Source organism: Anoplopoma fimbria, chromosome 5, assembly GCF_027596085.1.
Source record: "Anoplopoma fimbria isolate UVic2021 breed Golden Eagle Sablefish chromosome 5, Afim_UVic_2022, whole genome shotgun sequence".
Taxonomy (NCBI): Eukaryota; Metazoa; Chordata; class Actinopteri; order Perciformes; family Anoplopomatidae; genus Anoplopoma; species Anoplopoma fimbria.
In genome coordinates this window covers 17,765,059-17,835,187 of record NC_072453.1, presented here as the reverse complement: position 1 = coordinate 17,835,187, position 70,129 = coordinate 17,765,059, and the positions used below count along the sequence as shown (strand labels likewise).

Genomic DNA, 70,129 nt, shown 5'->3' with positions numbered 1-70,129 from the left:
GCTCTTGCTCAAATTCCCTAAATCATATGGCGCAATAAGGACCAAGTGCTGATACTGAACTAGTGATCCGACGTCTGACATGCCTCTCTTTTGTTATCTCTTAACTAAAATAATCAAAAACAATTGGCAGATTGTTTCTGTTCTTTCAGTTTAACTGATCTTTTGAAATGCAACTTTTTTTCATTTGTCGGGGCTACCTTTGCTGCTGTGGTTCTTGTACAGCTTTGTCCATGCTTTCAAACATTGTCCACGTTAATAAATGGCTATGCACTGCAAGAAATATTTGAACATTTTGTCTGTTTTTGTTACAAAATAAGAATGAAGGCAAATACACCTTGAGTTAGGACTTGAACTAACAAAATGGATGAATCAACAGTTACTTAAATGTTTAAAAAAATTAATCTCTTCTTTCTCTCTCGTCCTCCAAGAGTGGTCAGTATCCAACAATCCTGGGATTTTCTTTTGGATACAAAATCCAAAAATAAGTTACATAGTCTTATATGTATGCTAGCATTGTTCCATAATTTAACCCCAACAATAGAATGTCGAAAAATGACATAAAAAAGTCATAAAAATATCTTCAAAAACAGAAGATGAATAGGTCATAGTATAGCCTGTCGAAAAAACTCCTAAAAGGTCATTGTGTATTATGTAATGAGTCATAGTATAGCATGTCGAAAAATGTCAGAAATAAGTTATAGTATAGAAAGTCAGAAAACTTTCACAGGGGAGTATGCCAGACTGCTTTATTGATTGAGTGATTGGTTGATACTTTATTCATAACTGTGGGGAAATTCACATTTTTCAGCAACAGTACATAATAAAAACCACGCTAAACCAAGAAGAGTGCAAAACACCCAAACAATCATCAAAAAGACAAGTAGTAACGTAAGACTTAACAGTAATAAAAAGTATGCCTTTAAACATGTGCATGCATACCCAATGTGCTTTTTGCTGTATGTTGATGAAAATGGATGAAATTAGGAGTTCAAAAACTGTATGGCACATTATTACAGAGAATGCAATTGAGTTGGTGTCAGAGTCCAGTAGGGCCTCAGCAGCCACCCAGTCCCATGAAGTTTGATGGCGATTTGCAGGAATGATCTTCTGTGCCGCTCAATGGAACATCTTGGGGGTAATGGTCTTTGGCTGAAGACACTCCTCTTCTCAACCAGCATGTCAGGGAGGGGGCCAGAGACGTTGTACAGGATGCTAACCAACTTGGACAGCATCATCCTCTCCGCCACTGGCTCCAGAGAGTCCAACTCAGTTCCTCCTCCATCACTGAGCCAGCCTTTTTTAACGGGCTTCTGGAAGCCTCTGAACCTCTGCAGGAGGCATCCCTGTCCCTTCATGTAAAGGGCCTCTGTGCTCCCAACCAACTTGAGCCTGCTGGCAAAAAGAAAAAATCATATAAAAGTCAAAGTATAGTTTAATATCTCACAAATAGTTAGAGACTAGGAGAGACTGGTTCTGCGGCACCTGAGGACCCAGCTTACAGCTTTCCTGGACCCACTACAGTTCGCCTATCTGCCACACATCGGGGTGGAGGACTCCATCATCTACCTGACGCACAAGGCCCTCTCTCACCTGGAGAAGCAGGGAAGCACTGTGAGAGTCATGTTCTTTGACTTCTCCAGTGCTTTCGACACCATCCAGCCCTCCCTACTGAGAGAGAAGCTGCTGGAGATGAACCTGCACCCCGACACCACTTCCTGGATCACAGACTACCTCACAGGCCGGCCACAGTACGTCAGGGTGGACGGCTGTGTCTCTGAGTCTGTGATCAGCAACACCGGCGCACCCCAAGGAACTATACTGGCACCGTTCCTCTTCACTCTCTACACCTCGGACTTCTGCTTCAACTCTGGTTCCTGCCACCTCCAGAAGTTTTCCGATGACTCCTCCATTGTTGGCTGTATCACCAGGGACAACGAGGAGGAGTACAGAGGACTGATTGAGAGCTTCATCACATGGTGCAGCAACAACCACCTGAAGCTCAACATCAGCAAGACCAAGGAGCTTGTGGTGGACTACCAGAGGAACAGAAGCCCCCCTGTCCCTGTTTTCATTCAGGGAGGGGAAGTGGAGAGGGTTGAGTCCTACAAGTACCTTGGGGTGCAGATCAACAATAAACTGGACTGGACACACAACACTGACGCCCTCTACAGGAAAGGACAGACAGGCTGTTCTTCCTGAGGAGGCTGAGGTCCTTCAATGTGTGCAATAAACTGCTCAAGGCATTCTACCAGTCTGTGGTAACCAGCGCCCTCTTCTTCTTCTACCAGTCTGTGGTAACTTCTTCTTCTACCAGTCTGTGGTAGCCAGTCGCCAGCGCTTCTTCTTTCTTCTTCTACCAGTCTGTGGTAGCCAGCGCCCTCTTCTTCGCTGTAGCGTGCTGGGGTGGTGGCATCAGGACTGGAGATGCCAACAAGCTCAATAAGCTGGTGAGGAGAGCCAGCTCTGTGGTGGGTCTGGAGCTGGACAGTCTGGAGTCAGTGGGTGAGTCTGGAGGATGAAGACCAAACTCAGAGCCATCCTGGACAATCCCTCTCACCCTCTCCATGAGGAACTGTGGCAGCTGGGCAGCTCTGTACAACAACAGCGGAGACCACAGTCTGTCATCATGCTGACCTCGCCACCTCTAGGTGGTAGTCTGACTTTTTCAATGCCACAAAACCTTAAAACTTGTATTACTTCCCATTCCCCCCACTCACATAAATACATTTTTAGAAAATTGATTTAAAAAAATAAATAATTTGATTTAAAAAAAATACATTTATACGCAAGTGAAGAAGCCAGTGTGCGGGAGTTTTTGTTCTATATTGTCTACCTAAGGTATTCTCCTACGCACCTGTCGTCCTACTGGAGTGCAAAAGTTTTGCTCTTTTTATAGTATAGTATGTCGAAAAAATTAATAAATGCATCATAGTATAGGATGTCAAAAAATCAGAAATAAAGTCATAGAAGAGAATCTCAAAAAAACGTATAGTATGACAAATAAAGTCCTAAAAAAAGTCATAGTATAGCATGTCGAAAAAAGTCATAGTAAGATGTCAATGTACAACGATGTCATAGTAAAAGTCTTGATAGAGTATGTTGAAAATCATTGAAAAAGGGCGCTAGGCTAGTAATGATTTTAAAATTCCAATTCAATATCAGGACAGAAATATAATGACTTGATGTGTCAATTTAAAAATGTTCTGTACTTTAAGTAAATGGCTCATTCGAGGATTTCGAAAACACAGCAATTAATATTTTGAGGTGATTATACACTAAAGAAAGCATACTTATTAATATCACATCCCATGTCTGCCAATATATTTCCCCTTATTGCTACTCACTGTTCCTTTAACAGCTTAGAAGATGATCATGTGATATGAATTACAGCTCACTGGGACCTTATGGTGAAACTACTCAACTGCTGTTTCCGAGTGATGATAGTTGAAAGTGATAAATAAAAAATAAACAAAAGTCTCCTTTTATGCAAAGATGAACTGACACGGATCCATGATCAATTTAAGGAATTAGTAAATCACTACTGCTTTTAACAGCTGAACATTAGCTCGAAACAGATCCATTTGCATGATGGATCAGCTTTCACAGTCAGTACCAGGAACATTAATGTGAATGAGCTGGTATGAGGATTAATATGACAGAGGGAGCCGTCTGTGAAAGCCAGCGACCACAGTCACCATTAGTCCGATGAAACTTTCCTCTAATATGCACAATACGTCCACTAGAGCAGAGGGAAGTCAAATTGATGATACCCCTAACACGAGCTTTGCACGTGTTAGGGGTATCTATTAATTGAGGAAATAGCACACTGAGATTTGAGAGGATACAAGTTAGATTTATATGCAATCAAATTTGGCGTCATGTTGTGCGATATGAACCACGTCAGATGGCATTAGATCTTAACAACCAGCCTTCCGGTTTTGAAAGAGAAAATTATGAAAATGCAGCAGACTAATGTTGCAATTAGGAGGAACATGAGACAAATGTTATGCTTTAGTTTGTGGTAATGTAAGAGATGTGTTTCACTCCGACTAGGCCTCAGCTGTTGTGCACCAGAAAGTGGAAATATTCGTTCCTACATGATTTATTCTGCACTTAAATGTTCTAGTCAACATTGTTAACCCATTAACAAGCACTCTGTTTTTGTACGGGAAAAAATTATGTTCTAAATTAAAATGTTTGGTCCGGAGATCACTACCAAAAAGTTAGAATAAGCCGACGTTATAGTGAACCAAATGTAAAAAGGCCTTTCACTTTTATATGTTCATTCATTTTACAGTTCTGTTTTACTTGTCATGCTTCTATAAAACATGCACCTGTGGTTGCTTTGATTTAAGGATCTTAAAATGGTTTACTCAAACTAAATCATGTGGTTTTCTGTTTTCAAATGATGTGGATTCAATTGGATGCCAATCCAGATAGAATTCACACACTAGAAACAAAAAGATAGTCATTCAAACGTAACAAAACACACTGACCACCTCCTCTAAAGCTCTCTAATAAACACCTTGTTTAATCTGTGGTGTGAGACGCACTCCGAAGAAGTTGCAATACTAAAACGTGAAAAAAATACTCCACAAGTAGAAGTTTTAGTCAGGATTTTTACTCAAGTAAAAGTAAACAAGTATAGTCAGTAAAATGTGCTGAAGTGTCATGATAGAAGGAAAAATCAAAGAGGAACTAAAAGACAGACAGAAAGTAACACTTAAAAATGAGATATTTATCTAATGCTGATAGTTAGATCTGAATCTGAAATAAACAATATATGACCAACAGTATATGGGGTAGGGGTAGTTTATTTGGTTTGGGCCCTTAGTTTCAATTAAGGGAAACCTCAATGCAACATTAAATAATGGTAAACTTTCAACTTTGGGAGAAGATCATTTCCTGTTTAACATGACAATGCCCATTTGCACAGAGCTGGATCCATAAAGAATTAGTTTTCTAATCTAACTTTTCTCTGGTCAAAAACCTTTGAGATGAGCTGGAAGACCTTACCACCCAGCATCAATGCCCGACCTCAATAAAGCTCTTGTGGCTGATTGTTGTCTTGTGGAAAGCTTTTCCAGCAGAGCATCACATGCAGGAGTATCTGAATACTTTTGGCCAAACAGTGTAACTAGTTCCTCCAGCTGTCAGATAAATGAAACGGTAAAAAGCAAAATATTTCCCTCTTAAATGTAGCAGTGGAAAAGTAGAATATAACCCAACATTAAGAAATACTTCCATAAAGAAGCAGAACCTCATAATTGTCCTTGAGTAAATCAACTTTCCACCTCTGCTGAAAATGTCTGAAAAGTTTAAAAGCACACCAGTTTTCGGATCAGACTTTCCTTCATGGTGAAGAACGATGTCCGTCACAGCTGGAAGTCTTCAGTGGAGCTCGCCACTTCACTGTGAAACTTGTTCCCGTCTGTTGCTGCATGTTTGTCTGTAGTCTCGCTCCTTCATGTCCGCCGTGTCCTCCTGCAGCCTCGTCCGAACAGAATCATCCACCGTCATCTCGAGGGTCATCTCTTTGAACACCTTGCACACCGACGCCTGTAACAGACGCGAGGACGACGGTTTATACTCACTTATAAAACGTTTAACATTCTGGGGTCGTCTAACACGGTGAGATCTTCTGATCTTATTACCTCCTGGAAGTGGAGTTTCTTGAACATGGCGATGCTGACCTGGTTGTTCAGCCCAATTTTCGCTTCAAACTTTTTGACCCCAAGTTTGGTGACTCCTGGAGGAAGACGAGATCACCATCATTTATAAAGTGTAACTCAAAGTTTGCAACCAGAGTTTATGTAGTCTGAAGTGAAACAAGAATGAATTGTCGGTAATTACAGCAGCAGATCTGAAAAACGTGATTAAAAATCCCAGAAAAAACATTCTTCCTTAAACTATTTTAAAGGCACTACGTGTAGAATCTTCATGTGATAAAACCATCTTCCACCATTTTCCCCCAAAAGTTGTGGTTTGCTGAAAATTCAGTCAATTGTCAGTGTTTAACCACAGATTGTGACATTTCTGTTGAGAAGATGTTGTTCTTAACAATCGAAGAAATAAGACGATTAAAGATTTCTTTCTGTAAATCGATTCATAATCTGTAGCGCTGCGTCGATCTCATCCAATGGTTTTTACATATTTTTTCAACAAGGAAAAACAGCTGACAAAGATCACAACACAGGAGCTACTTGAAAGGGAATTGAACAGCGTTTCAAGAGGTCTGAAACCAAGCAAAGTGGGAACCAAATTGAGAAAAGTTTGAATTCAAGTGGCTTTCACTTTCTGTCACTCTGCTATAAGTAACAACACACGTCTTGACAATATGAGCGGTTAACCAGCCTTCTGACAGATCGTTTAAGATGCTCACCGTAGCTCATCATCATGTGTGTCGCCTCTTTCCCGATGCCTTTGCCTCTGTGACCCGGCTCTGTTCAAAACAAGAAACTTTATAAGTAAAATGAAATGTGCAAACAACTGCAGTGTTTAAATAGAGAGATAAAAGGTTAATGTGTAGATATCAGAGCACAGGCTGACTGTAGATGTTTTATAAAGCTTCAGCTTCAGGATTACACGTCGAGCGTCACACCTGCTATCATGATCTCCAGCTCAGCCAGTGTTGGGTCTGCAGGGTCAGTCAGGAAGATGTTGACATCTCCCACCATGCACTGCTCCTCTTCTACACTGCCGTCTGCCCACCGCTGCTTGTCCAAGATGATGAACGTGCACTCTGGAAAGACAGAATTAAGACAGATTATAATAATGAAACAGCTTTTCTTGGCGTAAATGTCTGAATGTTTTACACCTTTATGATCTCTTATTTTCATATCATATCCATGGTAACCGATTGAAAGTTACGGGCAAAAGGATGTTTGTTTTTATACACGTCGGCTCTTTATAAAGGACTTAAAGTGTTATTTCCTGTGTGCACATTGTAGGAAGATGAGCTTACTGTCATCATCTTCCCTCCAGCTCCTCTGCATGTCGTACTCCTGTTCCAGGGTCAGCGGCTCTGAAGCGGTCAGCTGCTGCAGCTCAGGAGACTTCATCCACTCATGATACCTGAAACAGGCAGAAAAAACAAGTGCTTAAGTCCTTGATGTGATCGAGACAAAAAACTGAGATTGAAAGGTCAGTCTCGATGGTTTCAGTCTCAACTTTAAGTCACAGTGGACGAGAAGTCTTAAAGTCCTCAGATTAATTTAAATTACATTTTCATCATATTCATAACAAACTTCAATAGGAAAAATGGCTGAATACTTTCAAAAAGACTTCAATTATGATTTAGATCTGACTGACAGAGATCAGATATGCAGCAGGGCGGATAACTTTATAACTTTATCTTTATTTATTATATTTTAAAACATGTCTAACTTGTTTTACAGGTATCCAGTGGTGGAAAACAAACTCATATCTTTTTCTTAAGTAAAATCCTCTGTTACACATCCTGTATTTAAAATCTAACTTAAGATAAAGTACAAAAGTATTAACATCAAAACACAGAATTAACCAAAAGTGTAAATATTCATGATGCAGAAGGGCCCATTTAAGAAATAAATGATACATTATCACTGGATTATAATTAGTGAAGCATGCACTTTCATATTGCAGCTATTCTAAATAAATCATAATTTATGAGTTGATTCTTATTTAGTTAATTTTACTATATCAATGTCAAAAATATAATTTGTCAGAAATAGAAGGCATCTTCCTCTAACCCTGAATGAAGGAGACAAATCAGAACATTAGAACATGAAGAGGACAATGAGAGAAGCATCACAGTGAATGGATGGAGGTGACAGACAGGTGTGCTCGTGCTCAGGTGTGCTCAGGTGTTACCTGGGCACGTGCTCTGCATCGTAAGGAACCAGCACGACCTTGTTTCCCTCCAGTAAAGAGTTCTCATTTATCTTCATGGTGGTAAAACTAGATTCACTTCTAAATCAGCTCCAGTTCCATGCTGTCATGCTTTTCTTTCACTTCCGAGTTCAAACGCACAATGATTGTAAAGCAGAGGGCGCCCCCTACAGGACAACACCAAGGACTGATCCGGATCTTCTGCCTCTAAAAGTAATTTGTTGTAATTCAGGTTAATTATTATTATATTCCTTTATTGATCCCCATGGGGGAAATTCAAGTGTTGCAGCAGCTCAACTACACAGACACAGACAATAAATACACATACTATACAACTACACAGACAATAAATACACATACTATACAACTACACAGACAATAAATACACATACTATACAACTACACAGACAATAAATACACATACTATACAACTACACAGACAATAAATACACATACTATACAACTACACAGACAATAAATACACATACTATACAACTACACAGACAATAAATAAATACTATACAACTACTATATACTATACAACTACACAGACAATAAATACACATACTATACAACTACACAGACAATAAATACACATACTATACAACTACACAGACAATAAATACACATACAACTATAAATACAACTACAACAGACAATAAATACACATACTATACAACTACACAGACAATAAAACTACACAGACAATAAATACACATACTATACAACTACACAGACAATAAATACACATACTATACAACTACACAGACAATAAATACACATACTATACAACTACACAGACAATAAATACACATACTATACAACTACACAGACAATAAATACACATACTATACAACTACACAGACACAGACAATAAATACAAGAAGATAAGATGTGAAGATAAGATATAAAAGTTGTGAGGCTTATTTCATATATATATAGTTGTTCAGTTTCTAAATTATGAACAGAAAGGATGTGTTGTTAATGACCTGCCACTATGTTTAACAGCATAGGAAACAACCTTAATCATCTTTTTTCAACTTGAAATTCAATGACTTTTCCTAGAATGAATTTCCCAACATGAGAAAAAGTTAAACATTGCCTTTGCTCATATTTCCATAAAAGCTTTACACCAACAGGGTACAAATCTTGTTTTAGGAGTCATTTCTGACCCGGCAGTTATAAAATAATATTCATACTACAGAAACCATAAAACACACACACACACACACAAGAAATTGAGATTACGTGTGCTACTGATTGAACTTTGAACTTTCTCGCGAATGTGCAGCATCTCCCCTCCACGACTCCACACCTGACTGAAGCTCACAGACGAAACACAAACAGGATCAGAGAGAAGAAACCTTTCTTGAAAGCATTGTTCACTAATGGGGAAAGCAGTCAGAGGCCATAAAGGTGCTGCAGATGACAGTACACCCAGTGCTCTCTTTACTGTAGCCATGAGTGCACATTTCACTGCCCAGCAGGTCCTAGATCTGATTTATTCAGATGTCCAGGAGGATAATAAAAACGAGTGGATTCCACTGATTAAACACAGTCTTTCTGCACTGTGAAGAGGAAAAACATAGATATTCACAAAGTGATTTGGGGTTTAAAATGCAATCAGACTGCTTTATTTTAAGGGTTTAGTGAAGGCGGGTCATTTTTGACCCTTAGGACAAGTGGTGTATACAGAAAGACAACACAAGGGTTAAGGTATTCAGAAAAAGCAATAATGACACTTATTCCTCCTAAATTCCCTTTAAATCCTTTATGCATATTTGAATAATACTGTGAAAGGTTACAAAGGTGTAAAATATGAATTATCTGCCACTTTCAAGCTGCAAGATACTTAATTAGGAGTTGCGAAATTGAGCTTGTTAAAAAAAAAAACATCCAACGTCCAATCTTATCTAGTTGATAAGATTTTAATGAAAAAGTAAAGCAGTTTTCTTCCCACATGTGAGTAGAATTTTATGTCATAAGAAAGAAAGAGATTCTGAGCTGTAGAAAGGTTCACGTATGATTCAGGTGAGGGTGATTATTAAAGGATCTGGTTCTAAACAAGAGATATTAACTTTAGAAATAATGTAAAAAATGAAGACTAAAAAAAACTATCTTAAAAGTAGCTTCTGAGGACTGTGCATCTGTATTCTGCCCCTTCGGAACAGGTTTTTATGTGTTTAAGTGGCTCTGCCCAGTCCGTGCCACAGTTCAACCGGCTCCTGTGGCGTGTTGACCATGTCCATCCAGTGCTGCAGCTGTTGGCCCCTGGCGTACATGAAGGGGCCCAACACCAGCACTCCCAGCAGGGCCGGAGGCTCTGGGAGAACAATACAGACGGAGCAAATCCAAGGTGAATAAACAGCTGATTTAGTACTGAAGTTTATGTAGTAGGATAGCACATTCAGTTAACCCTCTCACCTGAGCGGACGACGTTCGGCTGCTGCAGCTCGAATCTCAGACAGGCCTCGTCCAGGTGCTGCGAGCGCAGTTTAAAGGTCACCCTGTGGTGGAAATAGGGGTCGTTTTGACTCTTCACCACGCTGCTGCGCTTCATCTTCACCACCTGAGTGTGTATCTGTAAGCTCACCTGGACACACACACCTGGGAAAACATAAAGACGCAAAGTTACTCCAGCGACTTAGTTTAGATTATAGTAGATTTGTTTGATGTGTTAATTCTCGTGAAGAGGTCAGATGACCAGTGCATACATGGACACACATGCAGCTGTTTTAACCTGATGGACTTACCTGCATCTGTGAGCAGCTGGAGGCCTCGAGCTCTCAGAACGACCACAGAGAGGCGCTGCAGAGACGGACTGTAGCTGAGAGAAACCTGCACATCACCCAGCTCTGAACACTGACACAGGTAAGAGATCACAAAATGAGTTTAAGATTTCATGACCAATTTTGTGCAAATATAATGTGTGTTTCTGTGTGTACTTGTCAGTGGTGGAAGAATTATTCAGATCCTTTACTTTAGTAAAAGTATAAATACAACAATATACAAATACTCTGAGCGATACGGAGAAAATAAAAAAACACGATGTTCTTGATAAGTTAACCCCCTATCAATATTTTTGACTATTTATGTCTTCACAAAATATTTACAAAATGTGATATAATGACTAAGTTGGTAAATAAATGATAGATCAGCTAGAACAGTCTTGTTTGAACTGAAAATTACATCACTTTTTGCTGTAATTCAGCCTTTTAAAGCAGGAAAATACAACAAAAATATCATATTACGATATGACAATATCCCAAATCTATGAATCTATATCTAGTTTCATATAACAATATTGATATAAAAACACCCATCCCAAGTAAAAGTCCTGCATTGAAACCTTACTTAATTAAAAGTGTAGTGGCATTATATAAAGTATATTATCAGCTAAACATACTTAGAATATCGAATTAAAAGTATTCATTATGCAGAAAATGAATATAAATTATGTTTTTGTTTTCATATTACTGCTGCATTAGTGTGTATGTTGCATATTACTGTTGTAGATTTTTAAGGTTGTGTTAATTTAACCTCCTTTATGTACTGTTGGGAAGTTTCATCTACAGCAATGCATTATGTCATATATATATAATGTGTATATACGTCATCACATGTTTGTAATGTCGCTGTCCTGTGAGAATCATGTGTCTCTAAATAGTCAAATTGTCATGGGTTCAGGAAAACACCCTGTTTTTAGCTTTGTGATGATGTATTTATCAGCTGATCCAACTGGCTTTTAAAGAGTAAATTTACTAAAGAAGTAAATCATTTTCTCAACACATAAAGGAACATCCTTCTTCATGTAAAGAAAAACCCAAATTTGAAGAAACATGATGAGAAGTAAGTAACACTGTCAGAAATATGTCGAGGAGTATAAAGTTGCATGAAATGGAAATATTCAAGTTAAGACTAAGTACTTTGAATTCGTACTCAAGAGCAGTACTTGAGTAAAAGTACTTTATTCACGGTACCTGTGTGTGGTCCTCCGTCTCCAGGTCCCTCCAGAGCACCCTGCCAGCCTGGCCCAGCTCCCCCTCCAGAGGGAACAGCACCCTGCCCACCGCGTGGCGTTTGCCGTCCTGCTCCACACTCAGCACACACACGCTCAGGGTGCTCTGAGGCACGCACACACCTGACACCTGTGGAGGGAAACACACAGGAAGTGTGTGAGATACGAATGTGTTCTTTTGTCCTTAAACAGGCCCTATTATGATATTTTCCGGGTGCATATTTTTATCTCCAGTTACAGTTACAACATGTTTACATGCGTTAGTGCTCATAATCCTCCTTGTTTTTCTCATCATTCTGTCCTGCAGCATCTCTTCTCACCCTCTCTCTGAAATGCTCTGTTGTAGCTCCTCCCTCCAGAAAGCAAAGTCTGCTCTGATTGGTCAGCTAGCCCGCTCTGTTGTGATTGGTCAACGTTACACATTTAAAAAAACTCTCCCTCCAGAGAATGACACATGAACAACAGGTCACAAAGGGATTCGAACTCAGGCCACCTGGGTGACAGACTGCTGTCTCAGCCACTACACCATGGGGGATGTGAACCTTTTGTTGTTTGAGGGCCGAACTAGCCGGAGAATTTTACGTGACTTCCGTTACATTATTACCTCATAAAGTTACATTGTGACCTCATAAAGTTACATTGTGACCTCATAAAGTTACATTATGACCTCATAAAGTTACATTATGATATTATGACCTCATAATGAACGATGTTCAGTTTTAATATATATTCTTAGATTTTATTATGATTAAATTAATTCATTTATTTAATTTTTTTATTGTTTTTAGCGTTTAATTATTATATTTGATTATTGTGATTGTTTTACCCTGTGCAGCACCTTGAGATTTCATTGTATTTTAAAGTGTGCTATATAAATGAAATCCATTATTATTATTATTATTATTAGTATAAAGTTACATTGTGACCTCATAAAGTTACGGAAGTGAAGGAGAGAATTCAATGCAGCCGTTTCAGGCAGCTCAGGAGCTTCTGAGGGGGAGGGTAACTCCTTTTAGGCGTGGATTTCAGGTTTTACACTTTTACATGTATAAAAATATATATAACACACTAAAGAAGAGGGAAAAAGTGGAAAAGCATAATCGGGCGACTTTAAGGTTGCAATCATTCTTTCGTGTGTTCACGTTCCGTGTTCCTCGCCTGGAAAACAAAGCAGTCGTTGAACTCCGGGTCGGGCCCCGTGCCCCGGGCCTTGGCCTGGCGGGGCCGCCGGTCATCAGGGAGACGCCGCAGCTCCACCAGCGTGACGTTGCCGTGGAAACGGGGAGGGAGGTTGCCGAGGCGGAGCAAGGAGACCACGAGCTGCTCGCTGCCGTGTCGGTACTCCACGGAGAAGCAGAGACGGGTGGCCATGCCGGGAGGAGGTGCCACCACCTCGTTGAGAGGAGCAACAGCGTAGAGGCCGGTCAGAACCGTCCCCACTGGGTACCATCCTCACAACAACATGGAAGTAAATCACATAGTTAAGAACCAGAATTATCCTTGATGACTTTGATTTAAAGGACTACACCCATCTTGAAATGCTGTCAAATAAAGGCAGTGTCGACCTACTCCTCACTGAGAGCGACCCACGATGAGCCAGTATGTCCCTCTGGGCCTCCATCTTCATCTCCTTCTCCTCTTCCTTCTCCTCTTCCTTTTTCAGGTTACCATGGTTTTGTGTGATAAAGCGAGGAGGCAAGGCGAAAGGGATCTCATGGGGCCTTTCACATAAACACACACAGATGTTTTTTGCTTTGCGTAGAGGCATCAACATGTTGCAAAGGATTGTTGTCATTGTTTCGACATTGATTCAATCCTGTTTGTGTTTGAAAACAACAGCTCGTTTCTAGATTTTGTGCCTTAAAGAAATCCAGCTGTTTAGTTTTTTCTCCAGGTGATAACTGAGCTTTTTCTTTTTTTTTAAGAAAACATATCGCATTACAACTTTTAATCAAATCACACATGCATTACATGCACTTAGACTTTAAGGTTCTCCTGCATGTCTATAAAGCTCTTTGTGGCCTTGCCCCGTTATAAATATGTTAGATCAGACAATTACAAAGACACATCCTTTGTAATTGATATCTATGAGTCTTCCTGTATGCTTGTTGTGAATATCTATTTTCTTTATTCTTCTTCTTTCTTTTCTCACGTGTCAAACCTTCTGTTTTCTCATTTCCTGTAAGCACTTCACTGCAAACTATCTGATCAAAAAGGCTAACAAGTGCTACAATAGTATATGTAAATGGATAGCTGGGAAAAAAATAACTTTTGTACGGTTTAACATAAAACCTTGATAATATGAAGGATTGTGTGTGTTTATTTCGTGGTACTAACGTGGCCAAGGAGCCCTGAGACACCAGGATCACCGGAGCACAGCATGCCGGTACTGAAGGCACTGTGGAGAGCAGCTCCTCGTAATGACTACGACCCTTCCTCTTCCTCTTCCTCCTCCACAGATAATACACCATCAGACCAAGCAGCAGCAGGAAGCCCACAGACACACCAACAGCCAGCAGTAACACCTGGTCTGAACAAACGAACACATTAACAGGGAAATTAAGTCCAGACGTTTGTCAAATATATGTATTTAAAGCGGTTTATCGCTCACCTATCATGATTATTCCTCAGTCTGACAGTCTGGAGCTACTTTCTAGCATTAGCTACTAATGTGTGAGTCTCTTGCTGTTGACCTGTTACGCTGTGAAGTGATGTGACCCTGGAGAGCACAGAGAGAACGACACAGCTGCATGATTCTCACCATGTCATGCTGTTATCTGGAGGCTTCACTCGCACCGCTTTAAGGGGAGACACCACCTGCAAAAAAACTGTTTTTAACTATAACATTCATTCATACATTTCAGACGTGTGGAAAGAAAACCTCTAAAATACACATTAAGGTGATTGTTTCACTACTTTGTCTTTTTGCATCTTTAGATTTCTCCTAAATTCATCAAAAGTTACTATGAAATAATGCCAGTTTTGCATATTTGAATATAACATTTCAGAAAACTTGTAATACAAAAAATAATTGTCTTGTGTTTTATGGTGATATCTCTTAGTAAAGAAATGTTTTACCCTATTCACCAGTAATGTCTTCAAAATGTACGTAATTTTACTGCAAAAGGAAACCAGGCAAAATTTGCTGTTGTGTTTTAGATTCTTGAATGTTTTTTGAACTTTTGGGCAGCCGTCAATTTTACTAATATAACAACTGTCTGTCTGACAGGATGAATGCATTAAATACATTCCATTATAGCATTCATATTTTATAGTTAATGAGCTAAAAACACGGATGTAGTCCTTTCAGTTTTTGTCTCTTCTCTTTGATTTATAGCAACGCTGCAGCATTGACTCTGAGATATACAATGTGGGTGCAACACTCTAGTCCAAACTCAAATATCTGAACGACTATTCTTAAGAATTTCCATGAAATTCGGTGCATTTATTCATGGTACCAAGAGGATGAACCCTACTGACTTTGGTGATCCTCTGACTTTTCCTCAAGCACCACCATGGGGCTAACATTTAGTGCACTCTCTCACAAACTGTTGGATGAATGTTGGATTATACTAAATAATATAAATGCAACATGGCTGCTCTGACCACTGACCTGATCCTAGCTCAGAATCAAAATGCTCATTAGCTTCTCACCACACATGCTCAGACTGTTCAGAGATTGGACGGCAGCTAATGGGATGACAGCTAATCCTCAGAGCTAAAGGTAGAGTAATGGCCATCTCTCTTTTACACATTCACAAAGAGAAATCCTCATTTTCACTCTGATGCCAACTTCACATGAGGTCCTGTTATGAGAGAAGAGAACGAGGAAAGAGAACGAGCTGAAGACAAGTGACAGAAGTGTGTGTCTGAGGCTGGAAACAAGAGATTCTTAAGAGGTGAGGAAGGAAGAGCGGGAGGAATGGGGGGAGGAAGTCGAGACGCCATTTAGCTCTACCTGCTCTGTGCCAGGACAGAGGGCAAAACAGGACACAAGGTGTGAACTTAAAAGGTAAAATGTCATTTTTCTCTTTTATTTGCACTTATATTGTGCTGTACTTTTGTGTTAACAGACCGTCATGTCTGTGGGTTACCTGGATGTTTGTTTTTTCAGTAAATACACATTATAAAGGTAGCACTGGTCAAAACTCTGAGTTCAGTTGTCGAATATGAAATTTTGGCGGTTAGATTTAACATAAATATGGATTCATATGTTGTAACTAAGCTGAAGAGCTTGTATATAATTGTCTTTTTAAAAGCATAAATACACAGAATAATATAATTAGCATGCTATTGTCAGATACGGGGAAAAAAGTTAATTAAGTTAATTAATTCTAATTTGTTATAATCTCTACCATTCATTCTTTCTGTCCCTGCCTTTCTTTGTCTTCTGTCAACTTAAGACCAAATGCTCACTTAAACTGTCTCCATCAATCTACATTTTGTCTCAATAATCAATTAATCTGGGTTGTGTAATCCCATTAGGGTAATCTGGGAGTGCCTGTGTGTAGGAGTGTGTGTGTTTGGACTTGTTTATCTATCTTTGTGAGGACCAGTTTAAGTTTTTCTTTGGGGAAGTGAGGACATTTTGGCCGTTCCTCACTCCTTCAAAGTCATATTTGAGGGTTCAGACTTAGGGTTTAGTTTAGTGGTAAAGGGTGAGGTTTGGGGTTAGGAATTTGGTTATGATGGTTAAGGTCAGGGTAAGGGGCTAGGAAATGCATTCGGGTCAATGAGTGTCCTCACAAGTACAGAGATTTAAAAAGGAGATGATATGTTGATTTTGTGTTCACATGTGATTTCCCCTTAAGTTTTATTGAAGGTTTAAGGAAATCAAATCTGTGTCTTCTTTGCAGGTCGCTGCTGTTGCCATGGCGAGGCCCGGACGCCCCGCGTCTGAGAGCTACCAGCCGGCCCGTTGTTCAGTCAGTCAGTCGGCCTCCTACTCCAGTGGATCTGAGACGCGGGATGGCGATGATCAGGCGCCCATTTTCTCCCTCTCTAAGAGCTCCATGGATGTCGTCATGGCGACGGGGCCGCCGCACAAACGGGACCCGGCCTGGACCCACGTGGACCTGAGACGCAGCTCCAGCACCAACACTCACTCTGAGCGTAACTCGGTGACGCTGCAGCAGCTGCACCCTCACATGTGGCAGCACATCAACTCCACCAACAGCCACCAACACGCCGACGTGCACGGCCCCCCCGCCCTCAGCGAGCGCTGGATCTCCAACATGCAGCGCTGGAGCGCGTGCAGCGGCAGCACACACAGCCGCAGCAGCACTCCGGACACAGTTGTTTGGAAAGGTGGGACCTCACGCCCCTCGAGTCTAACCCAGGAAGCCCCGTTTTCTCCAGCGTCCATACCAACCTCTTCACCAACCACAACCTCTCCTCGCATCTCCCCCCTACAGACACCAACTCTACCAGCTGAAGAGCTTTTAACTTCTTCTTCAACACTAACGCTGAGCCCACATCAGCAGGAACTCTCACTTGTGTCCTCCCCCAAACTTTCTCCACTGGCGTCACCCCTGAAGGCTCACCCCTCCTCACCCCTGCCGTCACACTCCCCCAACTTCCTCCAGCTCACCAGCACAGAGGATGAGGGCTTCCTGGAGAATAACTCTCTTTGTTTTACATTCCCATCCCCGATCGCGTCGTCTGTTAGCTTAGCAGAAGGAGCTGTGTCTTCAGATGCTGGATGTCTTGTTGATGACATGATAGAGACGCTGCACAGTCCAGGAGGCACGGAGCCATTGGAGGGTGGAGGATCGGGAAGCCCGGCGCAAATGTTAAACTACTTGACGCCTACTTCTCCAGAAGACGATCAGGAATCAGGAAGAGGCGCCTCAGTTTGCCATCTTGAGCTGCCATGGCAACCGGGGCCAAGCTGTCCGACAGGCCGCGGTTGGAAGTCACCCCTGGTTTCTTCCCTGAGCGACTCGCTATTGGGGAGCTGCTGCAAGTGCAACTTGAACACCAGCGAGGGTATCACAAGGGCACAGGTGTTCAAGGAGGAAGGTACTATGACATCACAGCTGGAGCTGGTGGATGCAGCGGTGCAGACGATCTCTCCCATTGGCTCCTTGTGGGGCCTCAGGAGGAACACGTCCAACTCCAACATGGGCTCCCACTCCTTCTTGGGCTCGCCGCCTGGATCAAGACTGAACCTGAAGTCCTCAGTTGGGTCAAACTCCAATCTGGTGTCCCCGTCCTCCAGCATGTTCCCGGTGAGCAGCGGTGAGGAGGATGTGAGGCGAGGAGACGACCCGACGTGGGACGTCAACTCTGCCTCCTCGCAGGATCAGGAGAGGAGGAGGTCGTGTCTGAAGATGAAGGTCCTTCAGGGGGAGGAGAGGGACGGGATGGCGAGGAGGAGCAGCATGAAGCAGGTGCAGTGGGACGAGGAAGGGATGACATGGGACGTTCACGGAGCATCGCTGGACCCAGAGGAGCTGAGCTCGGCCATACGGAAACATCTGGAGCTCCAGAACAGCCCCCAAACGCCGAGACGTACCTCGAAGAAGAAGAAAGCCCCGAAGCCTCCTCTCATATCGAACGTGGTGAAGGCCATTGCTCCAGATCTTCATCTGCCTGTGATGATCATTACCTCGACTTCTACGGAGGGCGAGAGTGAGGAGATCTCGGAGGAAAACGGAGTGAGGAGGGAGTTTGAGGAGGAGGAAGGCAGAGGGAAAAAGGTGGTAGCTGTTCGTAGAATAAGCAGAGCAGAGGCGGCTTATGCAAAAGAAGATGATGAGGTGTACGGAGAGGAAGGCACCAACTATCCCAAATCACCGTCCAGTGGGAGTGGACACAAGAAGAGTGTGATCAGGTCACTGAAGAAGCCTGGGTGGTGTGGAGGCTCCAGCAAGGCAGATGACTGATCCAGGAGACTAATCTGATTATCTATGATCTATATCTACAATCAAGTCCTCAGTTTGCACAAATTAACTCCTAAAAAAACTCACTGACTTTGGGAGCAGCCCTCACTTTCATATAGGTTTATCCTGCTGTTTTGGGGACTTTCTCTTTGTCATTTGTTAAAAAAGGTGGAAATAAAATGTTAGAAATCTTGTTCCTCCACTCATTAGGATCTACTTTTATGGAGAGGGTTTAATTTCTATTGGAGGTAAAAGTCCAGAAAAAGCTGCTCTCACTAATTTGTTGCGGTTGGAAAGGAATACAACCTGAAGAAACTTAAAAATGAAATGTCCTCTGCATGTTTTAAGGATAAAAACTAAATGTTATCTTGTATTGTGTCTTTTTATTTACAGCTACTATTCTTCTAAACATGCTTGAACTAAACATCAATAAAAACAGTAAAGGGTTACTTGTTGTAAATATGCAATTAAAGTGTCCATCATTTCTATAAAGAATATATTATTTACTTATTTTTATTGTTCTTCATGAAGATGCTCAATGTTTTGTTTATAATGGCAGTTGAAAAGGTATTATTATTATTATTATAAGTACAGTTTTAATGTACTTGTACTTTACTTGAGCCTGACCAATACTGGATTTTTTAAAAATACTAATACTCTCAAATATCACCCTTTAAATTTGATTTATTTCATGATTATTACACTAGATGACCTCGAACATATCTTGCAAGGTCTTGTTACCTACCGGCCATACGCAGATACATCTTTGATCTCTCTTTATTACATTTCAGAGGGAAATATTATACATTATACTCCACAGCATTATATAAATTAATGGTTATTTTGCTCGAGTTTAAACACAAAACACAAAATGTGTTTAACAAATATGATTCACTGTAACTAAGCAGGATATAAAGTAGTTAGTTCCGCCTCCTCAGCAGAATACTGCTTACACATTACATAATATTTCTAATTATATAACCTGGAAAATAAATGCCTTATCCTGTGACACTGTAGTTGCATTTAGCTGATAATAATTCCATATTTAAGTAATATTCTTGTATACTTCTTACTCCTGCCACCACTTCTATTTGTGCGATTTTTGGTTTTGCACACTTTTGAGTCTTTGTTTGTCATGAATCTTTAAACCTGACATGATTTATTTCTCTGGACTAATGAGGGAAGCACACGTCAGGATTTACTCTCAAATATTTACATAGATAATTACACATGAGGTGACTCAGCCCGATTATGTTGTTTAAAAACACCAAAAACACGTCCCACACTCGCTCCACTCATCCGCTGTGGAAAAAACATACACAGTTGAGTTGCATGTAAACTTGGTGAACCGCGGTGGTGATGTTTGACCATTCAGGCGCTGCCTTTCAGATGAGCGGGCACATTCTCTCTCATTCACTACAGAAAAAAAAAAGCTCCACTCACTAGCGGCTTCCACTGCAGTTATTGTTGTCATATTTTAAGAGATGTGCGTAGAGCGGGCATGAAGGTTGCTAATGCTTTTCATTGATGTATTTTTACTATAAATTGTTCTGGTCTTAAAGGGTCAATGCAACAAAATTACATAAAGATATTCCATTGCCCTCTTGTATCCGATTTAGTTTCATTTGCTCGGCTTTAAGGTCAAATAAAAGCAGCTGTCACTCTGAATAATCCACCAAATACTATTTCTTCTGTCGTGAGTCATTCCACCAAACAACTGTCAGCATCCAGTAACTGTAAATATGCTATATAACGGTTTATAAAGAGTAATAAAAATGTGTTTCTTTGTAATCAGCATGAATCGACTCTAGCCCGAGTTTATCCTTTAATGTGTTTAACAATTGTGACGGGACATCGTAGGATTAAGACTCAACAGTAAGAGTCTACAGCCCAGCAAGGGGCTCTGTGAGGTTGATGGTCTGATGAGTTTAGCATGTTAGCATGCATTAGCGCAAAACAGAAGGTATACACTTAAAGCTGATGTAGTTAGCTTTGCAGATCTTTTATTTCATAAACCAAAGTGTTGGACACATTGACATTTTGCCCTTATGATGACAAACCAAAGTTATTACAAATAATCCTGAAGGAAACATTTATGTCTGTACCAGATTTCCTTGCAATCCATCCAAAGTAGTCGATATATTTCACTTAAAGGGTCGGTGTGTAGCATTCTGGGGCTCTATTAGCAGAAATGGAATGTAGTATTCAAAGCTATGTATTCATTAGTGTATAATCATCTTAACATAAGATTTGTTGTGTTTGTTTGTTGTGTTAGAATGGGCCTTTTATATCTACATAGGTAGAGGGTGCTCTTCTTATCGGACGTACCAAACACTGGCTTTACGTTTGTGTTTTTACGTTACCTGAAGGACACTGCAGTTCTACCACCTGTGAAGCTATGGCAAGATAAGGCGTTTCTAAGGTTTTGTACTCTGCGGTTCACGTTATTTCAGTTTTGGAAAGAGAGGAGTGAATAGAGATGCCACTAAATCCTACACCTGTGCCTTTAAAGCTCATCCTTTGGGGATCATGAATGTCTGTACAACATTTTGCACCAATCCATGAAATAGTTGAGATATCAAATGGTGGACCAACATAGAGCCATGCTGCTAGAGTGCTCCATGATGAAAAGTATGTTATCTTTACTGCCATTCCTTGTTATTTATCAGCCAACGTCTAAGCTGAAAACAATATACATCGGTCATAAGCTTCAAGACTTTCCTCTCAGTCGACTCCTCTGTCTCCCAGTTTTGATTGACAAGTGACCATAATAAAGACAATATCCAAACAAGCCAAATCTCTGGTAAAGGTAAACACACCGGTAACAACATATTTTCTACCGAGTCATGTTTACACAGGATGAACTATAGTGGAGATTTGTGATATCAGAGGAAAGGTCACGTTCAGGTCACTATGTCACTGCTGTAGGTCACGTGACATGATGCGATGTTTGTGTACAGTGCTGTGTTGCCTTTGTGCTGCGTGCATGTTGGTGTACTTTGAGCATACTATATGTGTGTGAAAGTGCTGATGGGACTCCCAGAAATCCCCTTTTTCTCAGCGGCAGTGGAAACTCGCAGCTACAGGAGAACAATCCAGCGCTCGGCCTTTGTTGTGACACTACTCATTGTCCGTGCACTGTGTGTGTGTCTGTTTGTGTGTGTGTGTGTGTGTGTACTGCATGTGTACACCTGTGTGCGATGGCTGCCTGGTATAAATAGCGTGGAACATGTGCCGGCCTTTGATTCTGTGATAAACGATGGCTCTACCTGGACCTCCTCTGCTGCTCCTTCTGTCTCTGCTGCTGCCGCTGCTGTTGAGCAAGGCATCTCTGCCTGCAGCTGCATACACGCTCACCCCCGGACGACAGCCGCAGCACAAGCTCCTCCACCTGGGTGAGGGCAAACGCATGCACAAACACACATCTCCGAGGCTCCTGTTAAAACATACTTTGACATTTTTTGATTTGAATGTCTGTTCTCTGCGTTTTAAGAACTTCTTCTGTTCTGTTCTGCTCTTAGACTGGCCGAGGGACTGTGGAATGGCTCACTTCAAGCCCAACATGGCTGAGAGGATTGTGTCTGGAAACGAGGCCAGACCTCACTCCTGGCCCTGGCAGGTCTCTCTGCAGGTAAATCCGCCTTTGTGTTGGTGCGGTTCAGTATTGGGAGGTCTTGAATTGACTTCAAGAACATTCGTATCCCTTCTAGGGCTGCGACAAACAATCATTTTCATGATCACTTTATGTTGATTGATGTTTTAAATGAACCTTTTAGTGCTCAAAACCTCAGAATATAGTGAAAAATACCCATGAAAAGCTCTTATAGGACAAGGTGATGCCTTCCATTTACTTGTTTTATCAGACCAGCTGTCCAAAACCACCAAAACAGCAAAACTATTCCATTTAAATGGATGTAAAACAGAGAAAATCGACTCACGTGTTGCTTTTTAAATAACTCTTGACCGTTCAGGTCAGGTAAAAATCTTTTTGTGCTTACATTAGTAGCTCCACTATCCCAGTTTTGAGCCTTATCTTGATAGTATTCTATTCATATGATGTTTACATGGAACATGAAAAACCTTCTCACTGTGTACATGGTCATAACAGTATCTAGATTTCTGATCATCTGCTGGTGAAGTTGTGTTTTGATTTCTAACCATCTCAGCCACAATTTTCTGCACCAACATAGATTAAAAATAAAAACTAAAGATATGATTTGTAACCTTATTATAAAGTGTTACCAGATAATGTCTCGTCACTGAGCAGGCTGTCTGGTTGTTTCTCGTAGGTTCGTCCCAGGGGAAGTAAACATTACATCCATGTCTGTGGAGGAACTCTCATCCACAAGAACTGGGTCCTTACTGCCGCTCACTGCTTCCAAAAGTAAGAAACCATTAGCACAGAGTAGCAGATTTAGGTGTGATTTGAATGTTTTTTGTGAAAAAACAAATAATAAGAACCACAAAGGCCTTGCTTTAACATTTCTTTTGGCCTATCAGAGGTAAAGCCGAGGATGCTGGGAGCTGGAGGATCGTCCTGGGGAAGCATCAACTGAAGCGCTCAGAGATGGCGGAGAGGACTTTCCCCGTGAAGAGAATCTACCGGCATGAGAACTTCCGCTACCCGGCTCACAGCGAGCTGGACTACGACATCGCCCTGGTGAAGGCTGCCACCGACATCGTCCCGTCTAACTTCATCCGCTACGCCTGCCTGCCGCGCAAGCAGACCAGCCTCAATCCTGGACACTACTGCTGGGTCACAGGCTGGGGAGACACCCGGGGTGAGTGGAGGAGAGGGGATGTCAATGAGAAGGGGAAAAGTCATTTGATCCACTGAGGAAAAAGCCTGTGAATCAATAGGATTCATCCTCTGGGGATCAGGAATCGGTGAACAAAATGTGGGAGCTACCTGTTGTGGAGATTTTCAGTCTTACTGGCGTGGATAAAAAGGCGGTTTTAAATTTAAATTCTTCTTCTTGAACACATTTCAGGCGGGAAGGAGAATGTGTCTCTCGCAGAAGCCCTGAATCAAGCCCGCCTGCCCATCATCGACTACAAGACCTGCCGGCAGAAGAAATTCTGGGGCGACCGCGTCCGAGACTCCATGATCTGTGCCGGGTTCAGGGACACTGAGGGTCCGCCTGCTGCCTGCCAGGTAGGACTGAGATTTACAGACAGTTTTGAGATAAAAGTGAGAATTATTTTTTTTTACCTCACGACCAATCTCTCTCCTCATTCCTCTCCCAGGGCGACTCTGGCGGTCCTCTGCTGTGCCAGCAGGGGCAGGACCAGTGGGAGGTTCACGGCGTGGTGAGCTTCGGCCCCATCGGCTGCACCGTGGAGAACAAACCCAGCGTTTTCACCCGCACCGCCGCCTACATCCCCTGGATCGAGGCCACGCGCATCAGGGACTTCTTCCTGCACTAAGATGACTCAGCGCTGACAGCAAACATAAGCTCTGCTCTGTTTTATGTCCGACGGCAACCTGTTCTTCTAAAAGTCTCACAGTTCATTCAACAACAGCTTCAACATTTAAATACACGTTCTGAATGTGAAATTATTTTCTAACACTATATTTTATTCTGCACTATGCACTACTCTGGTTTTAAAAACAGCAGAAAGTTCTGGCAGAGCACAGCATAGAATACACGACTCATGACCTTTGACTTCCAGTCTACATTTACGCAATAAAATTGGTTAAAGGCAAAAATCTTTGTCAACATTTCCCATTTCTTTAATATTGTTTTTATACAGCGGGTTTGATGGAGACACATAAAAAGCTTTACAGTGATTTATTCTGGCAAAGAAACACAAAAACAACTTCAGATACACTTTAATAAATACGAGAGTAGAGCCGAACATAAGGCTTAGTTCTGCGTTTGTGGATCGTAGTTGAAAATCTCTTTGCTCTTCTGCTAAAGAAAAGTCCTTCAGTCCAGAATCAGTACATTCATCTGGTGAGCCACACACACCAGATGTCATCTTATAAATTGGCTCTTTCAACCCAAATATCATGGGTTCATTGATTTCAAAACTTGGAATTAAAGAAGACTAACAAGTCCCCCATAAACAATGATATAACAAATGACACATCTATATGAAACATCCTCACGGCGTCTTCTCATTACTGATCAGATGATAAGAGACAAATGAAGAGAGGGTGTTATAGGACGGTCTAAATCCAGATTTCCAGTGGAATTCAGTCCAATCTTCTTTTTCATTTACTTCCCCAAGAGTGCTCCTGGAAAAGAAAGAGGCTACAGGAGGGAACCAGCAGAACTGGTACTGACCCACACTTCACACCAGAGTCTAATCCCTCTTAGCGCTGTCGTTAAAGGCTGTGTGATATTTGGCCCTAATGTAGAAGCAGATGAGTGGGGTAGAGGGTTAATAGAGCCTGGAGGATGAAGAGGAGGAGGAGCCTGTGAGGTGGTCCCAGTTGCTGTAGAGAGCGTAGGCACCAGACAAGGCTAAACCAGCCAGGCCTCCTCGGGCTACACCCCTTAGGCCACCTGCAAACACACAGTAATGTCAGAATCAGCAAAAAAACATCTGTCCAACAGCAGCTTCAAGAAATAATTCTTATTTAAATACTTTAAAGTACCAGACGGCTGCGGTTCAACAGAAATACTACAGAAGGTGTAAGCTAATTTATCAACCCTCAAACACGTCTCCTTTCCAATAAATGTTTATTATACTGCCCTTTGAATGTCACAATGTGATACAGATAATTTAAATAAAATAAGATAAATATAAAAATATAGAAGTGGTGAAATTACAATTTCTGTTACAGCATAAACTTGATAACAGCGTGTAACAATTAAGTATTTACCCCTTTAATCAAACAAAAAGGCTCTTTATGTCGCATCACATGGTTATTAGACAATAAATCAATTAGTACATTGACTGAAATTTAATCAACAACATTATTTTATAATTTATTGAGCAAAAATGCTTAACAATCTCTAGTGTCAGCTTCTCAAATGTGAGGATTTGCAGCTTTTCTCTCTTTATATCATTGTAAAATTTAAATCTTTGGAAATTGGACTGTAGGTCAAACAAAACCAGTCATTTGAAGTCTTAACCTATGGATCTGGATTTCATATGGAGATGCAATAAATGTTACATCCAGTTTACTTCCCCTCATTAAAACACATCTGCAAACACTCTCAGGTTAAAGTCAAAAACACTACAAAGTAATGGCAGATATAAAAGCAGAAAAGACACTTACTGCCTGATTTAAAGAGCATCCCAGTTAGCGTCCCAGCAGCCACTGTGTTGATGTCGTCCTCTGCTCCTCTGGCCTTCTCTATCGCCACACCAAAAACACTGTACAGCAAGGCTGCAATGGCAGAGACAAAACAACAACAACACAGTTTTACTCTCTTACACAACAGTCAAGTCATTCAAAAGAGAGAATCTTGAAAATGAACTTAACAAAATCCTTAAAAGTCCAGTCATATTATACATTTGAATAGATAATGCTTTCTTGCATGTTGCAAAGTGATTTTTATCCATGAATTTAGTGAATATACTAGTTAAGATTATTTTATGAGCTACGTTATTATGGTCTTACCAACAGAGCCCAGAGAGTTGGCCCATGAGGCACCCTGTCTGGTCACCATGTTGAGAATCCTGGGGAGAGAAAGCTAACATTTAGAGGACAGCTCAAGAGATCTAGGTGTAATAACAGGAATAATACAACTGGTTTACTGAACTCTGTCTCCATACTTACTGTACATTACGAGGTTTGGACCATCCCATGCCTCTAGTCTCCTTTAAGCTCATTCTGAGACCATTTACAGCTCCAAATGCTGCTCCTAGAGTCAAAACAAAGAGTGAGATATTCGGTTAAAACAGTCGTTACGCAGACTTCTTAACACGTTATTCCCAAACCATGAGACATGATCTGCTGCTGTAACAACCTCTACTTTTCTAGGAAGGTTTTCGCACTATTTTTGGAGCATGGCTGAAGGGATTTGCTCCCATTCAGTAACAAGGGCATTAGTGAGGTCAGCCACTGGTGTTGGGTCAGAGTTCATGGATCCCAGTCGACATCCCAGCTCATTCTTCAATTGTTGGATATTGATGTAAAGGCTTCTTCCAAACCAGACTCAAAGAAAATCCGTTCTTTATGGAGCTTGCTTTGTGTATCATTGCAGTGGAGAGCAGGGTCGTCCTACAATCAGAGGATCAGCGGTTCGATCCCCAGTCCATGTCCATGTGTCCTTGGGCAAGACACTTAACCCTTGTTAAGTTGCTCCTGAAGGCTGCGCCATCGGTGTGTGGATGTTGTATGAATGTTAGATAGACTTAAAGTCCTGATGTGCAGGTGTCACCTTGCATGGTAGCCCGTCATCAGGGTGTGAATGGGTGAATCTTCAAGAAGTACTACCCTGAGCCTTCCTTACTTACTGTATTCGTATTAGTTTGTTTCTGTACTTTTGCTCTGGTTTATGCTCTTAGATGCTTGTGTAAGAAAGGAGATGCACTTATGACTTCTGGTGACTAGTAGTTCTCTTGAATACCTATGTTGAATACACTTATTGTAAGTCGCTTTGGATAAAAACATCTGCTAAATGACTGTAATGTAATGTAATGTAATGAATGATATGTAATGTAAAAGCACTTTGAGTGGTCGGAAGACTAGAAAAGCGCTATACAAATACAGTCCATTTACCATATTTCACTTCAGTAGGAGAGAATGTCCACATACTTCTGACATATACAGCACAAGTATGTTACTCTCATTTGTCACAAATACAAATAACCAGGAAATAGTGTGACACTATGATGTCGCAGGTGTTACTGGTCTCTCACCTGTCATGCAGGACCCTCCAATGGTAAAGAAAGCCAGTTCAAACCTCCCTCTGGTTTTACTGGCGCCTGTGGGCAGAATAAACTCATCTGTGTCCTGAAACAGAAGATCAGCAGATGTTACAGTCAGAAACACACATTACATTATAGTACATTATATTACATCACATTATAGTACATTACATTACATCACATTATAGTACACTACATTACATTACATTATCGTACATTACATTACATTATAGTACATTACACACACACACTCACATTACATTACATTACACATGAAGACACATTCCAGCTACACTCACCTGGACCAGGTAACGAGGGTCCACATTGAGGTAAGGGGACAGAGGACTCATTCCAGTCACTGAAATCACATCACAACAGAAACATTAGATCATTTGTTACATTTATATATACATTATTATACATTATATATGTATTTGCAATGCTTTTATGTTATGAAGTTAATGTGGAAGCTTACAGGGAACCCCAGCCAGCTCTGTGTTGGAGTATTCAGGTGCCCCCCCTCCAAAGAGACCCCCCATGCCCCCTTTATTCCCCCCAGACTGGGAGCTGCTGTCCATGGCTGCAGAGGCTCCACAGGGTCACGTGGTTCCTAGCCGATGTGGCTAACAGGAGCTAGCTATGTCGAAATACTCGAAATCCAATTAAACTGATCAACGACAGACGCCCAGATTCACCGACACACACAGACGCGTTCCTGTTAGTGTGTGACGTGAATCTGGAGAGAGTTTACAGGCGGAAACACGGGCGTTTCGTCACAGACTGCGGAGCTAGCCGTCTGACCTCCAGCACACACGCTCTGCCGTAAAGCGACGAGTGACGCTGAGCTGTCGTTACGTCAACAGAAATGTATTTGTGGAAAACACAATAAAAGAACATAAAATACTGTAATAAACATCAATTTAAATGCATTATTTCAACACTATAGCTGATTTAAAGGAGAAAAATATATATATAATATACGTTTTGATTACGTTTGTAAGCCATATGACTTTACGACAGATCCGGGATCGGTTTACGGCTAGGACATTACAAATGAGACTCCGGAAGAAGAGAGAAAACCAATTCATGACGTTTTATTTTGATACATAAACATATTAACAGTTGCACATATAAACATATGAATAGTAATGAAAGAAGGATCCAAGTAAATGTAACAATCATAAAGTAAAAACACTCAAATTAATATATATATATATATATAATATATTTTATATATTGAACGAGGGTCGACATTGCTCTGCCGTAAAGCGAAACTGCCGCTGAGCTGTCGTTACGTCAACAAAAATGTATTTGTGGAAAACACAATAAAAAACATAAAATACTGTAACAAACATCAATTTAAATTCATGATTTCAATACTATAGCTGATTTAAAGGAGAAAAATAAATATATAATATACGTTTTGATTACGTTTGTAAGCCCTATGACTTTACGACACCTCCACAGATCCGGGATCGGTTTACGGCTAGGACATTACAAAAGAGACTCCAGAAGAAGAAGAGAGAAAACCAGTTCATGACGTTTTATTTTGATACATAAACATATTAACAGTTGCACATATAAACATATGAATATTAATGAAAGAAGGACCAAAGTAAATGTAACAATCATAAAGTAAAAACACTCAAATTAAAAAAAATATATATATATTGAACGAGGGTCGACATTGCTCTGCCGTAAAGCGAAACTGCCGCTGAGCTGTCGTTACGTCAACAAAATATATTACGACATGTGGAAAACACAATAAAAAAACATAAAATACTGTAACAAACATCAATTTAAATTCATGATTTCAATACTATAGCTGATTTAAAGGAGAAAAAAAATATTCGAAATCCGTTTTATTACGTTTGTAAGCCCTATGACTTTACGACAGATCCGGGATCGGTTTACGGCTAGGACATTACAAAAGTGACTCCAGAAGAAGAAGAGAGAAAAACAATTCATGACGTTTTATTTTGATAAATAAACATATTAACAGTTGCACATATAAACATATGAATAGTAATGAAAGAAGGACCAAAGTAAATGTAACAATCATAAAGTAAAAACACTCAAATTAAAATATATATATATATATGTTGAACAATTAATTTACAAAAAAGCATAATAATAATAATAATAATAATAATAATAATTAAGCCTTTATTAGTCCCACAATGGGGAAATTACAATTAAAAATATATATATATATTGAACAATGAATTTACAAAAAAAATGCATGCATACAAATCCTTGATTTATGTCTAAAGTAAAAACACTCAAATTAAATTGAAAAAATATTTACTTATCTACTTCAATGAATTCACAAAAAGCATGTACAAATCCTTGATTTATGTCTAAAGTAAAAACACTCAAATTAAATTGAAAAAATATTTACTTATCTACTTCTTACTTAAAAGTACAGAAGTACTATCACAGAAATATACTTGGGCTCCTTTAGAAACATTTTATGAACTCACATGAATCTGTCAAGTAAATAGATCTAGATGCCAAATAAGTGAAATAAAGAGCATACAATGTAAAACACAAGTTAAGTACTGTAAAGTTTTACTTAAGCCAAGTACTTGAGTAAATGTACCCTGTTGCTTTCCACCTGTACATACATATACATGTATTATAAAATACAATATATGAAATCATATTTCTAACTTTACGTTGAGTGAGTCAGATTCTCAAATTATAGCATTTTATTTGAGCCTTTTAATAACTGTCTGTGGTATCCATTTTTTATAGCCTACTATCATCTCAATTAAAAAAACATTAAACAATGAATTTACAAGAAGCATGTACAAATCCTTGATTTATGTCTAGAAGAACATAAACATAAAAAAAAAAAATACATGAATATCAAACACCTTGAATGAATACTTTAAATACAAATATAAAGTATTCTGTGTACATTAAAAGGCCAATAGTACATATATTTTAACTGTTCTGCAGTATTTTGATATTTGTTAATCAGTAAATATCACAGTTTCTCCTTCATTACCCATCAATACATTATATTTACTGTATACAGTAAGTGAGAAGAGTAAAACTGAAAATGTTCAATTTGCTGACAGAGTGACAACAAGACAAAATGTTCAGTGGTTTCAGTGTTTGTTTTGCAGAAAAAATTACTTTACTGTAGAAATTGGATTTGAAACTGGATGTATAAACATGTCTATCATTCATTATTTAGCCTTGGGAAATATGGGGTGATAAGCAATGTATTACATCTTTTGTTTAATGTAACAACTCATTTTGTAACTATTTGTTATGTTTATGAATATTATTCTTTGGTGATTAATGTTGAAAAATGGCCATCCCAATTTCTCAGAACCCAAGGTGAAGTCTTGAAATTGCTTATTTTACTCTGTTCAATAGTTCAAAATTGAAAGTTATTGACAATTACATACAACTGAGAAATAGGGCGACACCAACTATATCTTGAGACTGACCTGGGACCTTTCTTACATCTCTGTAATAAACACACAAAAGCCCTCCAAAACACTCATGTTTATGAAGCTGGTACAGGTGAATGTTTGGTATTAACTAAATTAACTTAAGCCTTATTGTCTCAGCTCCATCATACGGTTGTTTTGCTGCACACCTGTTGCAGTTTATACATATTGTCAGATAAAATAGTGGAGTTCGTCACAAGTGTCACAGGGAGGCAGCAGAGAGCTGATAGAAAAAACAGACCAGCAACATGAGAGTCAAACCAGTTGGTTCTGATCCTCCCCAGTCCTCCCTCCAGTGACTCCTGCTTTAATTTAATTATTTAGTTAGATTTGTTCTCAGCCCCAACAGATACAAATTGGACTTTTTGGACTGTTTGCATCACTTGAAGTAGAGAGGTAGAGCTTGCTTTGATAAACATGACCCCTGTGGAGCCTGCGGATGCATCATTTCTCACCTTACAAACCTGCAGGTTGCTCACCCATGATGCAACAGGAAGGCAAGACCACACACACACGTGCACACGTACACGCACATCTTATGCGGCGCAGCCCCAGCCATCTGCCGCCGGTCAAAGGGACGAGAGGCACTGAAGGAATTCAGTGTGTTGAATTTCACAAATAACAGAGCATCTTATTTGGATTCTGCCATTGTATGTGTGTATTCAGACGGGGCCAAGTGGAGCGATGAAGTTTGCCATTGTCGCCCAGTGTGGGTGTTTTCAGACTCTCTGGCATGATCTGTGAGTTAGTGTTCTCTGTGTTACTGCCCAGTGTGCCCACTGTCTTTCCCACAATGCCCCATTCAGCCATGGGCCTCTCTCTCTCCTCTCTCTCTCTCTCTCTCTCTAACTCTGGTCACACACTCTCACACTAAGTTGCCACCCATTTTGTGCCTCTGGCTAATCATCATCATCATCACCATCCTCATCATCATCGGGCTACAAACCAAATTTTCAGTTGTGGCATAAAATAGCTGTGATGTCATCCTTGTTATCTTTTTTCGTCCGGTTTTCATCCTCCATTTCCTCCCTCTCTCTCTCTCTCTCTCTCTCTTTCTTTCTGTCTCTCTGAGCTCCCAAACACAAAAGACAGAGAGGCCACGACAGGACCCCAGTGTATGCTGGTTGTCAAGGAGACAAGGAGACAGTGTTGGGTCTTTAAACTGCCTCAGAGGGGTGTGCGGAGTTAGGGGGAGTTGGCCTTATTTACATGGGAAGAGGACAAGGGAGAAAAGGGGTTTGAAATACAACTTTTGAGCAGCTTATAGGACTCGGCTAAAATCATTCCGCCGCTCGGCCCATCAAATATTTACCAACCGGGGAGAATCTGGAGCGGTTCATTATGTGGAGAATGCTGTGCATACATAGTAATGTAAATCAACCTGTCTTTTCCTCTCACTTTCTCTCTTTATCTCCCCACTTCCCACACACACACAACCACACTTTGATTGTAAGCACTGGGAGCTCTGGGCCCCAGTGCTGGCAATGGTGAAGAGCTGACTGCAGAATACATTACCAGATGCCTGAAGAGAGTTTCATACGAGACTAGGAGACAAAAAAAATAAAAACAGCAAGAAACTTGACTGAAAACAGGAAAAACAGAGAAGAGCACACACCCACCCAAACACACATCATGCACCTCCGCCCATTTACACATCCACACGGCCTCTCTTCTACTTTCTCTCGCTATATAACTCCACTCTGCTTCTTCCTGTCCAGAGAATTTTAAGCAGCAGTCACATTTTGTCCTCTCTCTCTGTCTCTCTCTCTCTCTCTCTCTCAGTGATCGGGGGTGTTGGGGTGGCGGCCACAGAGCCGGCTCAACTCCAAAACCCGAAGTTCAATATCACCCCTCAACTCCACAATGAAGGCAGGAAGGGCAGTGAGAGGACGAATGAGCCACCCACTGCTGCATTCACCACAGAAAACCCCCCGTGTGATTTCCCCCCCCACCCTCTTCTTTTTTTTTCTTTGGCGTGTGAAACCTTAAATGTGCAGTTTAAAGGGAACTTCAAGTGTCAAAGGCTCCAATTACCCACAGATTTCACAACCCCTCTTTATATTTTAACGTTTAATAAGTGCACCCGTTGAGAAAAAGGAGCCTCATTAACACAGATGTAGCTACCATGACACACAACGTAGGTTATCGTTGGTGCGTTTTCAGACTTCAGGGACAGACTGTGTGATATTTACTCTGCAGATGTTTGAGGGCGAGCTTGCACAATCAATTTCCCTTTAATTCCCCAGCCCCAGCCCTCCCCTTCTTTTCCTCTGTTATACATGTGCATGCCTCTGAGAAACCATGGTGAGCTGGGTGTGTTTTGTTCTCTCTTATTACACACATCACTGTGTGTAATGTCTACTTAAATAGCAGGAGTATAGAGAACAAGAGACAGAGTGCAGAAAAGGAGAAGTGGGAAAAAAACATGTTGTGTCCTTTTCCCTGGGTTTCTTTCCCCCGTTCAGTTTCTAAGGCGTGTTTGGTGATTAGTATGCAGAAAGGAAGCTGATTTGCATAATTAAGGGGCTACAGAGAAAAAGCAACAAAGTTTGTTAGTTTAACAACTATGAGTTTAATAGTGTACAAAGAGTTATTCCTGCTCACTTTAAAAGTTAAAACGTTCATAGTTCAACACAGATCTTTTCTTTGCATTTTTTTAGACACACATGTAATTTGTTTTTAAAAGACAGATACCATTAAAGTGGTTAATAATCACAGAAGTGGTAACAGTTAGTAACCTTGGCACTGAAGAGTATATTAATGTTTACTACACTGTTAATTGTCACACTCATAGAATACAAAAGGCACAGAAGGCAAGCGATGTTGATCTCAAAGGCTCAAGTTAATACAGAGGACATGAGAGACTCCAGTATTTCAGGACATAATTACTCATGACACATGAAGGATAGTTAGAATCATCCAATTACTCTCCGTAATAAGGCATAATGTTCTTATCTGAAAAGGTCGTTTAATGTTATTTTCAGGTACAAAATAGAATATAAAAATACATTATAAACTTGTTACAGATGTTACGGCTCCATGACTTTTTTTCTTCTTTTTTTTTTTTACATCAAGGCATCAGTTGGTTTGTGTGTATGTGTGTGCATAACTGTACCACACCTTCTGAATACGAGGATACTCATGTAGAAATAAAGAAATGGACGACTTCATCTCCAACAAAACAATCAAACAAACAAACAAAAGAAATAGATAAAATATAACACTGTTCTCTTGAGGTATCCGAACCTCACATATACATTTCAGACATGGTAGTTTTTTTTTTACTGTGTTGCATTTTCAACTATAATAAGCTACTTTTTTCTGTCTTTTTGGCACTAAAATCTGAATTGAGAAGAGTTATGGGTGTAAAGACATCAAATGCAAATGACAATTAATCTGCATAAACCCAAAGGACATAATTTCATGCTGGGCTCAAACCCACGATGTGGTAGCAAAAGATTTAGGCGTAACATTGTTCCATTGCTCTCAAATAAATAAAGGCACTGTTGTTCAAGCTCGTACAATACTTTAGTGTGAAAAAGGCAAAGGCATCGTTGTGTAAGTCGTCTGGATTTAGACAAAAGAAGTGCAACCTACTTCCTGTGTGTGTGCGGCTCTGCTCCGTTCAGACTTGGCATTTACACTGCATATGTTGACTCAGTATTGGGATACTTTACCTATTAAGAAAAACTCAAGAGATACTTTGGCATTTTGGATTCCAGTTTGTTCTTTTTCCCCTCTGAGCACCTTTTGCATTTTTACTTTTTCTTCCTTGTTCAAACACGACAAGGAGAATTGGAAAAGATTCTCAAAATAACAGACACTCTTTAAATAATTAGTGACACTTTAAACACATCACTGGAACCACATGTTGGGGTTACAACTTTAGTAACCCCGACATGTGGTTCCAGTGATGTTAATAAATCATTATCATAACACCAGCTTTGATATATAAATGATTTAAAATGGTTGGCCCTGAAAATAAGCGTTCCCCCTGAAAGAGTGTGCAGAAAAGTGGAGTAAGAGGTACCCGAAGAGGAAAGACGTTTCAAAATCTCAACATATCTCATTTAGTTTTTTAGGTTTTCTGCGCTGGATAAGTACCATTATTATCAGTATAGTTACCATGGTATTAATAGAGTCATTATTATTGCATCACATAGACTGAGGGGGGGGGTTGGCACAGCCAGGGATGGGTTTAGGGGCTCTTCATCAGTTTTCGGGCCTGGCCCCAGTTAAGTCTACTGGTTATGCTTGCAACACCTGTTACAGATTGGGATTTCGACTGGTTGTAAAAAGATGCTCAGACTGGCTTTGGGCTTTTCGAAAGGAAGGCACGTTTGGTAAAGTTTAGGTTAGGACTTGGTGGAGGGCGGGGTCTTGAGGTTTATTCCCATGATCGCTGTCGTCCGGTTGGCTGGTTAGACAGAAGCAGCCGGGATGTGCTGGTCTGGTTGGCTGAGCTGGGTGAGTGACGGGGGCCGCGGGCCAATGAGCACGCCAGCGGGCAGAGATGGGTGGGTCATCAGTGGGCGGAAAGGTCAGAAGGTCAAGGGGTCATGGGTTAGTTGCCGTGGCAGCTAGAGTTAGACAGACACAGACGGACAGACGTGGAAAAGGAAACAAAAAGGGCACATAAAAGGGGACATAAAAAGAAAAAAGATAGAAGAGAGATTAGTGTCAGCTAGTGGCGTCAGGATGACAACAAGGCAGATCTACTGCAGTCACACAGCATGAGGGGCGCTACCTACGAGCTGCACAAACACCTTCATGAGCCCCCGCAGAACCATTCAGAAGGACTCGCATCAACCACCGTAGTGATGACACAAGGAATGGCGGGTTAGCGATGCTCCCGTGTGCTCATGAAGGCGTCTGCAGGGTTAAGCTTCAGGAGATGCCCCTCCTGTTGAGTGCCCGCTGCTATAGTGATACTACTCATGCTAGCTGGGCTAGCACAGACAGACAGTGAAACCACGGACAGAGAGGGAGACAGCATGGTTTCATGTGGGTGAGAGAGTGACCTTTATGTCCACAAAGAAGTGTCTGGGCCTCGAAATACTTTCACTTACTGACAAGTCCAGCTATTGTTTAGCAGCAGGCGTAAAATCAGGATGATTAACAGTCGTGATTAACTGATTATTGATTATGGTTTGATCTATTTGCTATGAAGTATTAGAAGAGCACCTAAGGACTAGAGTAAGCAAAGAGGCACCATAAGAGATAGCGATGAGAGGTTAAGAGATGGTGATTTTAGAGGGACTTAAGAAACAATTTAACAATAGACAGACTAACTACAAGAATTTAGAGGCTTTGGTTTTCTTTAGAGATTTTTTTTCAATAGTCATCTTTATTGCCTTTTAGTGTTTTTTGTCCATCGTGTACAACAAGAGCACCACCGCTCTCACACACTCACACGCACACACATACACACACACATATAATGTAGCTAGCTAGTCCATTTTCTATTGCATAAAACAGTCACGAGGCCTGTGAATCGAGAAGGTCACCTCATCTTAAATAGACAGAGCAAAACACTGCCTTCATTGCCACCTTTATCGCGGTGACTAAAACAGTAGTAGCTACACACCTTGAACAAAAGTCTGAAGTTTACATGGAGACACTTCATCTATAAAAAGCGTATCGTAAAAACAAAAATAAAATTTTACAAACTAAAAAAACTAAAAAAACAAAAAAAATACTACAAGTATTTTCAAAGCGATCTTGTTCCATAAGCTTCATATAAGCACTTAAATCCTTAAAATCCCTATATACAAATTTATTTTGCAGCTAAATACATGGTAACAGCACCCCTCTGGCTAGGAAATATATGAAAGATGTAAACAGCCCCAATGATAAAGTCCAGTGGGCGACTGATAAGACCACAAACAGTATTTCATACAAAAGAGCTTGTAACACAGACTTCAGTAGTTATCACATGCTGTGTTTTAGTAGTAAAGACCAAAGATCATATTGAATTGAATGACCTTGAGAGAGAAGACAATCACTGTTACTTTAAGTGTCATATAGTCATTGGGCACAACACAGGGTTTAATTAAAAAAACATTTGTGGAAATCTACTGGAATGAAGTTGGGTATAAATAAAAACTTCCCACAGTTATTCGTAGGGTCAAAAGTAGTAGTGAAGAGATAAAAACAACAACGAAAAAAGAAAAGAAAACGGTTCTGAGAGAGGACTTCAAATCACAAGGACCGAGTCACATGAACGGAGCGATCCATTCTAATTGAGAGGGTCCCGGCCTGCAAGCCGTCCAGTTTATCTACCAGGCGAGCAAAGATAACCGCTGCAGCTGTCAACATTTACATGGTTCCTCCCGATCCGCTCACTTATTACACTTTCACTGCAACAAATTCCGTTTCACATTTTACACCGGAGCCGTTGCAGCGTGTGACCCTTTTTTTCGCCTGACGCAGTTATTTTATTTTTTTATTTTTTAAGGCATGCCGTGTGTTACAGACGCACGTAAACTGAAATTGGTCCATCGGTCTGCATGCACGCACACTAACACACACACATACACATACACATAAAGTGTCTGGTGAGCTAACTAACCTCTGTCTGGGGTCACTACCCTTTGGTAAGGATGGATTCTCTTGTCGTGGCGTCGTACCTTAGTGGTCATGGCACCTGCTAACAGCCATTGACATCGCCCAAAACAGAACACAGAAGGTTACTCATCAGAAAGACATCAAACAGTCCACCCATGGCACCAACATCAGTGAAGCCAGGAATTTACAAAGTGTTCATGGCTGAGGGTGAAAAATAAATCAAAACATCTCACTTCCAAGAGACAGAGTTCTTGTTGTTTCTTGGTCTTCCGTTCTCTAAAGAAAATATTAATCCAAACCACTAATTTCTCACTAAGCTTCACTAGTAGTTTCAACATCGGCTGTAAGCAAAGTCACTCTATAGCTCTGTGATTAAAACAAGCTTTAACATATATTAAATCACAAACAGCGGCGCTAAAATATCTATTGGTTCACTAAAATGTGTTAAAAATTACAAGCAGAAGCTGAACTATTAAAAGAAGTTAAATAGCTGTCACACCACAACACTAGTCTGCTAATACAAAGAGGAAATGAACAGGAATGGACTCTTGACTACAGAATGACTGTCGAGGAATCTGTCATCCTAAAGTATAAGCAAACTTTGAGTGTTTGCTCTGTGGGACAAGTATGTGTTGGAGGGGGGTCTCTGCAAGCCAGTCCGTGTGTGTGCTAGGAAGGGTTGCTATCGCTTAGCCTTTGGTTGGGAAAGCCATACCTGCAAAAACACAGGAAGAAGGGACTGTTAGCCCAGCAATGAGCTTCTGCATTCTTCAATATATGTTGCGGATGTATTACAAGAGCTGGATATGGCTGCCAACCTGCCCCCAGTGGAAAACGGTGGTACTGCAACAGAAAAACATCTTGCTGTCGCGATGTTCTGTTTCCCAACCCGTCAATAACAGTTTGGGCTGTTAAGATGCGGAAAGTTTCGGGCTTGGCTCAGTTTGGGCTATTTTTTCAAATGCTCCTTGCAAAGACATTTCTGCGACACTGTCCTCTGTGTGCGTCATATTTCTTAAGCACAAATGCACACCTTTCTTCTTTCATGTCTCTCTGGTCCTGTCCTATTGTTCAATATGTTAATTCTGTAAATTAAATTGTGTGTTACAGAAGTACAAAATGAAATAAATAAAAAAAAGAAGGAAAGCCAATGTGTGGCTTTAGCCTTGCGAGCTAACAGTAAGCAATGGATGAAATATGGCTCCCAAATTGGTCAGAACCAGACTTTTGTGTAGACTGTGAGGTTGAGTTGAGTCAAATGAAAGCATGACCTCATAAAAAATCTACGAGTTAACGTGATAAGATGTGAATATATAATATCCCGCTGTCTAATTAATCTGCTTCATAAACGTAAAGAGACGAAAGGGAGGGATTGAGTTTTTGTTGAATTGTCAGTTCAGTCAGAGGCTGAGCTAAACACAAACATGCAATCTTTGCTTCTGTGGCTAGCTAGCTTATAGCTAATGTTTGTACTGTTGGTACATTGGCTGTTTGGGCCAATGTTCCAGTGCAGAACTTTACTGTATAAAACACATATGTAAAAAGGTAAACATACCAAATTATGACTAATTTTGTACGTAATATTGAAATATTTTGAACTTAGTCTAGAACTGTGTTTGTATTGTTGTGCGTGGTCTTCTTTGGGACAGGGACTAACGGAGAGGTTTTTTGTCGTACGCGATTGGTGAGCAACTTCCATTGGGGTCCGCTATCCAGTTCTCATAATACATCCATTGACTCTGTAAGAATTGATGAATGTTTGATCTCCAAATACCTAAAACTCCAGTTGAGTCAATCGGATATTCCAATATGGAGGGCGTGAGTGTGTAGGGGTACTCGTAGGGCGTGTAGATGATTCCAGACTCGGGCCCTTGCTGCATCAGCGTCTGGTGCGGGTTGCCTCCCTGCATGAGGGCGGAGCTCTGGATCTGACGAATCAGAGGCATGATGGTCGGCGTGTTGACGGGGGTGGGGTTGCGCAGGGAAGGAGGCAGCACGGGCGTCGGGCCGGTGATGATCCGAGGCGCCTGAGGTGTCCCTAGTTGGAAGCCGGTGGCTGCTCGGCACACGAACATACAACAACGAAAGTATGCGCACACCCACACACACACACATACATACATACATACAATAGACAGGGGAGAAGAGCAGAGGACAAACAGTCTATTTAACAGGAGGAACAGAGGCATTGTTCATATATACAGTGGACTCCTGTACCGAGACCCCTCCTTTGTCACCCACCAACCCGCCTCCACATGTTAACTATGATGTCATCCTTACGCGTCTTGACATTGGCGTCTCTGTAGGTCCCGTTGAGAATGGCCAGCTCCATCAACTGCATTTTCTTCAGGTTGTCCTCCCCCTCGGCCTACACCAGGGCAGAGCAGCACAATCAGCTCACTTAGCCAGGACAGTCATTCAGCCATTTGACAAGGGAATGAATTAACTTTTGTGGGAGTCGGGTTCAAACAGTCAGCAAATGTTACAGTATGCTGACGATAATTATGATACGAGGGCGAAGAGGGTTTTGTTTTGTTTGAAATGTATTTGTGTAAGCTCGTAGATGTCGTCTAAATCTTCTTAAGATTTTATATTGATTAAGAACTTCCAAAATCAATTTTTAAAAACAGTTTCTTTCTGTAAACACATAGATATTGCAGATGATGGAAAGTTATCCTACAAAGTTGTGTCAAGGGTTATTCTTTGATTTGATAGAAAATCCCTCAAAATACCAGTTTTGCAGTGTTATTTTGATTACAATTTACTTTTGAAGTTGGTTTACATATTATTTATGTAACAGGCAACATTTTTAAGTTTTTGTCCCAATTCAAATTGATATTCTTAAAGAGAATAGAGAACTTAAAGGTCACTTTTTGTGCAATTTTAGCATAGATACATTTATTACCTTTGTTTTAATTTTGGCAATCAGTTGATATCATTTTTTCAAATATAAAAACTCCATAATCTTATATACATTTAACTTTTAGCTGTCATGCCCTCATTTGTGCAGACTGCAGTAGATTGCGATTGATTGTGTCACACACCTAATAATAACATTGTCAGAAACGAAGACGACCAGACTCTGTACGAGGCCACTCCACCACACGGGACACATTTAACTTCTCAGCTCCAGTTACAGCTCGGTGAAAAGCTCGACTGACTTACAGTCGGCCAGCAAGGTCGGCCGGGTTAAACTAACTCATATCATTCATTTAACCCTCCACACACACACACAAACATTTCCAAACATAAATGAACAGGTGCTCAGCTCCTGATTGCCTATAGACACTTCCTACACTTTAACTTCTTGGGTTTTCTGATACCGAGCTGTGATTAGAGTGGAAGTGACGCCTGATTGCTGCATTAGAAATCCCCCTGCTGGTCTTTTCAGTCTGTTTCTATTGTTGCAAATAATGCCGAGAAAAGAAAAAGGAAGGAGCCTTGTGATTTTCAAAATATGTGCTTTTGTGCTTGTGTGTAAAACAGGGAGATTTAGAGTGTGTGTGTGTGTGTGTGTTTGTGTAGCTATGTGCAGTGTTGTTTTATCCTCATATGTTTATGCATGTATGTGTGTCTGTAGGGGGGATGTAGGTGGGCTGCAGAATGTGAGAAATGTTGAGGAGTGCAATCAAAATGTCCCCTTGTGTGGACAACAACAAAAAAAAGAACAGGGAGAAAAAGGAATACTGTAGCCAGTAGTTGGGAATGAAGTGAGTTGTGAACGAGTGAAAGGAGTGATGGAGTGGGGAGAACAAGTGAACAGACCCTCCATTCATTCCCTCAGCCTTTCAAACAACCCGGGGTTACCATGGAAACCCCTTTATACGTGTTCCCTAATTACCCTAACCCCTTACACATACTCTCTCATACACACAGAGACACACACAAAAAACACAAAAAAAAAAAAAGACACAAACACACAGTTTTTTGGACTGACAATCCCCTTCCCCCCTTCCATGCATACCAACACTGTGAACTCTCATCCAGTCACACGCAGCTTTTTTTCCATCAGTCCAGACCATAATATTTGACGTCCAATGGGGTTTTCGGGACTGATACTCACAGCTGGCACGAGAAGTTTCTTGACCTCGTTGATGGCCCGCTGGAGTTTGATCTTGGCCCGGTTGTGTGTGTCCTCCACTGTGATCAGGACGTGGAGGTCCTCGCTGAGGTGCTCCCAGTTGGGCTTCCCTCGGTTCATCTCCTCCTGAAAAACATTTTAAAAGCTCTGTTTGAATGCACCACACAAGCTCGGTCCATTACCGGCACAGAGGGAACAGGATTTCACTATTCTTCTAGTTTGGCTCGGCTTTTGGATCGCCCTCAAACTACACACAGACACACACACACACACACAGACACACACAGACGAACAAGGCTCAAGGTCGTGCAATACAGCTCTGGAATTGTTATCAAACTCATGAAATAACCGAATTGCTCTACGATGGTTACACAAGTTTGGTGTTGCATTTCATTGGAGGCACACCCCACCAAATCACACCATTCTCCACTTTCTCATCTATCCCTTTCTTTAATCTCTCACTGACACAAAACCAAACTAGTGCTGAATATACCGTCAATTAATTGATAAACTGCAGCTTTCTTATTTAAAATTCAAGATGAAATCATGTTTAAAATCAACACAATCTTGTGTCATCATACCCCGTCACACATGAACGCCTATACTGAATCTTGTGAAATCTTGTGGTTGCTGTTGTGCTGCCTTAATGTTGTTGTTGTTGTATAGTGAATATGTCCTGTCTTGTAATTGTGTTATGAAAGTGTTCATTCTTAACAGAGATGTTTTTATCTGTTCCTTGTCCAGGGACTGCAGATGTAATGTAAAGCTAACTCTGGTACAGCTAAAAATCTGTACATTGTCCTTGTCAAATAAATAAATATAACATTCTGAACAATATTAATAATTGGGACTGAATAATCATTTAGTAAGCTAAACTTAAAATATTGACCCTGTTGCTGGTCTTGTTTGTTGGTTTCCTAATCTGTTGTTCATACAACATAACAGGTGCACAAAGTTACTCTTGCAATTGTCAGTTTTGAAAAACGTTGTGTTCCAAACCCAAACTGAATCTGCTTCTTTTCAGATTATTGTAATATTTGTTTCTTTTGCAAGCTAAACAAATAAACAATTTGAAGAAAGTCTGTTTGGGATCTGGGAAGTTGTGATACATTAGTTATTGTTTTTAGGGAACAATAACTCTAGGGGCTCTAGGGATGAATCCATTTTTGAATGGATTTTCATGAAATTTGACAAGACATTTATGGTTCTCAGAGGATAAATCTTCATAAGTCTGGTGATCCTTAACTCTCCTTTAGCTCAATCATTGGATCAAAATTTCAATTTGTCCACTACTTTCATTAATAGTTAAATACCTGCAAAACTTATGGCTGTACTGTGTTTAGTGATAATAAGTTAATGTTAGCATGCTAATGTTTACTAAAGTAAGATGGTTTCCATGTTAACCATACTTGCTAAACATCAGCATGTTAGCGTTGTCACTTTTTATGTGTATAAACCAGTGCAACGCTGTGAATGTTTCCATATTTTAACGATATTACGTCTCCCCCACTCAGTGAGAGCAGGCTTTTTTTACTCCATCTTTGATCGAGGTCGTTTAAACATATAAGCTATAAACTTTTAATTTCCATCGTGGTTAGATATTGTGTCGTAAGATCTACCCCTGTTTGAGCATAAACTGACCTCTATGCACTGGAACTATTTCTTGGCAAGGCGGAGTGACTTTCTAGCCAGACCAGCTGTTTCCCAGCCTTGTTTCCAGCCTTTATGCTAAACTAAGCTAAGCATCGCTTTCTGATCGCAGCTTCATATTCAAACAGAGAGAATGGGAGAATAAGTGGTGTCAATCTTCTTATCTAACTCTCGGCAGAAAGCAAATACACATATTTGCAAAATGTCGAGTACAGCATAACATTTAATAGCCTGAACTATCATTTAAACCACAAAACTCAGTCAAATGAAAAGAACTGTTAGTCGTAGCCCAAGTTCAAACTGAAATCATGAAGTCTTTTAACTCAGTAATGCCTGCTGGGACATTCTATCCTCTGCTGATGTTTTGTCAAGTGAGATGTATCATTTTGAAAAACACCAAAAGTCAACATCTTTCTCCCTTCTCCCCCGTTGCCTCCCACTGTGTCTCTGTTTTCCTTCCTCTCTGTCTCTGTGTGTGTCTGTGTGTCTGTCTCTCTCTCTCTCTCTCTCTCTCTCTGAGGGGCGTGCGGGGTAGGGAATGTTCTGGAGAGAGAGAAACAAGGGGAGGGGGAGGAATGCTGGACTTGCTCCACCTGCCGTTTGGAAAAGCTTGAGGCGACTCCGTCCAACAGCAGACACCAGGGGAGAGGAAGGGGGAACAGATGGACCGAACACCAGGAATGAAAAACTGACAACCAAAAACTAATTTTGAGAGAAAGGGTTGGTTGGATGGATGGATCAATGCATAGATATATAGATAGATTGATAGATGCATAGATGGATGAGTGGACGGATGGACGGATGGTTAGAGAGTTAAATACTACGAGCTACAAAAGTTTTTTGCATGTTTCAGTCACATAGACTCTATTTTCCAAAAGCATGATTATTTTACATTTCTGATTGTATCTTTCTCATCCTGCAGATTGGAATCTATTCATTTCAAAGCTGCTGAAAGTCCTCTCAAATGCATCTGAACATCGTGTCCTAATCTTTATTGTTTTGTTACTGCTGAGTGGTATCTCAAAATGAGATCAATGTGAGTCACACCAAGAATGTAACTTTGACAGTTATGGAAGAAGACATAATGTTCACCTAGTTTCCGACGTTTTAGACCATGCTAAAATGAATGGTAACGACTGGATGTTGGGAAAAGAAAAAAAGCTATTTAAAGGAACAAATAGTCATTTTGTGAAAATTGCTTATTTGCTTCCGAACTGAAGATCTTTGCGTCTTTACAGTTCTCGGAACAGATTTGTTTTTTCTCATCTGTCAGAGATGTTTGACCACTCAGAGACACCATAAATGCAAATGTCATCATCCAAACTGGCATCTGATAAGTTATAAGCTACATCTTTAGATTCACTTTGTTCGTTTGTCTCCCAGACGAAAGCACTTTACAACAAACAGAGTAAAGAATAGAGATGCAGAATTTAAAGATTGTAAGCAGGTGATTGCAGAACAGATGGATTTATGGACGATAGCAATGCAAACGATGTACGGAAGATGAGACAGTAGTGATTGTGCTCAGGGCCGCTAACGATAGCTTCTTGCTAATGTTCATTCATTAGCCCTGATTGGGACGAGCGCTATCCATTGCATCACAGTAATTAATTCAGTTTCTTGTATTGTGAATTTACCAACGAATAGACAAATGAAAACCATTTGGCCCCGATGTGCAAGGTTTCTGTGCGTAACAATTTTATGATCAATCAGACTTTGAGAAGAAAGTTCTTAATAGTTGGATGAAAAAATGTTTTGGTGGGATTATTTCTTTAACCAAAAAGACAAGACTTTAAGGATTTCGGAGAGAGCCGGGCTAGCTGTTTCCCCTACGTTCCGTGTTTATGCTAAGCTAAGCTAACTGTCGCATGGCTGCAGCTTCATAATTATCATACAAACACAAAAGTGGCATCAAACATCTCTTTTAACTCTCACTTCTCATGGTCTGTTACAGAGCCATACAAAGGACCCTGACAATGAAAATATGTGTGTTTTTGTGACTTTTTTATTTTTTTACCTTCTTCTTGTCTCTCATGGAGCCCTTTCCTCGCACCATAATCTTGCAGCCGGTCTCTGCCTCCAGTTGTTTGGCCGTCAGTCCACGTGGGCCCAGGATCCTCCCTACGAAGTTAAACTACACAAAAGAGCAACAAACAAACACACACATGATAGTAAGAAAAAAAGGCCTGAAGAGGAAGACTGACATATTTCACAACACATTCTCAGACTGTCTTTTTACAATGTGTGTGTGTGTATTTTGCATGTGTTGCAAGTGTGATGTTGGTGCATCTGTGATGTGTGACTAAGAGAGACAGAAATAGCTCATTATATGGGTGCTGGCTGGAGCTGGCGGCATAACAGGACAGCGCCGTTCTCTTAACCTTATCTGTCACTAAGACTGAGTGATTAACTACACAGCTGCCCCTCTGTGAGTGTGTATGTGTGCGATTGTGTTTGTGTTCCTTGCCACTATCACTCCGCCTCTGACATTTGTCTCTCAAAGCATTTCTCCAGACCCTTCCTACTTTTCTAACTCCACTTAAGTTTGACCTAAAGTTATCTTCGGTTGCAACATATTCGCTGCAGGCTCAACGATGACCCTACACTCTGTCCGAAAAATCCAGATAGAGGAACCGCTCTCTAAATTTAACTTTGATCTCAACCGTTTTCCAGAATGTGTGTGTGTGTGTGTGTGTGTGGGTGTCCCGTTAGCCTCCTGTCATGTGAGTGAGGACAGCCTGTCATTGTATTCGGTGATTGGCGAGCTGATGCATGGAGAAAATCATGTGAGCTATTCAATCTGGATCAACGACGCTCATATCGAAGCGCTTAACTGTACTTGGCGGGAGCAGGAGTGTGCTGGTCTCTTCACTTAAAGCGGTGCACTTATCTTTATATTTAGGGGAAAAGACTTAATCCAACTTTTTAAGAGAGGTGTTAATATTTATGGTGTAATTGAATGTAATCACGCAGTCAGGGAGTATTGCCTTTTTGAGAAAGACAAATCTGAATCTTCAAATATTACTGTTAATTATGAATTTTTATCTTATTGGAATCACTGGCCACGGCTCATTATTGATCAATAATAGGTCTAGATTACATCATTGGGTGTGAGCACAGATGATCTCAGAATGAAATCAGCTTCCAGATAAAATGTAAAGCTGTGATTAAAAGCCTCAGTGACACTCTGGCAGCCCTTCGGTAACCAAGGGGAGATAAAGTGACCTGCTAAAGTACACAGAAACTCTTCTGAAAGGTCAAAGGTCACGGCTTGGTCCCACTCACGTCGGGGTACTCTTTGACAGGCACGTAGAGCTTCTCCTGCAGCTGAGCCACGGGGCCGACAGCTTCGGGAAGCTCCTCCATGTCGCGCCCGTTGAACATGCCACCGTTCACCGTGTCGTTGTACATGTCCTTGCGCACCCGGCCGATTTCTGGGAGACGGAGACAGAAAGAGGGAGTAAAGTTGAGCAGGATTGAGTAAAGACGTCCATTGAAATGTGTCAAGGAGCAACCGCAAGTGTCACGTCTCTCAGAGCGATGAGTCACGGTCACCAGGATTACAGGAGGCTCTGAGTGTGACAGCAGATGGACATTCAGACAGACAGACAGACAGACAGACAGACAGACAGACAGACAGACAGACAGACAGACACACAGGGAGGAAGGAAGACGGTCACAAGCATTCTGCACCACAATGTAGAATCTAACCACTGAATGCTTTGCAATCAGGCCTCCTCTATTACCGACAACTTCTCTCTCTGTAATTCTTTCTCCAACTGTGTTTAACACACACAACACACACACACACACACACACACACACACACCACACACACACACACACACACACACACACACACACACACACACACACACACACACTGTTTCCCATTTCACTCTGTAAATGACAAAAGGAAAAAACATACATGTCAGCGGGGGTCACAGTGACCTACTCTACGAAGTTGTAGTACAGAACAGGTTATTCAACAAGCACAGAAATCAAATGCTTACAAAGCGAGAGTGCTCATACTACTTTCACAACATTTTCTTGATTAACTGATAAACGTTCTGGTATAAAAAAGGGCATCTTAAATGTCTTTTTTTGGTCTGGCAACAATCCAAAACTCAAAGATACTCATTCTTTAATGATATAAATCACAGAAAAAGCACCCCGGAGAAGCTGCAACCACTGAATTGTTGGCATTTTGGCTTAAAACATGACTTAAACGATGACGTTTTTGGCTTAAGTTTGGAGCAGAAGCAACATCATAAATGAGACCATGTTTGTCTGCCTGTCTGCTTGTTTAGTGTTGTCTCAATGACCGATGTTAGCCTTTGATGCCTCTGTAATGACACGCTAGCACAATAATAACCGACTACTGCACTACACAAACACATGCGACACAAACACACAGACACCCGGCCTGAACTCACATCGCAGAATAACTGCCTCGACGCACAAATATCATCTGACCTAAGCAGGCTGAGAGGCATGTCTCCCCGCTCTGACAGTGATAAGTCTGACCATAATAACTACAGTAGGATCCTATAATTAAAGCCGCAACTACAGTGACAATGATGATCCTCTAATAACCCACTCTGACCAGTTACCCACCAAAAGTGACAATTAAAAAACACACACATACACAAACAAATCTGCACAGCCAAGCAGAGCTTTTGTCACATGTCAGTTTAAATAGGGAGGAAATTGAGAAGTGAAAGAAGAACAAGAGAGTCAAAGGAAAGAAAGATGAAGTGGGGGAGCTGTAGCAGGCCTTATCTCAACACTTCAACCTGTCATTGGTGTATATATAGACCGGACTCCACCGCAGTGTTTCCAAATATGCCACAAACATGCACCCTGACAGTGTGTGTCACTGGCAGACTTTCTTATTACCTCCGCACAAACTTTTTTTTGGTGCTGTGCCCTTGTCCACATTACTCAAGCAGAAGATACAGCCAGGCTGGAAATGAGCACGGTACAATGCCTTTCATTCTAACCGAGGGTGTCACATAATCGTGGGTGAGGGATGAATGTGCCCGGCTGTCAGTCTGCGACACGAACACGACCAGAGATGGGAGGTTGACCTATTTGTCAGGCTGCAGAGGTCGTCTGGTAGAAGAACAACCTTGCTGCGTCATGAGACTTGTCACAGAGCACCAAGTCAGGACCTCTGTGATCCTGATGTGGATCAACAACACACATCTGTAGCTGACATTCAAAGGGTGCACTTAAAAAAAATCAAATGCCACTTTTTTCGGGGGGTTTGTTTTGCAACGATGTGATGCCAAAGTTTAGTTTTTCTGAAGAGCTTGCAGGGATTGTTGTAGATATCAACAAGTGCGGTGCATTGATAAGTTGTTCATGTACGCAGCCTCCGATAAATGATCTTACACAGTGACAGGCTCTCGTTCCTGCTCAGGGATGGGCTGCAGCATTCACATAAGCCTGCGCATTAGGTCACTGGGAAAGACTAACAACTGTCTGTTTGTTCCCATCACCAACTGCCCGTCTCTGTGTGTGTGTGTGTGTGTGTGTGTGTGTGTGTGTGTGTGTGTGTGTGTGTGTGTGTGTGTGTGTGCTCATCTGTTGCTCTCAACAGAATTAAGATGTGACTGAAGGTAAAGTAAACATCCTATTCACACTTTCATTTTGATTTTACAACCACATCTCTATTAGGGAATTCAGTGTGAAGCAACTTTAGGTGGATTAATAATTTATCATTAACATATTTCAGTGTTTTTTGATAGGATGGGGTTTGTTTTCTTGGAGTTGGGCGGGATTCGAACAGTTAATGACTCCTTGGTTTGATGTTAAACACTCAATAAAACAGACACCTTGCTCTGAAGCGTGGCACAGGTGTTTAAAGCATTAAAAACAGGGATAAACACAACATAACCCGGGTTACCTTCATCCAGCAGCCGCTCCAGGTGCGTAAAGATGCCGCTGAAGTTGGGCAGCGAACTCATCACCTTGCGGTCGTTCATCAGCTGCATCAGGTAGTCCGGGTTGGACTTGGGTCTCTCCTTCACCTCTGTCTCCCCCACCATGGCTCTGAGGCTTTCTGAGGAAACCGACTTGGGCACACACACACACACACACACACACACTGAAGAGATGCGACCCAGAGGTTCCCCACCGGCCTCTGACCCGATGACCTCCTCTCTGCGAGCCTGGAACCTGTCCTGTGAGCCCGACGGTCTCCAAAAATGCGCACTTGTGCCAAACTCTCTCCAGAGTTTGCAGAAAAGAAAAAGAAAAAGAAAAAGTTCCTTTATGTGAGAGGAGTTGTGGTTTGGCTCTGGTGGAGACTTCAGAGGACTCTTGGACACATTTATATGATGCATGAGCTGCTGTCCTCCCGGTGTGTCGGTGCTCTGTGTCGGATCATATGATTACAGTACAGCAGCAGCACGCTGTCAGGGGCGCGCCGCGCGTCGCCGCTCTCTCAGGGGAGGAGGGCTCATGCTCGTCCCCGACAGAGCCTCCGCCTCTCCTGCACACGCACACACACACACACACACACACACACACACACACACACACACACACACACACACACACACACACACACACGCACGTCCTCAGTATGACAATATACACATAGGTATGCACACCTGTTACTGTCCATCACCTGTCCTGTGAAGTGTGTGTGTGTGTGTGTGTGTGTGTGTGTGTGTGTGTGTGTGTGTGTGTGTGTCCAGGTGACCTCAAAGTTACTTTTTGAAGTATTTGTACTTGAGTATTTCCATTTTATGCAACTATTACCATCCCCTACTTCGGTAAAAGTACTAATACAACAATTAAAGAATATAAGTTGAAATCCTGCAAAAGTATCATCAGCAAAATATATCAAAAGTAAAAGTACTGGATCTGCTGAAAAATGATATCTGATATGGTTATATACATAATTTGATTGTTTATACTGATGCATCCATGTTCAAGCAGCAGACTATCGAGGTGGAGCTCGTTTAACCATTTCTTTAGCTTTGATCTATGAATTTATTTATGTATTTAGATAGTTTAGTTTGGGGTCGGGCCCCTCCGAAGGGTCAACAGGTAAATCTGAGGGGTCGTGATATGACTTATGGGAAAGGAAATAGGAAGAAATGTTCATTTTCGTGGGGATTTGTGCTATTATTCTGAAGTATTGCACAAGTAATTTCAATTCAACCCTCTGAGAAGATTCAGTGACTGAAACTAGGCAGGAACCACTGCTTTAATTATTTATATTATTACATTAAATCTCAATTGTATCTGTCTGTTAGTTTACTAATCAACTTTCCCTTTTGTCACTTTTTTTACTTCAGAATTGAAATGCTTGTACTTGTGATGATGTACTGTATTTTTACAGTGTGGTTCTGGCACTTTGACTGAAGTTAAACGGTGTGAATAAAACTTTAACACAACATGAACCTCCCGTGTCCCGTTCACACCCTCCACGGACGGGACTTCTGTCGAGGATCCTGAAATAATAAGAAGGTGCGATGTGTGAGGCGGTGCTCTCTGGGGGGCTGGAGGAGAAATGTTATTGCCGAAGGAACAGATAGGTGCTAGCGGCTAAACTTAACTTGCTGTAAATCACACACATGTGCACACACACACACACACACACACACACACACACACACACACACACACACACACACACACACACACACACACACACACACACAGGCGAGACAACATGTGTGCCCATGCGTGCCTTGACTTAAGCCTTTTGTCATGCGCTGCCGGCCTCCCACCTGGTTTTCTCTCCTCTGTCCTCTGTTATACACACAAATGTGTTTTTTCCTTGTAAGATTAAACTTATGATTGAGGCCGGGTGGGATGCACTGTGTGTGTGTGTGTGTGTGTGTGTGTGTGTGCATGTGTGTGTGTTTTGAGAGAGAGAGGCAGGAATTGTAACGGGGTAGCGACGGTGTTGGTAATGGCTGGTCAGCTGGTATGGCGAGTATTCAGGGCGGGGGCAGTGCATTGTCCTCTCATAGCTCCAACAATGGCCCTCTGAGCACTGCCACACATCTACCAGTCACGGGCCTCTCTCTCTCTCTCTCTCTCTCTCTCTCTCTCTGCCTCTGCTTTTCTTTCTGTCTGCCATATTTATTCAGCCCATAGTGAAGTTTGGAGTGAGATGTGATACGTGGTACCATCCCTGACCTTTGGCTGAAAGGACAAGGTCAACCTGTAGGCCCGGTTGATGTCAACATAAAGTCATCACGCCTGTTCATTTTCACTTTACATCATCAATAAATGCTTCAAATGCTGCATGTGTGCATCTCTAAAGCTCCTTTATGCATAATTATTTGGTTATTTCTGCATGCAGAGCAGTCTATGCATGTCTTCACTCGTAGATTCCATAAATCAATTCTGAAACACTTGATCATTTAATTGATTGGTTGACTGGTTTTGATAATGGATTCATTCTTGAAGTTGTTTTGTCAAAAAAAGACAAACTTTCTCTGATTTTTAGCTTCTCAAATGTGAGGATTTGCTGCTTGTCTCTGTTTTAAATGATTGCACATTTTAATATTTTGGTGATATTCATTTTTAGAGCTGCAACAATCATTTCATTAATCTATAGTATATTAATTGAAAATGTTACTATTTTGATATTCAATTAATCATTTATAATGCAAAAATGCCAAACTATCTGGTTCCAGCTTGTTAAATATGATTATTTGTTGCTTTTCTGTCTTAAATCATTATAAATTAAATATATTTCTTTTTTTGGACGATATTATATATATATATATATATATAATATGAAGACATCACTTTGGGTTCTGGAAACTTGTGATAGTCATTGTTAGAACTATTATTCGTGACAGAAAATAAATCAGCAACACATTTGATAATCAAATAATAATTTAGAGTAACTTATTGAACAAAAATGTACTGTTTGATATACTTTTAACAAAAATATTTTAGGGTTTTGGAGTTTTGCAGAATAAGATATCTAAAGATGTTACTTTGGATTCTAGGAGAACAGAATGGACAATTGACAATTCTGACATTTTATTGGCCAAACAATTGATTAAGGAAAATAGTAGACGGACTAATTGATGGTGAAAATAATTGTTAGCTGCAGCTGTGGTCATTGTTCACAACTTTCTGACATCTTATAGAATAAATGATTATTTAAAATTAGCAAGAGAATATTCATTAATGAAAATAGTCATAAAAATCATAAAACAAAATTGGTATCTTTATTGCATTACACTTGTTTTGCATCAGTATAAGTTGTGTTATGTGGTGGTTATGTTTCCATTCTTTTGTGACATTTTACACACTTAACAATTAACTGATTAATCATTAAAGTTACCAACAAATCAGTGGGTGATGAAAATAGTATTTATATCCAGCCTGAGTCCATTTTGTTTTCTCGAGACTATTCGGAGGGAGGTTTCTGCTGCAGAAGGAGTGGTACTCTTATCATCAGTACCAGAAAAATAGCTCTTATTAAGGAGTTTACAACATTACATATAAAGGAACTTTATTTAAATAGTCTCATTGGAGTTTCTTTTTAATTACAATCAAGCCAAAGTAATACATTCTCTTTATCTTTGAGGTTTTCCAGCAGTGGGGAGGCCACTCCTGTTACATTATCATTGATGGAAAGACACCCTCTTGTGGACTTTTAGTGTAACTGAAACCTTCCACAGTGGGAAGCCCAAAGTGTTCATGCATGCCAGCAAATTTGGCAATGACAAAGAGGAAGTTCGGAAGACATTTGGAGTCGAAATAAATCACACTGGAAGAGTAGTTTAAAAGTTGAACAAAGCGGTGGGAGTGTTGGTGAGATCACAAATCAGACTGTCAACGAGAAGAAAGTGAATCAGCTGGAAACCGAACAACATGTGAGAACACAGTTAGAGCTCTTTAATGGATTAGATTCACACCCAGTCAGTGTTGTTTTTTACCTCTTTTTATTACCTGCAGTCACCAACAGAGAGCAGCAGAATACAGAAGACACTCGGGATGCTGTCTGCAGCCTGTTTGTGTCTCTTAAAGGATAGTGAAGAGATGTGGGCTCTGTAGGAGAAGCTTCAGTCTTTTTGTGAGTGAGAAATGTTTGGAAAACACATCAGATGCAAGGTTTTATTAAGTGAATTTTGTATCAAACAAAAGTAGCTCTGTTGAGATGCTGTTTCAGACATAAACAGAATCTGCCATGACTAGAAGAAGCCCAACTGGCACTGAAATCAGTGGTTGGAAGTAACTCATAAAGTACATTTACTCAGGCACTGTACTTATGTACAATTTGATCTACTTGTATTTTACCTAAGTTTTTAAACTTTCTGCTATAATCCATTACATTTATTTAGATTATTACAAAAGATAATTAACAAATTATAACCATTTTTATCAAAACAACACACAATTACCTCACTAACCAACTAAATGAGCACATAGCACAAACAGCTAACGGTAGCTATTTTGTTTCTTCATGCTACCTGCACAAACTTTACGTTGAGACAACACAGATTCCAACTGTATACATTATCACTCTATGACCAAAATTCACACTTGAACCAGCAGCTGAAGAAAGGAAAAAATTAACCATAAAAAGTGTCTTACCTTTGCTGTGTGGTGAACAAAAGTTGTATTCGAGGGGATATCAATGGTTTCTGGATTGTTATTTTGCTGATTCCAGCCATATGCATTCACTTAAAGGCATTGAAGAGCATTTGCAGACTGCTTTTTTTCAGTATCGAACAGCCTGTCCTCAGCCTTGCATGTGAAAACACAGTCTGAGTCTCCATCTGGTGGATGAAATGTTGTACTGCACTCATCCGTAAGGCATTGGCTTTCAATACACCAATGTTTTTTTTTACATTGGTGTATACACGGTTGTATTTAGATGTTATAATAGCTATAGTTACATGTTAATTTAATTAAATGAGTTTTAGAGTTACCTGAAAAAATGTCAGGTGTCACAGATGGTAGCACAAACTGTTAAGAATGGTTTTCAAATGGTCGCTGGTTAGACAGACACAAACCCATTACTTGAAGCCTGACAAGATGGAATTTTATATTATTATTAATTGATTCAAAAATATCTTAAGTGTTACCTTTGTTACGATACTAAGATTATACAAATATACCTTGTAGTTACAGAGATACACTCACTTCATTCATCAGCCTAGAGGTTTATGAGGAGTAATGATCTGAATACTGATTAACACTTTGAGGTAAAATTTGATATCTAGTGATATATTTGAGTATATTTCTTCTTTCTATACTATTTATTAAAGTACTGGAAGCAAATTTTAAGGTGATGTTGTACTTTACAACTACACCTTACGACTACATTTATTTGATAACCATCCTACTATTTACTTTGCATTACATTAAAGTACTTAAATATGATGCATTGTTATAGATGAATGTAGTGATACTATATCTAAAATAAGTATTTAAAATAGTCACAATTAGCTCCTTTTCAACCAGTTACAACATTAAAAAATACATGTTTAAGTATCAACAATAACAATCACATATTTTATGTAGTCATATAAGCTGCACATTGAGTACTTTTACTTGTAATACTTTACGTATATTTGCTGAAAATACTTGTGCACTTTTACTCAAGTGATATTTTGAATGCAGGACTTTCACTTTTAAGTAAAGGATCTGATAACTTCTTCCACCGTTTGTACATTTCTTTGTGTAAAGTCCCGAAAGTGATTCCTTATTTTACTCAAAATCATATTTCTTTCATCCCTCTCAGACTGTTACTTTCTCCTGTTTGTCCTTCTATCTCTGTCTTTGTGTGTCTCCGTCTCTATGACGACAGTCCTGCAGCAGGACATCACCTGCTCACCTGGCTGAAGGGGCTCATGCTAATCTAAAGCCGATTAGGCTTCTTATCTACTCAGCGCTGGTTATGTGCTTTGGTCCAACAAAAATACCGCGCAGAGTTGGCCTCTTTACCTTTCCTGATGACTCTTCACAGCCCCCCCCATCTGCTCTGACTAAACCACGCTGGCTTTGATATCATGGCTCCCTAAATGAGTGGGGTTAGCAGAATATGTGGATCTCAGTTCAGATCTACAATGTTTACAGCGGACTGTGTTTCAAGAGATAAACGGCACCTTCCTGGTTGCTATTTATCGATATACGAGCTGAAGGGATCAAAGGATTTGAAACGTGACCCTGTGAGGTCAAAGCTCATTTTAGAGCTGATTTAAGGCACAAATATATCAAGGTGTGCATGAAATCAATACGTATTTCAGAAGAAAAGTCACTTGCAAACACATCTGCGTGCTCTATTTTGTTGGTGAAAGCATCTGGTGTTTGCCCCCCCTCCCTCTTCCTAACATTGGACATGTGAAGAATCATCCGATGTCCATGTGAAAGCAGTAATGCCATAATTGCCCTCATCCTGTCGCCTTAATCAGGAACCCTGCGGCACACACAGCACGCCTCGCCTCCTGATCGCAGGTCTGTGTGACTCAAGGTCGAGGCAACACAACGTCCAATCAAATCACATCTCTAAAATCCTTTATTCCTTTTTTTTACAATCAGCATAATCTGTTCTTCTACAAAGCCAAAAAATAAAATTGGAAAAAAAACTTTACATGGATTTAAATAAAAGATTTTGCTTAATTACATTATATTTCTTTAAAAAAAGTGAAATTTTGTCATCCTTTCTACACTATGTACAAAGACAGCAACCCAGTGTTCGAATATACATACATGTGTGTCAATATACAGATACTGAATGCACAAGGGAAACTCCAAAGAGGATCTGAGATTACAGTACAGGGATCAGGAGCCAAGATTTAGCTGCCAAATTCAGTCGTCCTCCACAGGTTCGTCCTCTCTACGGGGCTCAAATCAGCGTTCCCATGCCTCACTCTTCAACCATGTGCCTCAACATTCATGCATTATTCACGCCGACTCATTCTATTCATAATTTCACTCCATCTCAGGTGCTTATCCAGTCGTCGTTGGGGACAAAGGTGGACTGGAGTATAAAAAGAGCTGCGTTGGGGGTTTAATTTGTTTGCTTTGTCTATGAACAGTATCAGCTACAAGACAAAGTACTATAGACAGGTCAAGAAAAATAAAACACTGTGTTTGTTTGTGCTGTAAGTATTTTCCATCTGCACCTCTGGCTTCCATGACAGGGGGGGTTGCATAGCAACCACCATCCCCGCCAAACTATCCAACAACAATACAACGGGAAAAATTACATGTTTACTTGTGATTGCAAAGCATCTGACATTTATCAATACATTTCACATTAACTTGATCTTTTTTTTTTTAATAGATCCAAACCACACCGAGTGTTGGACACCAAAACAGGAAATCTCTTTAAAAGTATGCCTGAAGCAAAGATGAGACGGATTTGTTTGGTTGGGGAAAAACCAAAATGACAAACCATAACATAAGTCATCCTACACATTATCTCTCGCTATTTGTGAATATACAGCTTATAATTATTTATGCAAGGAGTCCATTTGAAAGGAGACCATTCAGAGCCGAATATGTGTGTGTTTGTGTTAGCGTCTACATAATAAATGTTGGTAGAAAAATGTAGTATTCTCACTCGTCCCCTTCCTCTCCTCTTCAGGTGGGAGTGATGTCAGTTTTTGCAGCCGGGGTTAGCTCAGCTCACCGTGGCGACGGCTGCCTCAACCCCCTCATCCACCTTGCTGCCTTTGCCCATGGACTTCATTTTGTCCATGATGTCGGTGAATGTCTCCTTCACGGTCTTCTCCAGGATCCAGCCCTCGCTCTCGCTCTCCGGGTCCTCGGGGTTAGCCAGCGTGGACAGGGAGGTGTCGATGTACTGCAGGCCGATGGTCACCCCCACCTGCAGCGGACAGGAAACACATATCAGATAAGCATGTCTTCTTCTAAAGAGGATGGTCGATGAAAGCATGTCTTTGAGTCTCGTTTGCAACTTTACGACATAAAGCAGAAGAAGGAAACTCAAAAAATGAATTTTTATAAAGAAAAACCCAGTTAGCTGCATTTAAATTAATCAAATGTTTGACTTAAGAACAAATAAAAATCAAGATTAATGTTTATAAAAAAGTACATTAAAACCGGTTTTATCATCATGATTATGACTGCTAAAAGTTTTGAACAAGATCTGCAGAAAATAAAGACTATTTTGTTAATCAATTCCAAACCTGTATCCAGCTTCTCAAATGGGAGAATTTACTGCTTTTAATTTTCATTCTAACAAACTGAATATGTCAGTTTCATCAGCAGATTGGGCTCTGCTGGCTTTTAAAGGTAATTTTTCACTATTTTCTAAGGCTTGCTCACCAAACACTTAATCCATAAATGAAGAATAAAATCAGCAGATTAATAAATGCAGTTGCAGCACTATTCGGAATATTGTTTAAATTTATTTTTTTCAGTTTTTTATATTAGTGCAATGTAACATAACACCAAGAGATGGAATAAATTAAATGGCAAATTCTACAGACATCAACAAGAGGGCAAAGAAAAGTGAGTTTAAGAGTTGTTTGTTTAAAAAAACCACATATTGATGTATTGTATTTGTATATTTATGTGCATGTGTGAAAGCATGTAAGTGTGGTGTGTTTGTGAACGTACAAAGTGACCTGTGTGCAAAACTGTTTAAAATGAAAAAACTAAACATTCATACTGTATATTGATATTCTTGAGGTGAATCTTCTGCCTAAATATCGCCTCTATCAGGAGAAATGTTGAGACCTAATTTAAGACTTCTGACTTCAGATCAGAGAGCTCACGCAACAGGAAGTGGGCCTGTCCTCTTCACCTGCCCTAGATTAACCAATTACTCCATCTCTGAGCCCACTATCCGTGTCAGAGACGCTTACATAACTCCTCTTAATGCTGACATTCCTCTGAACGTGCGTCTGAACACCCTCCAGGGTGTCGTCTGAATCTAAAAAGATTTTAGAGCAGAGGGTTTGTGTGCTGAGAATCTGGGACAGAGCTATATACTGTCGGCTTTACGGGTTTATCCGTACATGTTTGTCACTGTTCTGTGTAATGGCGCTCAGCTTCTTGGACCTCAACAAACAACAACAACAACAGCAGATGTTGGCAGCGGAGGCTCATGGGGAAAGTTGACAAGAGGTTGAGGTAGAGTGTAGCTAAGAAGATGAAGGTATGTACATGCTGGAGATGGTGCATTGTTACCTGAGGATAGGAAAAAGGGATAGAGCTGTTTGGGAAGATGCAGTAAGTGTATATGGATGATATGGGTTTTTTTTTTTGCACAAGCTCTTCACCTCACTGCTGGTCCTCACCTGACTCCTGAGATTGATTGAATCAATTTATTATTTATTCACTCTGCAGAAGGTTGGCACTAAGGCTTTGTTCACTTTCATCAACTGACGGAGGAAATTTTCCCTGAATTCACATTCAATCTGAGTTTAAAAGAACAGATTGCCCTGAAAACCAAAAATACATTTCTACCTGTAGTGCTATTTATTAGCCAAGATTGGTTAAATGTGAGGTAGTTTTGGAGATTTTGGATGTCTGCTTTCTCTCAAATACAAATCGGAGTTTATGGCGATAAACTTGAAACTTCCAGCACAAAATAAACACAGATAATTCACTCTTCAGTGTCCAGCATGTTTGTGTCCACCAGTTAAACGTTTGAAGTGATTATGAAAATATTTGCATATTTATAACAGGTTTTCACAAGGTAATTTATCTTTTTTTTATGTAAAAAGCACATAAAAAAGATGTGCATTCCTATTGGTATTGAAACTTTTTGGGACTGTCTATTCCACTGTGTGAGACAGTCGTGGATGGTCCCAAAGAAAAGCTCAGGGAAGTGATTTTTTTATCAGAGGCTGGGAAGTTAAATACATACATGCTTTTGCTAAACCAACATGTGTCTTTTCTCTTGTAAAATAAAAAAAAACTGTTAATTTAAAATAATAATAATATATTTGAAGCAAATAAGATATAAAATGCAATATAATATAATAAATAAAAATAAAATATAAAAAAAATCAGAATTCAGAATTATGAGTTTAAAATCCTAATAAAGTAATCTCAGAAAAACTCAAATAAATGTTTCATATATGGCCCGTACTCAAATATATGTATCAAATAAATGGATCACGTGGCCCTAATCCTCTTCCATTCACCTTTGCGTCGCTTGTCGAAATTTGTTTTTGGGCGTAGAATTGGCTCATTGTTTCGGTTTCCCAGTTATGATTCCACTTCCACTTGCTTGGAACTCCACAATGAGGCTTTAAGACGCCGCACTAGAAAACTTAATTCAACAACCTGACCCAAATGTAAAATGTATGCCTTTAAAAGTTGTTTTTAAATTGTATTTTTTGGGAAGTTATGAAAGAAAACACAATCTGGTTGGTGTTTTCAAATGATAAACTTCCCCAACTCCATTAAAGTGCAGTGGGATTTTCTCTTGTACAATGCTAAATTTTGAACATGATGACACTAACATCATTCTCTAACTAAACAGTGTGATGGGAGGTAGAAACTGATCACATTTGCGTGAACACATCTGTGTGACGGTGCATCTCTGGCCCTGACCTCCAGCATAGTGACCAGCACCACCAGGACCCCGATGGTGTTCATCATGCCTCCGTAGTAGGACAGCATGGCGTCGCGGCAGCCTCGCTTCCACACGTTGAGCTCCTCCGTGTAGTGGTCGTAGCTGTAGTGGGCCGTGTTGTTGGTCATCTGGAGCTGGATGCAGGGTCTGGGGGAGCTGGGGTTACAGCAGCTGAAGGGGACTCCGTCCATCAGGTACTGGCCGTCCACGTTGCTCCCAATGCGGCTAAGAGGATGAGGCAGGGTGTCACGTTAATGTCACGGTATGATGGGTCGGAGGTGAAAGTGAGACGGGATTAAAGGTCTGGAACTATATGTGTTGAATGTGTGCCAATTTATGCCAAAATATCTGTAAAGTTTGAGTGCTTTTTGTCTTTTCAGATGCTGGAAACAATCAAATTGAACCAAATTCTGCAATAATCAAAGTGTTTCTTTAAGTGTTTTCTCAATAATAAACAGTTAACAAAGAGGCTAAACATAGATAAAACAGTTAATCCTCACACAGGCAGCATATTTATAGACTGATGAAATGGTTTGTATTACTTTAATTGTGTTAATTCTTCATTTGTATTTGATGGATCGATGTCATTGATTAACATCGATCCATCTCTATCACATTGTCCTACATGTCACACAAGCACAATAAAAGGGAAATCAAACTTTACTTAAAGAGCTTGACCCAATTCGGGTCCCTTGTGATAGATTGATGGTAGGTCAATGGAAAGACCTGTATGACTGGATTACTGAGACTGGAGAAGGTCAGATATGGATCAGTGATTTCTAGAAACGTCAACACCTGGTAACCCAAAATAAAGACCCAGACAACTTTGGTCAATACGACAGAACAAACAGGAAACACTACACTATATGAAAATGATTTAAGTACATTTAAGGAAAAACTTTAAATGTTATAGGCATAAATAAAAGGTCATTTCCACGATTTCTGTCCCCTAATGGCATCACATGAGTTTTACACCAATCATCTCCATACGTTACAGCCCAGTGTCATTGTAATCAGACACCCAGTGTTTACACTGATTTAACAAATCCCGGCTACAAATAGTTTTATTGTCCAGTGCTGTCCCTGGCGTGTGGCCAGGTCTTCTGCTGATTGGACAGGACACTGATTCTTGAAAAGGCCAAGGACGCTGTAATCCTTGAGATTAAACACCAACTATGTGCCAACGCTCAAACCTGTCCTCACAACATGAACTGGTTCTTGTTCGTGTAGATATGAGCAGGTTGTCACAAAGAGGTCACGTATGAACGGACTGGAACAATGTACTTATAATCCTGCTCGTGCGTTCTTGACCTTGTGTACTTCTTCGGTTCCTTATCACCTCCTCAAGTCCCGCCTCCTCGACTTTATCCATAAAACTGCCTAGTAACCTATCCGCCCTCGCAAGCCCCCCCCCGATGCTGACACCATTTCTGTGACGATAATCCCTATCGGAGGATGAAAGTGAATATTTACACCTGACCTGACTTTCTTTCACCTCAAATCCACTTAAAACCCCTAAAAGGACCCCACCTCATCGGCCTCCACCTTGAAACCTTCAATGACAACCTCCAGACGGCATTTCACCACAACCTTAATCTCTATAGAGTTTTTAAGAAGAATTTAGTTTTGATTTCTTGTCACTTACTCTTTCACTTCCTTTGCGCTGAAGTCCAGGTAGCGGTTGCTAACCCACTGGATTTCAAACCAATCCCTGAAGTTGTCGTTTCCGCAGCAACGAAACTCTATCTGCATCAGGTCCAGGGTCCTCTTCATGTAGCAGCGTCCCGGCGTGTCCGTGTCCTTGTAGTACCTCATGCCGCTCTTCAGCCCCTCGGCCAGGGTGAACTGCAGGGGGATCCTCATCAGGAAACACAGCAGAGCCGTCAACAGCAGCAGGGCGTTGAACCCCACGCAGAACATCAAGAAGACCTTCAACATGGGCTTCCACTTCACAAACTTGTTCGGGTCCAGTGAGTCGTAGCAGACTTTGCCTCCAAAGGCGTTGATGCCGCAGGCCACCAGACCCATGAATATGAGCAGGTTGGGCAGGAAGTGGCTCTCGTTGTTGTCCATGAGTTCTGAGCGCTTCCGCAGCTCGATCTTGAAGAACAGGCCCATGCTGAAGACCAGCACGCTGGCCATTACGGCGAACCAGTACATGAACCAGACCGTCTGGGCGAGCTTCACCCGCTTCTTCAGGTCAAACTTGACCAACATCAACGCCATGGTTCAACCCGAGATGTGTCCTCGCACGTGAAGAAAAGAGTCTGATGATCTCGAACGGCAGGAGCTCCGAGGTGTTCTTGAATGTGCCGACCTGGAGTTCCTGTTTCCCGGTTTCTTTTGCTATCAGAGTCTCCTCTGGCCGATCCAACGGGACAGGAGAGTCAGCTCAGCCTGGGATCCATCCCACGGCAAAAACAGCAGAGAAGAAGAACCCAGGAGAACCCGGGAAGAGTGCAAGAAGTGTTATTTCTTGAAAACTATCTCCTCTCCCATTGTGACAGAAACTTAAAATTAAATTTGCTTTATTTACCCCGACTTGTACCGTATTTTTTTCCCACCTTACACACAGGTGAGGCTAATCGCGATGTTCCGTTCTCCAGGAGAGGCGGAGGATTGCCGAGGATCCTCATGATTAAACTCAAAGTTGCAGTACGTCATGCTAAGCCCCTGTAAGCGGCCTGATCCAATTTGCAGAAATCCCTCTACACAAGATGAGCCTGATCGTAAGCCGCTGCCAGGGGCCATAATTGGTTTGACCGCTCACGTGGTTCATGGTCGCCTCGATCGAACGCACCCGGAGTGGTAATGGCATCAGGGGTGGTTTGACAAAGACCATGGGAATGACAGTGGAGCTAATAATGGAACGCACTCGTTCACAGGTACGGGTCTACAAGTTCAACACAAACCAGGTGTCCTCACCGTGGAGCGACTCATTCACAGAAACAAAAGAGCATTCAGGCTCACACATCAACCCGACTAAATGTGTAATTAATTCATTTAGAAAGACACCAAAAAGCACAAAACTGAGACAGATCGGATAGATAAAACACACGGTCACACATCAATCAACAGGTGCATTAGATAGTTGTACAAAATGTCGTCATATCAGCTTATAAATGCAATTAAGGGCTTTCAATTATTGTCTTATTGTCACTTGTTATCTTGGCAACAACTTTGTGTTTGGCAGTTTCAATCTTGGCAAAGACAGGACTTTCAGTGAACGGCCTCGACTCTGACGGCTTTAAAAATAACGGTGGCAACATTGACGCTGAAAAGTTGTTGTTCCTGCCATATTCTTATAGTATTGAATGCATAGCTCCTTCTTTTATATGTTTTACAAGGCGTTTATGTTTTTAGTTTTGCAGTAAACACTTTTCCTCTTTGAAAATAACTTTTCTTTTTACAATCAACCCTTGAAATGATGAAGGGTTGTAAATGACAAGGTAGTACAAAGTGTAAACCATACTTTGGTGTTTCATTTTTACCTCTTTACTTAAGATTTCATTTCACAACTTGTTGTTTTTTTCTTTTTACAAAAAGTACCAAAACACTGGCAACAAGGAAGATCTTGGGTAGATAATAATGAGAATAAATATGAAACAAAATTTAATTCATACCCCCTAAACTAAAAGGAAATGTGGTTTCATTAAACTACGACGCCTTTAGAACACTTCATAAACGAGCCAAATCTGCTTATAGCCTCAGTGCATAACTGTAACTGCGTCTTATGTTTTCTAAATGTCATGTGACATGTTTGCTTTGTCTTTTCTCAGGCTGCTTTTAGTCTTATGTTCCCTTTTAATTGCAAAAAAAAGTGCACTGATTGTCAAGCCATTTGGTCTATCTTGTTTAATAAGGCAGTATTAACTTTTAATAAATGATATTACACACAATACTGTAGTTTTATGAAGATATAATAACATTTAAAAACGTTAAATTCACGTTATTTGTCAACAATTATAACTTCTCCTACGACAAATGTGTTTTACTATCTTGCGCTGTATTTCTTTATCCATCTATAGACCAACCTCTATTTTCAGTGACTACAGGAGTACGTTACAAATACATCAATTCACATTTATATCTGCTTACATTTACATTATAATGTGTTATAAACCATTTTATACACTGCTTATAAATGCTAACAGAGAGGGGTGAAATTCCCTGGTGGTCTAGTGGTTAGGATTCGGCGCTCTCACCGCCGCGGCCCGGGTTCGATTCCCGGTCAGGGAACTCACTTTGCAAATTTCCCCGCTGCGGGACTAATAAAGGATTATCTTATCTTATCTTATCTTATCTTAAATAAAGTGTTGCCATGGTGACCGACTGTCTCAGGAGCTAGATGAAGAGGATAATGACTATTTAGTTATTCCATTTATTTATCTTGTATTGTGGGTTTAATTGTTATTGAGCTGGAAGCCTCTTTATTTGTGTCACATTTCAATTTCAATACTTTTTTCTACAAAGCTGGATTTCGTTGCTCTCTGTAAGTAAGTGCCACTCAGGGTCGGTGGTTACCAGCAGCATAAAGGCACCTCGTTTTAACTTTAGGGATCATTATCTGTCCTTTATTCAAGCCAGTATACTCAAATCAACAACAATGGAGACTGATTCTGCACCACTGTGTGCGAGTACTTCAAAGCTGTTCACTTAAATGGCTTGAATGGTCCTTTGAATGATACTTTAGATTCATTATAAGATTGATTATAGGGGTTTTGATATCAGAAAATTACTTCTACATTAAAAGGCGCTTTGTAACAAGTGCAATGACTCACATTTCCGTCTCTCTATAGTTCAGAGTTCCTGAGTCACTAACAGACCATTCATCGAGTCTGAGTGCTCACTTAGAAAAGTTTTACGTCAGCTGAACTATTTGATCCTTTTACGTGAATTTATGTGATTTAATCCACAATGTTTTATCCGTTAAAAGCATGGTTTTGCCCTCGAGGGCAGCGATTCTCACTGTGAAATATTCTATTCAGGCTAGAACTAAATGACCTCTGACTGTAACTATGGTGAAATCTGTAAGAAAGGATCAGCAGGAGGGGAACGGTTTTTAAAAAGCTGGAGAACAAAATCTGACTTTTGAGATTGATACCAATATTTGAGAGTAAATAAAATCGATTAATCGAGAGATTCATAGATGAATCATCATCGTCACAGTTATTTTTCAAGCAAACTACCAATTTCATTGAGAATTTCTGCTTTATTTCTCTTATGTGAGTAAATAAATGTCTTTAGGTTTTAGAGTGGGGGTCAGATGAAAAAGCTAAATAAAGTTGTTAGCACGGGCTATTTTCTGACATTTTATATCGACCAAATAATTGAGAAAATAATCAACAAATTAGTAGTTGTAGCCCTCACTAACTACATTTAGTTGCCAATGTCTCAGGTGCATTACTATTTATATAAATGCAATAGAATCCAGGAGTCTAAAAGAACGCAAAATAACCATAAAGTTGAAACTGCATCAAAACACAACGTTTACAAGTTTTAGCTAAGTGCGTCTAATAAACTGGAAACGTCAGCCAATATTATCTTTCTGACATCATTTTTATGGATGCTTTACATTTGTTTGTTCTTTTTAAAGAGTTGCACACTAATGCAGGAACTTTTACAGTTGAAAAATATCTTATATTTTGCAATTTGTGTACTGCATATGAACACCAAAACTTCTACGACAAACTATATTCGGTGGGGCTCTACCAGAAAAACTATATATGAATACTACATAAAAATAGGCATTATAGGTTCAGTTTGTAGCCTTTAGGGGGATCGATTGGCAGAATTGGAATATGATATTAATTAGGAATTGAATGTATTAATAATTGTTTAATTATTATTTAATATCAAGTATGTTTTCTTCAGTGTATTATCACCTGAAAAGAAGATTTGTTGTGTTTTCTTTATCTTCTATTGAGCTGTTTATCTACAAACAGAGCAGGTTCTCTTCACAGAGCTGGCCGCCATGTTTCTACAGTAGCCCAGAAGGGACAAACCGAACACCAGCTCTAGATAGGGACATTTACGGTTTCAAGTTTTCACATCAGTAATCGTAGTTCTTTCACACTTGGCACACGGGAGAGGTTTTAGTTGGTTGCAATATGCAGCCTCACCACTAGATGTGGCAAAAAACCCACAAACTGCACCTTTTAAACTAATGTTGGAGTCCAGATTTCTCTTTGTAAAGTCTTCTTTCACTGCTATTTCTAAGAGTTTTGCATTTTGCTCTTTAGCTTTTCTTTGCCGCGTGTGAGCAGAAGAATACAAGCCTTCAATTCTCCAAAGCAGGGTGTAGTAATGACAAAAAGAGTGAATGCTATCTATCTTTATTTTGTTGTATAGTATGTGTATTTATTGTCTGTGTAGTTGTATAGTATGTGTATTTATTGTCTGTGTAGTTGTATAGTATGTGTATTTATTGTCTGTGTAGTTGTATAGTATGTGTATTTATTGTCTGTGTAGTTGTATAGTATGTGTATTTATTGTCTGTGTAGTTGTATAGTATGTGTATTTATTGTCTGTGTAGTTGAGCTGCTGCAACACTTGAATTTCCCCCATGGGGATCAATAAAGGAATATAATAATAAAGAATGCAAAGTCTCTTTTGTACCAACATACCAACAGAGGTTTGTGCTGCTAGAACAGGTGGATTAATTTTAATATCTTAGTGCAACTTTAACGAACAACAACAGCAGCATAAATAAACCGATCGGCGACCGATGTTTGTGAAATAACATGAAATCCTAATACGTGTTAAGCGATTACATTTCATATGGTTTGATTGACGTGTTACTAACAAATAACAAGGTTTTTAAATGTATTTCTAAGGGTCCCAGGTGGTTTTCCTCTCTTCTTCAGGAATGACGCTCCAGTTCGGGGAATGTGTTCCCGCAGCGAGCCAGTTGAAGTCGTCCACCTGGCTCCAGTTGTTCCGGTCCCGGTCCAAGCCAGACGTGACAAAGTCCTCCTCCAGGGCGGGATACGACCAGGAGAACGGGGCGAAGCTCACCCCGCGACAGTCCTCTATGATGGCCCGGCTGGTGACGTGCAGGTAGACCTTCGTGTCGGTGGTGTTGTGGGTGCGAAGCTGCTGGCAAGGCAGCGCCAGAGTGCTGTCTTTGCAGTGGTCGATGAACACGGAGCTGGAGACGGGCCCACACAGGATCTCACAGCCGGCGATGTGCTTCAGGTGCAGCGTGCTGGGGGAACCGAGCAGACGGACCTTGCAGTTGGTCAGGTGACTCAACAGAACGTCTCGTTTCTGGATCTGCTCGGCCGTCTTCGTCAGACGCACGCCGTCCATGTTGGAGAAGCTGCACTGCTCTGACTCTGCAGGTGCATGGAGCTTGGAGACGCCATCGTCTGCAGGTGTGCATGCATCAGGTGTCTTGTCGTCTGCAGGTGTGCATGCATCAGCTGTCTCAGGTGTCTTCTCTGCAGCCCTGGTCCGGGCCCTGAAGGTGAACTTCTTCCTGGGCAGAGCCTCCTCTCTGGCCTCGCTCAGGCCGCTCTGGAGCTTCTGCAGGCCGGCCTGAGCCTGCCTCAGCTCGTACTGCGTGAGGAACCCGGTGCTGTCGTTCAGGAACTTCTGCAGCTGCAGCGTCCTGGCCGTGGCCTCCTCCAGCCGTGACGTCACCGCCCCGCAGCCGGACAGCAGCTCCTCGATGGCGGTGCGTTCTGCGTTGAAGGAGCCGCAGAAGTACTCTCCCTTCTCCTCCAACACGGCCTGGCTCTCCCTGGCCTCCCTCCTCCGCTCCGCCTCCTCCGCCCTGGCCTGGTGCCGCTTCTGCAGCCGCTCCTGCAGCTTCCCGGCCTCCATGCTGGTCGCTCTGTCTGCTGTTTGCGGAAGTGATACGTCACAGGTTTCTTCTTCGTGAGTTTTGAGAGGAGGCAGTTTTAAAAAAGGTGTCTGCCGCCCCCTGCTGGAAGGGGAGGGTCACTGCACCACATCACCTGGACTGTGATTGTACATTATTATAAATATAATATAATATAAATAACATAATATAATATAATATAATATAAGATAAGATAAGATAAGATAAGATAAGATAAGATAAGATAGATAAGATAAATAAGATAAGATAAGATAAGATAAGATAAGATAAGATAAGATAAAATAAGACTAGTAGTTCTGAATACCTAAAATGACTTATTGTAATGTAATGTAATGTAATGTAATGTAATATTAATATAATTAAAAGAAAAAGCTAATGAGAGTGGAATTTGTCAATTCTTCAAAATGCAACAACTTTTCCATTCATCGTTGACATACACTCAATAACCTCTATAATATATATATATATATATATATATATATATATATATATATATATATATATATATATATATAAATATAAAGCTAATGAGAGTGGAATTTGTCAACTTTAAAAAAACTGAGTGTTGCATTAACTTTTAATTCCAATATATGTGGATTAGTTGGTAAGATAAGATAAGATAAGATAATGACTAGTAGTTCTCTTGAATACCTATGTTGAATACACTTATTGTAAGTCGCTTTGGATAAAAGCGTCTGCTAAATGACTGTAATGTAATAATGTAATGTAATGTAATGTAATATTAATATAATTAAAAGAAAAAGCTAATGAGAGTGGAATTTGTCAATTCTTCAAAATGCAACAACTTTTCCATTCATCGTTGACATACACTCAATAACCTCTATAATATATATATATATATATATATATATATATAAAGCTAATGAGTGGAATTTGTCAATTCTTTAAAATGCAACAACAAACTGAGTGTTGCATTAACTTTTAATTCCAATATATGTGGATTAGTTGGTAAGATAAGATAAGATAAGATAAGATAATAATGACTAGTAGTTCTCTTGAATACCTATGTTGAATACACTTATTGTAAGTCGCTAAAAACTGTAATGCTAAATGAATGTAATGTAATGTAATGTAATATAATATTAATATAATTAAAAAGAAAAAGCTAATGAGAGTGGAATTTGTCAATTCTTCAAAATGCAACAACTTTTCCATTCATCGTTGACATACACTCAATAACCTCTATAATATATATATATATATAATGTATATATATATATATATATTATATATATATAAAAGCTAATGTAAAGAGTGGAATTTGTCAATTCTTCAAAATGCAACAGCAAACTGAGTGTTGCATTAACTTTTAATTCCAATATATGTGGATTAGTTGATAAGATAAGATAAGATAAGATAAGATAATGACTAGTAGTTCTCTTGAATACCTATGTTGAATACACTTATTGTAAGTCGCTTTGGATAAAAACATCTGCTAAATGAATGTAAACTGTAATGTAATGTAATGTTTAAGATAAGATAAGATGGACTAGTAAAGAATAATGTTGAATACACTGCAAGTCTTATGAAAAGCTTGCTAAATGACTATAATGTACAGTAACTATAATATAAATAATGTAATAAATGTTAATATAATTAAAAGAAAAAGCTAATGAGAGTGGAATTTGTCAATTCTTCAAAATGCAACAACAAACTGAGTGTTGCATTAACTTTTAATTCCAATATATGTGGATTAGTTGGTAAGATAAGATAAGATAAGATAAGGACTAGTAGTTCTCTTGAATACCTATGTTGAATACACTTATTGTAAGTCGCTAAATGACTGTAATGTAATGTAATATAATGTAATATAATATAATTAAAAGAAAAACCTAATGAGAGTGGAATTTGTCAATTATAAACTGAGTGTTGCATTAACTTTTAATGTCCATATATTAATGGATAATAAGATAAGATAATGAGAGTGGAATTTGTCAATTCTTCAAAATGCACCAACTTTTCCATATACACTCATAATATATATATATATATATATATATAAAGCTAATGAGAGTGGAATTTGTCAATTATAAACTGAGTGTTGCATTAACTTTTAATTAAGTATATGTGGACTAGTTGGTTAGTGGACTAGTTGGTTAGTGGACTAATGTTAATGTAATGTAATATTAATATAATTAAAAGAAAAAAGCTAATGAGAGTGGAATTTGTCAATTCTTCAAAATGCACCAACTTTTCCATAATATTGAATACATTATTCGTATAATATATATATATATAAAGCTAATGAGAGTGGAATTTGTCAATTATAAAGTGTCTTTTAAGTCCAGTATATGTGGATTAGTTGGTAAGATAAGATAAGTAAGATAATGACTAGTAACTATGGA

General features: G+C 40.3%; 8 protein-coding genes and 1 non-coding gene across 12 annotated transcripts in view; 3 read left to right on the top strand and 6 right to left on the bottom strand.

The window, feature by feature from the left end:
- The window catches only part of lrrc59 (leucine rich repeat containing 59), a 6,825-nt gene extending 6,554 nt beyond the window's left edge, over positions 1 to 271 (top strand). The window contains exon 8 of the mRNA XM_054598326.1: positions 1 to 271. This exon is cut by the window's left edge and continues 2,064 nt beyond it. The gene's annotated coding sequence lies outside the window, so the exon portion shown is untranslated.
- Positions 272 to 4,616: 4,345 nt separating this feature from the next.
- nat9 (N-acetyltransferase 9 (GCN5-related, putative)) lies at positions 4,617 to 7,993 on the bottom strand. Its single transcript, XM_054599120.1, has 6 exons — positions 7,852 to 7,993; positions 6,965 to 7,074; positions 6,602 to 6,742; positions 6,383 to 6,442; positions 5,655 to 5,749; positions 4,617 to 5,559 (listed from the first exon to the last, which is right to left on the bottom strand). Exons 1-6 carry the CDS (start codon positions 7,926 to 7,928, stop codon positions 5,410 to 5,412), a joined length of 633 nt encoding a protein of 210 aa, XP_054455095.1. The 5' UTR covers positions 7,929 to 7,993; the 3' UTR covers positions 4,617 to 5,409.
- A 2,059-nt stretch (positions 7,994 to 10,052) lies between these two features.
- syt15 (synaptotagmin XV) lies at positions 10,053 to 14,358 on the bottom strand. Its single transcript, XM_054599409.1, has 7 exons — positions 14,225 to 14,358; positions 13,457 to 13,608; positions 13,046 to 13,338; positions 11,850 to 12,017; positions 10,623 to 10,731; positions 10,294 to 10,476; positions 10,053 to 10,192 (listed from the first exon to the last, which is right to left on the bottom strand). The coding sequence occupies exons 1-7, from the start codon at positions 14,356 to 14,358 to the stop codon at positions 10,053 to 10,055; spliced, it is 1,179 nt and encodes a 392-aa protein (XP_054455384.1).
- A 7,652-nt stretch (positions 14,359 to 22,010) lies between these two features.
- zgc:112285 (uncharacterized protein LOC561476 homolog) lies at positions 22,011 to 24,351 on the top strand. The gene is made up of 6 exons (XM_054599428.1): positions 22,011 to 22,166; positions 22,293 to 22,402; positions 23,061 to 23,155; positions 23,272 to 23,552; positions 23,763 to 23,926; positions 24,019 to 24,351. The coding sequence occupies exons 1-6, from the start codon at positions 22,031 to 22,033 to the stop codon at positions 24,196 to 24,198; spliced, it is 966 nt and encodes a 321-aa protein (XP_054455403.1). The 5' UTR covers positions 22,011 to 22,030; the 3' UTR covers positions 24,199 to 24,351.
- A 130-nt stretch (positions 24,352 to 24,481) lies between these two features.
- On the bottom strand, positions 24,482 to 28,450 carry timm23a (translocase of inner mitochondrial membrane 23 homolog a (yeast)). Its single transcript, XM_054599043.1, has 7 exons — positions 28,076 to 28,450; positions 27,900 to 27,958; positions 27,592 to 27,685; positions 26,507 to 26,591; positions 26,348 to 26,406; positions 26,003 to 26,113; positions 24,482 to 25,283 (listed from the first exon to the last, which is right to left on the bottom strand). Exons 1-7 carry the CDS (start codon positions 28,176 to 28,178, stop codon positions 25,159 to 25,161), a joined length of 636 nt encoding a protein of 211 aa, XP_054455018.1. The 5' UTR covers positions 28,179 to 28,450; the 3' UTR covers positions 24,482 to 25,158.
- A 5,218-nt stretch (positions 28,451 to 33,668) lies between these two features.
- Positions 33,669 to 49,744, bottom strand: qki2 (QKI, KH domain containing, RNA binding 2). Of its 4 annotated transcripts, none has more exons than XM_054599126.1 (9): positions 49,277 to 49,744; positions 46,651 to 46,799; positions 45,383 to 45,499; positions 41,698 to 41,841; positions 39,915 to 40,002; positions 39,409 to 39,690; positions 38,350 to 38,373; positions 37,639 to 37,716; positions 33,669 to 35,647 (listed from the first exon to the last, which is right to left on the bottom strand). In XM_054599126.1, exons 1-9 carry the CDS (start codon positions 49,713 to 49,715, stop codon positions 35,625 to 35,627), a joined length of 1,344 nt encoding a protein of 447 aa, XP_054455101.1. In that variant the 5' UTR covers positions 49,716 to 49,744; the 3' UTR covers positions 33,669 to 35,624. The 4 variants fall into 4 exon arrangements, with proteins under 4 accessions (XP_054455101.1, XP_054455102.1, XP_054455103.1 ...); XM_054599127.1 differs by having other exon boundaries at positions 37,639 to 37,713; XM_054599128.1 differs by lacking the exon at positions 38,350 to 38,373 and having other exon boundaries at positions 37,639 to 37,713.
- A 7,242-nt stretch (positions 49,745 to 56,986) lies between these two features.
- prph2a (peripherin 2a (retinal degeneration, slow)) lies at positions 56,987 to 62,143 on the bottom strand. Its single transcript, XM_054599395.1, has 3 exons — positions 61,563 to 62,143; positions 59,896 to 60,142; positions 56,987 to 57,193 (listed from the first exon to the last, which is right to left on the bottom strand). The coding sequence occupies exons 1-3, from the start codon at positions 62,141 to 62,143 to the stop codon at positions 56,987 to 56,989; spliced, it is 1,035 nt and encodes a 344-aa protein (XP_054455370.1).
- A 1,941-nt stretch (positions 62,144 to 64,084) lies between these two features.
- trnae-cuc (transfer RNA glutamic acid (anticodon CUC)) lies at positions 64,085 to 64,156 on the top strand. Its single transcript has one exon. It is a non-coding gene; the product is annotated as a tRNA-Glu (tRNA).
- Positions 64,157 to 66,437: 2,281 nt separating this feature from the next.
- Positions 66,438 to 67,779, bottom strand: tbcc (tubulin folding cofactor C). The gene has a single exon (XM_054599310.1). It carries the CDS (start codon positions 67,742 to 67,744, stop codon positions 66,749 to 66,751), a length of 996 nt encoding a protein of 331 aa, XP_054455285.1. The 5' UTR covers positions 67,745 to 67,779; the 3' UTR covers positions 66,438 to 66,748.
- Between the last annotated feature and the right edge of the window lie 2,350 nt (positions 67,780 to 70,129).

Bases quoted from the DNA above. Each gene is read 5' to 3' on its own strand.
- prph2a (XM_054599395.1), bottom strand. From the start codon at position 62,143: ATGGCGTTGATGTTGGTCAAGTTTGACCTGAAGAAGCGGGTGAAGCTC. The intron at 60,143-61,562 runs GTAAGTGACAAG...TCATCCTCTTAG, and splicing joins AGCGCAAAGGAAGTGAAAGA to CCGCATTGGGAGCAACGTGG. The intron at 57,194-59,895 runs GTCAGGGCCAGA...TGTCCGCTGCAG, and splicing joins TGCTGGTCACTATGCTGGAG to GTGGGGGTGACCATCGGCCT.
- nat9 (XM_054599120.1), bottom strand. From the start codon at position 7,928: ATGAAGATAAATGAGAACTCTTTACTGGAGGGAAACAAGGTCGTGCTG. The intron at 7,075-7,851 runs GTAACACCTGAG...TGCCTGTTTCAG, and splicing joins GATGCAGAGCACGTGCCCAG to GTATCATGAGTGGATGAAGT. The intron at 5,560-5,654 runs GTAATAAGATCA...CGTCTGTTACAG, and splicing joins AGAAACTCCACTTCCAGGAG to GCGTCGGTGTGCAAGGTGTT.
- qki2 (XM_054599126.1), bottom strand. From the start codon at position 49,715: ATGCATCATATAAATGTGTCCAAGAGTCCTCTGAAGTCTCCACCAGAG. The intron at 39,691-39,914 runs GTAAGGATGACA...TGTGCCGAGCAG, and splicing joins AGACGCCAATGTCAAGACGC to CCACCGGCTTCCAACTAGGG. The intron at 37,717-38,349 runs GTATGGCTTTCC...AATGGCTGTTAG, and splicing joins TTCTTCCTGTGTTTTTGCAG to CAGGTGCCATGACCACTAAG.
- tbcc (XM_054599310.1), bottom strand. From the start codon at position 67,744: ATGGAGGCCGGGAAGCTGCAGGAGCGGCTGCAGAAGCGGCACCAGGCC.
- syt15 (XM_054599409.1), bottom strand. From the start codon at position 14,358: ATGGTGTATTATCTGTGGAGGAGGAAGAGGAAGAGGAAGGGTCGTAGT. The intron at 13,339-13,456 runs GTAGGTCGACAC...TGTTGTTGTGAG, and splicing joins TGGGTCGCTCTCAGTGAGGA to GATGGTACCCAGTGGGGACG. The intron at 12,018-13,045 runs GCGAGGAACACG...TTCCCTCCACAG, and splicing joins ACGACTGCTTTGTTTTCCAG to GTGTCAGGTGTGTGCGTGCC.
- zgc:112285 (XM_054599428.1), top strand. From the start codon at position 22,031: ATGGCTCTACCTGGACCTCCTCTGCTGCTCCTTCTGTCTCTGCTGCTG. The intron at 22,167-22,292 runs GTGAGGGCAAAC...TTCTGCTCTTAG, and splicing joins GCACAAGCTCCTCCACCTGG to ACTGGCCGAGGGACTGTGGA. The intron at 23,156-23,271 runs GTAAGAAACCAT...TTGGCCTATCAG, and splicing joins GCCGCTCACTGCTTCCAAAA to AGGTAAAGCCGAGGATGCTG.
- timm23a (XM_054599043.1), bottom strand. From the start codon at position 28,178: ATGGACAGCAGCTCCCAGTCTGGGGGGAATAAAGGGGGCATGGGGGGT. The intron at 27,959-28,075 runs GTAAGCTTCCAC...ATGTGATTTCAG, and splicing joins AGAGCTGGCTGGGGTTCCCT to TGACTGGAATGAGTCCTCTG. The intron at 26,114-26,347 runs GTAAGACCATAA...CTGCCATTGCAG, and splicing joins CAACTCTCTGGGCTCTGTTG to CCTTGCTGTACAGTGTTTTT.